This window comes from Larimichthys crocea, chromosome XI (genome assembly GCF_000972845.2).
Source record: "Larimichthys crocea isolate SSNF chromosome XI, L_crocea_2.0, whole genome shotgun sequence".
Lineage (NCBI taxonomy): Eukaryota > Metazoa > Chordata > Actinopteri > Sciaenidae > Larimichthys > Larimichthys crocea.
In genome coordinates, this window is record NC_040021.1 from 18,059,030 (window position 1) to 18,110,937 (window position 51,908).

The 51,908-nt window shown below is 42.5% G+C and overlaps 2 protein-coding genes, 1 long non-coding RNA gene and 1 other non-coding gene across 4 annotated transcripts; 1 reads left to right on the top strand and 3 right to left on the bottom strand.

Moving 5' to 3' along the window:
• Window positions 1–16,118: 16,118 nt before the first annotated feature.
• Window positions 16,119–16,191, top strand: trnav-aac (transfer RNA valine (anticodon AAC)). Its single transcript has one exon. It is a non-coding gene; the product is annotated as a tRNA-Val (tRNA).
• Window positions 16,192–26,308: 10,117 nt separating this feature from the next.
• On the bottom strand, window positions 26,309–27,621 carry LOC113746854 (uncharacterized). Its single transcript, XR_003463184.1, has 3 exons — window positions 27,519–27,621; window positions 26,953–27,115; window positions 26,309–26,404 (listed from the first exon to the last, which is right to left on the bottom strand). It is a non-coding gene; the product is annotated as an uncharacterized LOC113746854 (long non-coding RNA).
• Window positions 27,622–35,403: 7,782 nt separating this feature from the next.
• Window positions 35,404–40,769, bottom strand: tcf23 (transcription factor 23). The gene is made up of 4 exons (XM_010730060.3): window positions 40,061–40,769; window positions 38,590–38,721; window positions 37,992–38,156; window positions 35,404–37,427 (listed from the first exon to the last, which is right to left on the bottom strand). Exons 1-4 carry the CDS (start codon window positions 40,289–40,291, stop codon window positions 37,290–37,292), a joined length of 666 nt encoding a protein of 221 aa, XP_010728362.2. The 5' UTR covers window positions 40,292–40,769; the 3' UTR covers window positions 35,404–37,289.
• A 953-nt stretch (window positions 40,770–41,722) lies between these two features.
• ephx1 (epoxide hydrolase 1, microsomal (xenobiotic)) lies at window positions 41,723–47,998 on the bottom strand. Its single transcript, XM_019253234.2, has 9 exons — window positions 47,669–47,998; window positions 46,381–46,580; window positions 46,107–46,287; window positions 45,805–46,023; window positions 45,050–45,179; window positions 44,663–44,877; window positions 44,233–44,341; window positions 43,881–44,003; window positions 41,723–43,347 (listed from the first exon to the last, which is right to left on the bottom strand). The coding sequence occupies exons 2-9, from the start codon at window positions 46,561–46,563 to the stop codon at window positions 43,140–43,142; spliced, it is 1,368 nt and encodes a 455-aa protein (XP_019108779.2). The 5' UTR covers window positions 46,564–46,580; window positions 47,669–47,998; the 3' UTR covers window positions 41,723–43,139.
• Window positions 47,999–51,908: the final 3,910 nt, after the last annotated feature.

Below are 51,908 nucleotides of genomic sequence, written 5' to 3' on the forward strand. Positions count from 1 at the left end.
TAAATACTCCCAGACAATGCCCTCTAAAAACACAAGATGGAAGGCCGCAGACACAGGGAACACCTCAGTCACCTCTCTTCTTTCTCACGTTCTCCCTTTAGCTGTTGCCACAATCCAAAATGAAACACCATATATTGAACAACATAGAACCGTGCCTCCTGCTGGCGGGAGGCAGAACATCCCCACCTGACATCCAGATGTCACAATCACATTTTCTTTTCACAGTCTGTCCTTAGTGTCCCGGGTAGGAGAGCACAATGTCGTTCTGGTCTCAAGAAGGTTTTGCACGCTCTCCGGAAGCGATTTCTTAACTTCGACTTTTCTACCTTCCCATCAGGACTGGGAAAGGAAATGTCTTTAACTAACTACACCCATAGGCCCAGTTGTTTCGCTTGAACCTGACTGTCCTTAAGAACCACAAGGTTCTTCTTCAAGATTAGGCCTCTCTGACTGTCACTTCTTTCGGCCTTGCAGGGGTAGAGAGTTATTTGTTCTTCCAACGATGCCAGAAACACATTGGGAGAGATGTTGCACCGTCTCACTGCGGTCTGTACAGGTCACTTTCATTGAAATCTCAGAGGGAGCGGATGGGACGCCACCTTTTGGGTAAGGAGGGTTTCGCTGGTGTCAGGATGAGTGGAAAAGCTTGGTCGGTGGATTACTGGGACCAGCGGTCGTCGAATTGACCAATGGCGTAAATTTCTGCCAGGAAAGTGGTTAAAACCTCGTGGGTCAGTTGCTTGAGTGAAAATCCAGGCAAGCATCGAGTCCAGTATAACGCCCCTTGTTCACACCGATCATGCCGCTCCCAACTGCCTCCATGTGTGAGGCGTGAGGGTGGGTTTTGAACACCCAAGTGCATCCACTGTCACTCACGAACTTCTGTATGACCCCATTGTTGCATCGTCTTGAGTCGATACCCCAGCTCTTTGCACGCGCCCAAGAAATTGGTCCGCCGAAGTCGGACCTCAAGTTTGGACCGGGCCGCGGATGGAGAGGAACGCCCCCGCAGCGCATTGATTGAACACTTGAGACTCCATTGTTCAATCACCTCAATTGTATGGCTCTGGTGCTTCAACAACTTTGAAAATGATCCGCCCCACCGTTTTACTGTTGGCGCCAAAGCCTCCTCGAGTTCGACGGAAGTGCCGTCCAGGGCCCGAATTACATCCACTCCAACGTAGGAAACGGGGGGTCCATGGTCAGACGATCCAACGGGCAGGTCTGCCATCTTTGAAGTCTCAGTTCTCAGCGGAGCTTGCGGCAGGTCACACAGTTTCCGACTGATGGCGCTAACACACTGTTTTCCACCGATGAACCCCCAGTCCTGCTGGACCTTCCCTTCGCCTCGTTGAAGTGGCGTCCTTGATGTTGAACTGCTGGTGATAAATGGGCGCACAAAGAGGTTTTGTTCATGGTGACGACGAGGAAAAAATTATGTGGATTTCGCTCATCACTCTCGAGCTCGGCTCGTGCGCCAACCGACCCCACTCTGAGACAACCTGCACTCATCCAGGTATGGGACACAACTTACTGAGCTGGCTTTGTTTAGGGATCTTTTTCATTGCTTGGCTGACATGCAAAGACTTTCAGGGCAAGCTTGTTACTGACGACTACATCTGATGACACTCTTAGCCTTCGCAAGATTCTTCTGGGTGGGACCTTTGCATGTCTGCCAAACCTGACAACCGCCTTTGTCTTCTCTCGCTGTAGTGCTATATGTGGATCAGCCTTGACATGGTTCTCCAAAAAGTGAATCTTCCAGGATGAGAAAGACTTCGAAAACCGCCTTGCCCCACACACCAATCCAACAAGTTCACTCTTGCCTTCTGTGTTTGTGACCCTTAATGTAGGGGCCACGGATGCATGGCTTGAGTGGAGGCTCACAGAACATGCACAACTCCCTGTCATGGACAACTGCTGAGGAGAACTGGAAGGGTACATTCCCTCGGATTCTTGACACGTTCTAGGACCTTTGAGCGAGTTCCTCCCCTCCCCCACCATCTTTGAGCTTCCTTCAGGAACGTGGGTCATCCCACTCCCAAGCCTCTTGGTAAGTTCTCTCAACCAAAGCCCGCTCGGCGTCTCACTGGAGCTGCAAACCCAAGCGGCGGTCATTACAGGCCTTATCTTATGGTGGACAACACCCCTCTGCGAGTGTAGGGCTTCTCTGTGGAAGACACCTGGAAAGGTGAACTCGTCTGTGGCAACATCCCCAGCTATGCCCAGACTTCGTTGCATGGATGGGAAGTTGTGCTAGGTCACGATCCTTCGGCCCTTTGCAAGGTCCTCCTTGGGAAAAGGCCTTCCTCACACTGATGCTGTTGGACGGCGACCTTGTGCATTCAAGTTTGACGCAGCCAGAGTCTGCGGCTTTCTTGCGAAAGCAATGGTCTCATCATGAGATGGAAATGCGCTGAGACCATCATCTACATCGAAATGTCGTCCACAAAGGTTTGTCCCCGCCACCATCGTCCTCTGATCGACAGATGCCCTCCTGAGGCCAATTAGATTGCCACGCAGGGGATGGGCTGTTTTGCCCACACACGTGCACTCGCATGCGGTACTCTTCTAGGGTTCCTCCCTGTTGTTGTTTCGGTGCCAAAGGAAGCGCCACGGAAGTTCCTTGATCCTCATGTACCAAGAAACAATGGAACATCTGCTTCATATCAGAGTGGCCTGCCACTCGCTCCTTGCGGAACCGCCTCCGCACGCCCAGGCAAGGTATTGTTGGTGAGGCTTAGGACTGTTAAGAAGGACTTAGTTCAGGGTCATCCATTGTGACGTGCGCTGGAGTCAAAGACCACTCTTATTCTTGTCTGGTTTATTAAGGGTGGTTAAACACCAAAGGACTGGGCACGTTAACAGCACTCCTCTTGTTCATCTAGAGGCGGGTGCTAGTTCTGCATGTCCATTTTTCAAATCAGGTTGAACAGAAGTACTTGGTCTAACCATTGTCCAAGAGTTTGTCTTTGAGAACATTTAATGTGCAGGTTGTGTGGCCCCACCCAGGGACAAAATGTCACCCACAATGACACACCCCAGAGGTAACCTCTGTGCGAATGGAGCTTTTGGAGGCCCCCTTTCGCTGATCAAAGTGCCCTTATGGGGCCTGCTGAATAATTTCTCTCTTAGCCGTCAGCAGGATATCTGCCTGGGGGTCAAGTGCTGGGATTGTGCAGCGGCTGTCGCTTGAGGTGAGAGTGGTAGAGCGCTCTGCCTCCGGGTTGCGGATTCATTCGATTGTCAGGGAGCAGGTCACATTCAATCACATTTGGGCAAAGGCAGAATGCATCGGCCATCAGGTGATTCCCACAACAACATGGGCTTGCTCTTCTTCCCAGTTACTTTTGACAACTCCTGCACAAAGTCTTCAGAATGTACGGAGAAGAGCTGTGGGTGATGGCACCAAAGGTATCAAGAATGAAAGATCTGGCCAAGGATTGGTGCTTGTGATCATCTAAGATTTCGGAAGCTCGCAGGGGCGTGGCAGACGTACTGGTGGGGGTAGACAGGAAACCAGGCAAATCGTGTCCAACATGATCCGCCCACCAGTCTTATCCCCAATACCGGCGTGCATGTGGGGTGGCAGTGGGCGAAAGCTGACTCACCCTCCCCACCATGATCGGATGGGGTCCACCATGTGTGTATTTTCCAGGGTGCAGGACTGGACATGGAGAGCAGTGATGTGCTGAGTCACTTCCACCCTTTCTCCCAGTGGCTTTCTACCTTACACAGTGTCATGCATATATTTGGGCAAATATTGTTTGCCTGTTTGCAGTTGAAGATGTTTGAATTTAATACCCGTTGTTATACAAGAGTACAAGAGATACAAAATACAAGAGTTTCGCTACGGACGTATAGATACTGTAAAAAGTAGCACGGATTTCTTGCTGCATTTTTATTTAACCTTATGCATAGGATAAGCAAGTAACACTTTGTTTTGCTGAATTTATCTGATATTTCAGGGTGGTAAATTACCTAAAAACTGTATTTTCTTATTTTTCTTGCAGTTTCACTCTGGTAGGTCTTTGAGGGATAAACGTCTAAAAAAAGAAGGACAAACACCTGTCTCTGTCCACGATTTATCTGTCTGCTTAGCTGTGTTCAGGGCGGAACAGCGTGAGAGCAGAACACACAGCAAAGTCTGCTGTCCTTTTCTTAGTTTTTATGGCCACGCATCCTCGAAAATGGTTGCTCACAAAGATATGTTGTTAACAAATGGTATAAACAAATTTCAGGCGGAGGCTCACCGAAACCCTGAGCGACCCGGACATCCCCTAACCCCTAGGGTTTCGACGCAAAACCCAGGTAAGAACCACTATGATCTAGCCATTGAGTCGAAATGGTTGATTCCGTCGGCGCCTCCTATGGCCAGAGAGAAACAACAGTCGCCACAGCAAAAAAAAAAGACGTCAGCGACTGAGCAGAGAAGAACCAGAAATACTGCACGCAGACAGAAATAGGCAATGCTAGTGGAGTTAAAGAGAAATATAGAGAATCGTAGAGAGAAAAGGCCTTGAAATCGTGCACCTGAACTTCTGGCGACCTTGGCAAGCGTTCCCAAGGTTGAGACGGTTGGTGCACTGACCATTTGACAGGGCCGACTCAATGTAACAACAAATAACGAGCTAGCTTTTCCGCCACGGTTACGAACCGGGGACCTTTGCGATGTGTATTGGCCGAACGTGGATTACCACTACACTACGGAAACCCGTACGTGGAGCTGAGCGTGAACAGGCGCAGCCCGAAGCAGCTATAATCTGGACAAACTGATCCGTGAAACTCCCAAACGCAAACCGATTGCGAAATCCCGCAAAACGGGGAGAACAGTCTGGTGGCTGTTACATAAAAGCTTGCAGGCCTATCAAGAAATGCTAGCCTCCTCTACCCTGTATATTCCCTGGAAACCGCTGTAACAAGCGGCAACATTCGATTTCGTGCCAAAAACAGCACCACGTGGCGCCTCGTTAGTAATAGTGGACAGTATCTCCGCCTGTCCACGCGAAAGACCGGGGTTCGATTCCCCGACGGGGAGATTAGCATTTTCACCGGCTCGCCGAAAGAGACAAGAGTGACACAAGCGGCGCGGCAGCAGGCACAGCAAAGCGTGTCCAAGAGACGGATGCGATTAGCATCCCTACGAAAAATCGGCAGCAGGTGCATGCTGTTGACTGTAAATACTCACAGACAATGCCCTCTAAAAACAACAAAGATGGAAGGACGCAGACACAGGAACACCTCAGTCACCTCTCTCTTTCTCACGCTCCCCCGTTAGCTGTTGCCACACATCCAAAATGAACACACATATGAACAACATAGAACAGTGCCTCCTGCTGGCGGGAGGCAGAACACTCCCCACCTGACATCAAGATGTCACAATCACATTTTCTTTTCACAGTCTTTGTCCTTAGTGTCCGGTAGGAGGAGCACAATGTCCGTTATTGGTCTCAAGAAGGTTTTGCACGCTCCTCCGGAAGCGATCTTAACTTCGACTTTTCTCACCTTCCCATCAGGACTGGGAAATGTTTTAACTACTACACCCATAGGCCAGTTGTTTCGCTTGACCTGACTGTCCTTAAGCAACACAAGATCTTCTTCAAGATTAGGCCTCTCTGACTGTCATTTCTTTCGGCCTTGCAGGGTAGAGAGGTATTGGTTCTTCCAACGATGCCAGAACACATTGGAGAGATGTTGCACCTGTCTCCACTGGCGTCTGTACAGGTCACTTTCATTGAAATCGCCAGAGGGAGCGGATGGGACGCCAACCTTTTGGGTAAGGAGGGTAGCTGGTGTCAGGATGAGTGGAAAGCTTGGATCGGTGGATACTGGGACCAGCGGTCGTGAATTGACAATGGCTGTAACTTCTGCCAGGAAAGTGGGTCAGTTACACCTCGTGGGTCAGTTGCTTGAGTGAAATGCCAGCAAGCATCGAGTCCAGTATACGCCTTGTCACACCGATCATGCGCTCCCAACTGCCTCCCATGTGTGAGGCGTGAGGTGGGTTGAACACCCAAGTGCATCCACTGTCACTCAAGAACTTCTGTATGACCCCATTGTTGCAGTGTCTTGAGTCGATACCAAGCTCTTTGCACGCGCCCAAGAAATTGGTCCCGCAGTCGGACCTCAACTGTTTGACCGGGCCGCGGATGGAGAGGAACCGCCGCAGCGCATTGATGAAACTTGAAGACTCCATTGTTTCAATCACCTCAATGTGTATGGCTCTGGTGCTCATACAACTGAAAATGACCGCCCACCGTTTACTGTTGGCGCAGCCTCCTCGAGTTCGACGGGAAGTGACCGTCCAGGGCCCGAATACATCCACTCCAACGTAGGAGAACGGGGGGTCCATGGTCAGACGATCCAAGGGCAGGTCTGCCATCCTTTGAGTCTCAGTTCTCCAGCGGAGCTTGCGGCAGGTCACACAGTTACGAATGATGGCGCTAACACAACTGTTTCCAGATGACCCCCCCAGTCCTGCCTGACCTCACTGCGCCCTCCCTTGCATGTCTGAACTTGCTGGTGATAACTGGGCGCACAAGCGGTTTGTTACATGGTGACGCCGCGAAAAATTATGAGGCATTTTCTTTCATCACTCTCGAGATGGCTAGTGCCCAAACGACATCCCCAATCTGAGCAACCTGCATCATCCAGGTATGGACACATATTACTGAGCTGGCTTTGTTTTAGGGATCTCTTTCCTTGCTTGGAAAACGCCAAAGGGGATTCAGGGAAAAGCCTTGTACTGAAGACCCATAGATGACACTCGCTAAGCCTTCGCAAGATCTTTCTGGGTGGGAACCTTTTGCACGTATGACAACCTGACAACCCCGTCTTGTTCATTCTCTCGCTTGAATGTGCTGCTTATGTGGATTCCGCCTTGACATGGTTCTAAAAATGATCCCAGGATGAGAAGACTCGAAACGTCTCGGAATCCAAGGGGACTCTACAACCCGAATGGAACAGGAATCATTACCGGACGGGCCTCGGGGTCAGAGTCAGGATCAAAACAGGACTGATAGGATGACTCGCATCAACCTCATTCCTGTTGGCTTCAACCGGAAGTCTGGCCCTTTAAGCCATGAGCTCGACATCAAAGTGTTTGCAGGCTTGACTCGAACGTTGGTCATGGGTTTTCCTGTCTGTGGAACATAGTTCCTTGGCTCTGGTGAGGATGACTTCTACTTCTCTGCACAGTGGTTATCACATAAGAGAGATCTTCTTCGATCATTGACGAATATATCCAAGCGCCGATTGCTGTCAGAGAAGAATCTACCGATGGCATTCGAACATTCCATCTCTTCCAGGCACATATCAATTTCCCACAGCCAGAACCGCTGCTCAGAGTTCAAGCCTGGGAAATCGATTCAACCCTCAGGTTGCGGTGCAAGCTTGCCTGCCAACCAACCAATCCAAGTTCATCTTGCCTTCTGTGTTTGTGACCGACTGTAGGCCACGGTGCAATGGGTTAGTGGAGGCATCAAGAAAAACTGCACCAACTCCCTGTTATGGAAACTTGCTGAGGAAATGGAGCGGACATCCTCGGGCTTCTGACACGTTCCGACCTTTGAGGATTCCTCCAACTCACACCCTCTTTGAGGTTCATTCAGGGAGGGGTCATCCCACTCCCAAGCCCTCTGCAGGTAAAGTGTCTCTCAACAAACGCACGCCTCGGTATGTAACTGGGATCGAAAACACAGGGGTCATAACGGCCTAATTTAGGTGGAAAAACACCCTCTGCGAGTGTGTAGGGCTTCTATGTGGAAGAAACTGAAAGGTGCAAAATCGTCGCTCCGGACAACATCCCGGCTTATGCCAGACTCGTGTTGCATGGATTGGGAGTCTGTTCCTAGGTCCAAGATTTCTCAGGCATTTGCAAGGGTCCTACTTGGGAAAGGCACTTTCAATCACACTGATGCGTTTTGGGACGGACTTGTGCAATGTCAAGTCGAATCGCGCCAGAGTTCTCTTGGGCCTTCTTGAGAACAGCAATGGTTCCTCATGAGATGGAAATTGAGAGAGGACCCATCATCGACATAGCCAATGTCGTTTCACAAGTGTTTTTCCCGCCACTGTCCTCTTGATCGACCAGATGCCCTCCTGAGCCCAGATGCCAATTGCAGGCGAGTGGGCTGTTGCCAAACAAGTGACTCGCATGCATTATTTTCTATGGGTTCCTCCATGTTGGTGTTTCGGTGCCAAAGGAAGCTCAAGAAGTTCCTTTGATCCTATGTACCAAAGAAAAAACAAGGAACATCTGCTTAATACAGCAGTGACTGCCCATCGCTCCTGCGAACCGCCTTCAGCGCCGCCACGCAAGGGTATTGTTGAGTTAGGATACTGTGAACGAACGGAAATCCTGCAGGGAAATCCATTGTGAGTGCGCGGAGTCAACAGACCAGTCTCTATCTTGTCCTGGTTTATATGGGTCGGTAAAACCCCAAACGAGGGCAAGTAAGCCACCTCCTCTTGTCATCTAGCGGCGGGTGTGCTTTGGTGCTTAGCTATGATGTCCATTTTTCAAAAGGTTTTGAATAAGTACTCCAAAATGTTTTCTATTCCAGGTAGCTTCTTCAACGTTACGGCAACTGAGGCGAGGCGTTGAGGCTTGCCGTTTGTTGTGGGAAGGCGTGGTCTGGCGAAGGAATGGAGTGGGCCCAACCAACTAGTTTGTGTCTTCTTGGATAGACTTCCTTCTCATATTGCAGGAGGTTTTCTCCTCAATGGCTTCAGAGTTTTTGTTGCCACTTGTTTGTTCGAAAATGAGTCTCCCATGGATAGCTTACTCTTGTGATACTTTGCCCAACAATGGGGAGCAGTCTTGTAATGGTGGTGAAGCTCTAAAGTTTTCTTACCATTGAATGTGTTTGGCCTACGGGGGTTTGACGTAGCCTGGTCCTACCATGTCCAAGATGTTTGTCTTGCAAGAACATTTACATGTGCAGTTTGTGTTCCCCATCAAACCCAATGCTCACCACAATGACCCCCCCAGACGGTAACCTCTGTGCGAATGGAGTTTTGGAGGCCCTTTCGCTGATCACGTGGCCTTAGGGCTGGAATAATGTCGGTAAACATTTATTTGAAGGGTGTCCTAAGGACTGACATGACATGTCATAAACTGACTGGGCACCACTGTCATGCACATTTAATGAATGTCAATGACGGCTGTCCCATAAGTGTCCTTGCGGTTTCTATGTTCATCTTCTTACTGTCAACTTGGACCATGTTTGGGGTTGATCTTGTTCTGCCACCTGACCCTTTACCAAGATGGACATAGGCTGACCATGTCTTTGTCATGACACTTTACATTAACCAGAGCCTTAGTTCCTCTAAATATCTTGTCATGACAACTTGACATTACGCAAAACATAGCTGAGAAGTGTCTTTGTCATGACAACTGACATTAACCAGCATGACCTGCAGGTGGTGACTTCCGCTTCAGCCTTGCACCAGCCATCACTAGCGTGTGACCTGTGAGCAGCCTAGGACTGGGGTGGGGGACACACTTAGGGGTACAAACCAGGGTGCTCTTCCTTGGGCCATTGGGAGGGAAAGCTACTAACTACTTAACAGAACAAGCTACCAAACTGGCTATCGTACACAAGCAACTTAGTAACTTTAAGCCATATCCTTCCGTGGCGGACAACAGTTTAAAAATTTTCTTCATTTCTTGGCTCTTTGTATCAAACATGAACTTCACTGGCTCATGTGTTCATTTGCCTTATTTTACGAACATCTCGAATCGGGACTTTGCCTTGTCATTACACACATAATGAATTGCTTCTGCCTGTCATACCACCCGGCTCTTATATGTGTTAAGCCATTTCTTGAGCTCAGTCAACGTGGTTACACTTGGACTATTTCATTACTATGTCATTAATGACGCTTAACTCACAGTACACGATACCCAAACAACATGAATGTTCTATCTTGTCCTTAACCATCATGAATGTGACTTTGACCGTCATGACATCATTATGTGAATGTGTCATAAGCATTTTCTTGAGCTCAAGTAAAGTAGTACACTTTGGACTACTCCTTAATATGTATGAAGTTTATACACCATAGGATTCTTTAACAACACAACCATGAATGTTTCTTACTGCTATGACACCATCTGATTGTCATAAACTCAAGTAAAACTGGTACATATGGACAATAAGTTTTTACCATTTCCATTGCGTCTTTTTAAACACAACCACAAGTCAAGTGAGAAGTCATTCAACTGTTTTTTACTTCTAAAAGAACCCCAATAACACTGGAACGCAAAACTGACATGATTCCAGTTTAATGGAAACCCTTACATCAGTCTTTTGGTTGAAGACATTTCATCTCTTCATACTTTTTAATGTCATGGAGAGAGTCCAGACAACCATAATGATGTTTCAGACCCTAAACCAGTGATGCACTCTATCATATCATAATCTATATATCATAGAAAAATTTTAAAGAAATTTAGCGTGTTTGCTGACCTCCTTTTTTATGGTCCCCGTCGTCCCCATGCATTATTACGACCCATTGCTCAGCAGCCTAGAAAGAAATTTGAGGTGACGAAGTGGGCTGTTTGCTGGGGGTCTGTATTCAACAAGCCACTATACAGTCATTTTTAAAATGTTTATTAGACATAGGAGCAGCTATCGCTTACGTGCGAGCAATTCACCTTAGCCTTTTAGTAGCAGTTCACTTAGCAGTTGCCTCGCCTGTTAGCCTTAGCTGTTAACATTCGCATGTTAGCGCGATGGGCAACAGTTAATCTTAGTGTACCTTGAAGCAGAAAAATAGAACTTATTGAACTTGATATAATAACTTGAACTAATGGCCAGGCAATAAGAAAACGAAGATTTAAATCGGTACGGAGCCAGGTGTAACCACGATGCACATGAACGACAAGGATCCATGTGGTCTTTGCTGTTAAATGAGAAACACTGCTCCCTATTTTAATCTGAAGACGGGGAGATAATAAACCACCATGAAATACATTACAACAGCTTTCCGGTTATGTATAGAAAAAATCCACAAAATAAACCGTTTTTCGCACGCTGACGTGTTTTTTCTTCTGTTCTGTTCATTCACTATATGCCAACCCTTTAGGTGTCAGTCCAGCCACCCGTTGTTTGGGTGGGTGTATTGTTAAACGTGAGCAAACGGATTCAATTCGCTGGTGTACGTCTACGATCTCCAGGGTCGGCTCGATCACCGTCTATCCTCTGCTCGTTCCTCCAGACAGGCTCTATCTAATCAAGGGTTCCTCAAACACCCTCCTGACTACAATATAGATTCCGAACATATTCTTAATTTTATATCTTAAAATATGAATCACTAAAATTGTCTCTAGATTCGTAGAGAATAAGTGCTTTAAAATACTTGTATTGCAATAATAAGTCACAATTTCTCAGTCGCAAAATGGTTAAATAATTTCTTAAGTATCTTATTGATACCCACTGATTATTTTTCTAACAGTACCTCACATATATATTATGCATTATCTAGCCCTTCCATCTTACATTATCACAAAAACCAACAAATGCTAAATCTTGTAATTGTTCACAGGTAAGAAACCATACAACTTAAATGTGTTAAACTAACATCATATGGTTCACAGTCACATCACATAGGACCCCATACCTCAAGAAAAGCTTAGACAAAATGTTACCTCAGGCTATTCATCAATACTGGTGTGGACTCGACAGTGTGATTAGCCCCGGAGCTAGCGCTCCGATATTACATTGCGGGCTAGTGCGTTAGTCACGGCTTAAGCCGTTTAGCTTTGTAGCATACTTTAGCCGTTTTAGGCATTTTTAGAATTAGCACAGCAGCGCCGCATCTCTCCCGCTGAGATGTATTCACCCGATCGCATCCTCCCCTGCACTCCTTGCAGGTCTTTGGTCGTCGGGGAGATTTCCTTTGGTTTTTCGAGTTGTTAATCACTTTTTTCCAGTTTATCCAACGTTCTTGTTTTCTCCGTCTGACATTAAGGAACCCGTGTCCAAATGCTTCCCTTCTTCTGCTCCTTCTAGAGGCTTTAGCGCAAAGTGAACCTGCGTCAGGTGGGATTACAGACTGGTCCGCTCATCTTGACTGTATGCCAGACCGGGACCACAACTAGCACTTCAAATTAAATTTCCCAAGGTGCAAGCGACAAAGTCCACCTGCAGTTCCTGCTGGTTATGTAAAGTTTGTCCATGACACAAGGACCTTTCACGCTCATGTGGTTTCGCTTAATGTCAAGTTGTCATGGACAAAGATATAAGAATTTACTGACTACGTGCTCTTCGGTTAAGTTCAAAGTTGTTCACTGACAAAGGACATGGTCGCCCTATGTAATCTATCTGGTAACTGTCAAGTTGTATACAAATAGACACCCACAAAAACAATGGTCAAGTTGACACAGTAAAAGATGACATTAAGAAACGATGCCACTTAATGACAGAGTCATTGACATTCCATTAATGCATGACAGTGTCATGTCATCGTTATGACAATTGCTCATGTCAGTTCTTCGAACACCCCTTCCACATAAAGTCGTTACCATATTCTCTCCTGCCAGCCCAGAGGATATCTGCTGGGTTGTCACGTGGGATATGCGCAGCGATTTTCCTAGTGAGAACCAATACAAGAGTGTGTTAGAGCGCTGCCTCCGGGGTTGGGATTTCATTTCGATTGTCAGGGAGCCTGTACATTCAATCATGTGAGGCAAAGGCAGATGCATCGGCCATCGGTGTTCCACAACAAATGGGCTTGCTTTCTTCCAGTTACTTTTGAAACTCTGCACAGTCTTCAGAATGTACGGAGAGAAGAGCTGTGGGTGATGGCAAGGTATCGAGAATGAAGATCTGGCCAAGGATTTGTTGCTTGATCATCTAGAATTGCGTAAGCTCTCAGTTCTTGTCATGAAGTACCTTGTGGGTGACATAAACAAGGCAAATCTTGCCATGACCGCCCACCAGTCTTATCCCCAATACCTGCTGCATGTGGAGGTGGCAGGTGGGGAAGCTGACTCACCCTCCCCACATGATCGTGATGGGTTCCACAACTGTGTGTATTGTCCAGGGTGCAGGACTGGCATGGAGAGCAGTGATGTGTGAGTCACTTCCACATTCTCCACAGTGGATTTCTACCTTACAGTTCTTGCCTGATGGTTGGAAGAAGCACACGGCGAAAAACTATCTGATTCTGCTTCAGATAAGCCTTACCGTTCTTCCAAAGATTTCTCTCGGAATGCTCTACATTTTTGAGTGCGTGAGGTTTTTTGTGGATGGGGACACTCTGGGACACTCTCTCTGTTAGGGTCCTAACTTTGTCTGCCACTTGCTTTCATCCCAATCAACTACTTCTATTCTGTTGACGCATTTTCGTCTGTCGCCTCCCTGAAAACTGTCACTTTGGGTGTTGCAATGGATTGCGAAGCAGAAGACCGAAAGCGGGGTCATTTCTCCATGTTGGCTTCAGCTCTGATGAATGCATGATGAAACAGAGAAAGGTGGAGCGAAAGACACAAGTGCTGTTTATTAACCTTGATCCATGTGTCATCCATTTTTCCTGCAGTCCGAACGGAAGCTTGTCAACTATAGGGGATTCCACGTGCAGTATCAAGGTAAAGTAGCCCTGGTATGTATCCTTCACTCTTAGCAGAGTCTATTTCTAAGAGAAGGCACCAAGGTCACGTAGTAGATGGGGATCCTTGTTGTGATCTGGGGAAGCGTTCTAGCTTTTCAAAGAGAGCCCTTCTTCAAGGCTTCAGGAGAGCCGTAACACTCTTGCAACCTGTCCACACTTTGCGCAAGTCCGAAGGGCGTTGTTTATGGGCTGCGGAGGGTTTGCATGTTTAAGGATTCGTTCACCTAACCACTTGTCCGCAAGTCGAGCTCTTCACTGGCGTTAAGTGCAACCCTCGTGTGACGTTCTCAAGGAGGGATTTCCATGCCCAATAATCACCCGGCTTGTCACTAAACCTGTAAGTCCTCCTGTGAGCAGTCATCTGGCCAGAAATCTGGTCAGGTCAGATTGTAGTGTCATCTTGTGAGATGGTCTGGGTTAGTGCTTGGTGGTGATTCATCTTTTGCGCCCGTGGTGGTGAGGGACTAGGTTTCCGCTAGAGTAGGGCTAGCACGAAGTTCAGAGCGTGTCACTTGGGCGAAAATTACGTGAGGCGACCAAAGGTTTCGCCTGTGAGGTTATAAACTTTGTGTATTCTGATCTTCCACATAGTCATGGTACGTTCTGAGTTGTTGTACGTCTCGCGGAGGCTTCGCGTATGGATCCTACTCCATTGCTTGCTGCCGCTCATAGACCTTGGCTTCAGCGGGTGCTGCTTCCGCATCACGTTCCTGATGACGCATCCACGTGCCTCCAGACGCGTTTCTTCCACTTGAGCTGTGCTTGTTGACTTCACTTCAATTTCTTTTAGAACAAAGGTCCTTTTGCTGTGCTGCCTCTGCTTTCGACAGTGCTTAAATGCGGCACGCTGCGCGATGACTTATTCGAGCCTTAGATGATTTTGACGCGTGGGTCCGCAACTGACGTGGCATCTCATCGCCTGGCTGAGACATTTTTAAATTCTGGGTGTTGCGGACGTGCGTGTCCCTTGTAATTTGTTGTTGTAGGTGAAGTGTTTTTCTTTATCGTCTGCTCTCCTGTTCCGCCTGAACACAGCTAAGCAGACAGATAAACTCGTGGACAGTGACAGGTGTATGTCTTCTTATAGACGTTACCTCAAAGACTACAGAGTGAAACTGCAAGAGAAATAATAAAATACAGTTTTTAGGTAATTTACCCCTTTAAAGTCAGATAAATTCACAAACAAAGTTTCTTGCTTATTCATTGCATAAGGTTAAATAAAAATGCAAGCATAAATCACAGTGCTACTTTTACGTAGCTAATTACGTCCGTAAGCAACTCTGTATTCTGTTCTGTATTCTTATACTCTGTACTCTTGTATAACCAACTGTATAAATTCAAACATTTCAAACTGCAAACAGCAACAATATTGCTCAAATATATGTCAGACACTGTAAATACTCACGACCATGCCCTCTAAAAACAACAAGAGGGAGGACGCAGCACAGAACACCTCAGTCACCTCTCTCTTTCTCACGTCTCCCCGTTTGCTGTTGCCACACATCCAAAATGAACACACATATGAACAACATAGAACAGTGCCTCCTGCTGGCGGGAGGCAGTGCCTCCTGCTGGCGGGAGACAGAACACTGTGAAAATGACATGAGACTGGCACTGGCGTGCCAAGGTGAAGCCACGCATATCTGAACTGGTCTCTCAAAGGCAACCAGCAGAAGTCACACTGAGGTAGTTGTTGTGAGTTCATGCCATGTGTTGTTTTGTTATTTGAACAAGGTGATGTTATGCACGGTTCTTTTGTGCACCAGTAAAAAATCATATTTAATTTTTTTAAAGAAGGGTTCGGGGAATGAGCATATGAAATTGGTGGGGTTCGGTACCCTCAACAAGGTTAAGAACCATGGGCTAGATTCACCATCAAGGTGTTTTCCGGCAGAAAAGACCTTTACAGGTAGTGTGCTGCAGCATTTTTCTCACTAAACTCCACGACCCAGCAAGCGACTGAATACAGTTGAAACCTCGCATCCGATCTCTCGGAAACAAAAAATGTACTCTCGCACAGGTTTGAGGTCCAGGAAGCACGTGCCTGGACCCGGTGGCGCCCTGGCGTCGTGCAGGTCCGTCCGCTAGTGTATGTAAGTAACCGCATCGTCTTGGACACGCCTGCTGTGCTGCTGCCGCCGCTGTGTCACTATTGTCTCTTTCGGCGACGGTAAAGAGCCGGTAGAAAGGCGGATCTCCCTCGGTGAATCGAACCCGGTCTTCCGGTGACAGGCGGAGATACTGTCCACTATACTAACGAGGAACCACGTGGTGCTGTTTTTGGCACGAAATCGAACTGGTGCCGCTGTTACCCGGTTCCAGGGAATATACGGGGAGGTACCAATTCTTGATAGGCACTGCAGCTTGTGTGTAACAGCCATCAGAGTGTTCTCTCTTTGATCGGCGATTTGCAACGGTTTGCGTTGGGGGGTTCACGGATCAGTTCTGTCCAGCATATAGCTGTTCCAGCTGCGCCTGTGCACGCTCAGCTGCATGAACGGGTTTCCGTAGTGTAGTGGTCATCACGTTCGCCTAACACGCGAAAGGTCCCGGTTCGAAACCGGGCGGGCAACACAGCTCGTTATTTGTTGTTACATTGTCGTCGTGGTCAAATGGTCAGTTGCACCCGACCTTGGGAAACGCTGCCAAGGTCGCCAGAAAGTCAGGCACGATTTCAAGGCCTTTTCATACTTCTAATTCTCTTTAACTTGCACTACATTGCCTATTTCTGCTTTGCACGTACTTCTTGTTCTTCTGCTCAGCCGCTGACGTTTTCTTTTTGCTGTGGCTGCTGTTGTTTTCTCTCTGGCCATAGGAGGGCCGGAATCAACCATTTTCGACCAATGGCTAGATTCACCATCAAGGACTGTTTCCGGCAGAAAGGACCTTTACAGGTAGTGTGCCTGCAGCATTTTCTGTCACTAAACTCCACGACCCAGCAACTGCGACTGAATCCAGTTGAAAACCTCGCATCCGATCTCTCGGAAACAAAAATGTACATCTCGCACAGCATTTGAGTTCCAGGAAGCGCGTGCCTGGATCCGGTGGCACCCATGCTGGCGCTACGTGCAGTAGTGTAGTGGTTAACAAATCAAATCAAATTTTATTTGTATAGCCCAAAGTCACAAAATACATTTGCCTCGGTGGGCTTTGCAATCTGTACAGGGAGTGACACCCTCTGTCCTTAGACCCTCGGTTCGAGTGAGGAAAAATTTTCCCATAAAAACCTTTAACAGGAAAATAGGTGGAAGAAACTTCAGGATGGACAGATGTGCAATAGAATAGTCACTTGTATAGAACAGATCAACACAAACATATTGTACAATTACAATAAATGATAAAATGACAATGAATTACAATAAATGATAAAATGATTACAGTAGCAGTGGAACCTGTGATAGAGATAGAGAGACAGATGCACAGCAGCAAATCATTAACTAATTATAACTGTAATGGAGATATGGCAGCAATAATGACAGTAATAATATATGTAGTTGACGTCATGCAGGACCACAGCAGCAGGCACAATCCATGAGAACCTGCTGGACGAGAGAGTGTTATTTGTTGTTACATTGTAATAAGTATACATGTCAAGACTTTATAATATTATGGATGTGGTATGTCAATGGGTCTACAGTACATTCTTTCTAGTCCAAATTAATACATATATGTACGTTTGCTGTATTTCTGCATTTTGGAGATTAACTTATTTTACTCTGAAGATCATTTAGCCTTTACTGTTAATATAAAAACGTAGAGGCATTGGAACAAGTCTGATCACGCTTAATAAACAGTGATTTGTCAGTGTGTTGGATGGATAATCCTGAAAGATGACAGAATCATCCCCAGTGTGCAGTCAGAGTAAAACTTTTGGCTATAAGGACTCCAACAACAGCGCAGAAACCATCTAACATCCCTAACATTTACCACTTTAAATAACATTGAATAAAAATGTAATGATGTATCATGGAAATAAAGGCAGTTTGATAGAGGACTGAAGTGTATGTGTTTGAGCATGTATGTGGTTCTCAATCAGTTGGCCTGGAATTTTAGATGAATATGTGGGTAGGATCTTCCTCTTCAATTTTTTACCAAAAAGAATATGAAAGGATTGGATTATAAATATCTTCAACTGTTGTTGATTCAGGGGAATTGACTTAGCATTAAGCACTTTTTCTAGCAATACCCTGAGTTCACATTCATACACGTGTACATTCAGAAAAAGATGGATCTAACAACCACAATAAATACTGTGTGCGTCGTCTATGCGCACACATGCACCTATGTCTTTTTGAGGTTTTACTCAGTTGGCCTTGGAGTTTTGATGGGGATAGAGACAGCATCATTCTCTCCAATTCTTCATCATCCGACATTTCTGTGAAACAAAGCATAAAAGCAAAGCTGCAAATTATATGTTATCCCACATTTACATATTTCAGACTAAATATATACTCAACTGCACTGTCAACAAACCTGGAGGATGAGAGGCAGATGTTGCAAGGCCAGAGGAAGCAAGTTCTTCTAAAACACGAGAAGAGCTGGCTCTCTTTCTGAGTGGTTCTGCTGCAGCCGATACGTTTTGCTGCCTGGAACAAACTGTTTCTGGAGGATGAATACAGTATATCCATCTGCTCTTTTTTCCCAAACATCCCTCCAAGTCTTGTCTGCATTAATCCCAAAGCCAACCAAGTTGTCATCTTCATTCCTCACAGGTGGTGCCACTGATCTGCCAGCTAAAAACTTTATGAGGTCCTCGATTTCCTGGAAGCTTCTACTGTACTCAAGAAACAAAAGTAGGCGGTTTTTTTAGGGCCCTCTGGTTTAAACTGCCCGGCTTTCTACTCCTCCTCAACCTTCTTAATCAATAATATTGTGTAGCCTACACCATTCTCTAGCAACCACCAGAATGACTTGCCTTTGTTCTTCCCAAACTCTCCCAGCACCTTCTGTCCATCAGACACATCTCCTCCTCTCATGACGACAACAGAGCGGGCATTCTCCTTGACCTTGTCTTGTCTTTGAGAGGCTGATTTGTCCTGGAGATTGGGGTTGTCTTTGATCCTCTTTGCTTCATCTGAGGGATCTTGCCTCAGATATCCAGTTGGTCCTCTCCTGAAGCACACTTTCATCTTGCCTGGGAAGATCACTTTCACCTTCATCCTTCTGTGCTGTACACAAAGAGCTGATCAGTGTTTATGGTTTGTTGCAGTGAATGAACACATTTATATTCTGATTTAAATTATTTGATTCCTTAAATTGTCCCTTCAATAGTAACCATGATGTTAATTCAGAGTGTGACTTTAACAGCATAATTACACAGTATAATCGTTTTAATCATTGTTGACGTTAGAAGCGTAAGAAAAAAAAACGATGAAATACAGTATATGACCAACACTTTTGAGGTAATTGTTTTCTTTTTCTGAATTCCAAAAATAAGCACAATCAAAATTATATTATTATATAACAACTCGAAAACCACACACATTATGAAAAAACTGAGACAACTGAATCAGCAGCAGATTATGTTATGTTACCATTGAGTTATGAAAACATCTGGCAATATACAGTAATTTATCAGTACAACATTGTCAGAAACGGCCTGGCTTGACACAGTTGAGCGTCCTCCCTCACTTGTCACCTAAGCAGGCACCTTGGCCTTTGGGGTGTTATGGGCAACTTGAAACAGTTAAAGACTTGAAACATCTTTTAAGTTGTCCTGAACCCTACTTCACCCCTTGACCCTCCCCCTCTGCCCCATCACACTGTTTCTGCACCTCTGTGCATTCAGACAGGATCAGGCTTTACTATCCAGGGTGCAGTCAAATTGTTAATTTTGCTCAGGAACCTTCCTAACTGAGTGAAATAACCCGGAAGTATCAACGTAAACGCCATGATAAGAGCTGTTCGAATTCCTAAACTGTTAAGGAAAGGAGCTTCAAAGCTTCCTTTGTTATCTCCTTTAGCATAGGATACATCAGACCATCCTTTACGAAAAGAAAGGAGGCAATGCCATCCCACAATTCCTTATGACAAAACTTTGATGTACCGTTCAGTCATTCACAACCATACATAAAAAGAAAAAAAACACATCAATGTATTTAAACAGTGTGATGCAGACTGCAGCAGAAAGAGCATATGAATATGAACATACGTGTTGACGTGATGTAAAAACTTTGATCATTAAGTGTGTTCTGTTGTTGAGTGTGCAGCTGCGTTCACACACAGAGTAAAAACTGTTTCTGTGACATCCTGCATCCTGCAGATCATCGTGAAGTTACTGTTGCCGATTAATCATATATCTTTGTCTTTATCTATATATATGTGTGGACCGGAGGGTGAGCGACCATACCAGCATAACAAACACTTAATTTGACTTCTGTGACAGGTGGACAGTATTCATTTATTATTTGAATTCTGACATTGATAATGGAGTCTATTTATTTTTCACTGGGTTGTCCATGTTTATATTTCCTGCATTAAACAACAGTCAGAGTGCACAGGGAGTATCTAGTAAGTATCTCAGATGCGCGTTTTGTTGTCCATCTTCTGAACTTTGTTTACCACAGACCACATCAGTAACATTCGCCTTCGCATCATAAAGTAGTCTACTGTAGGTGCAGTCGGATTCTCTGAACACAGTGTTGAAAGTGGTGAGGACAGGACTTAGGAAGCAATTATTTTGAATATTCGACCGTACCCAAGGACTGTTTCCGGCAGAAGGGACCTTTACAGTTTGTGTGCCTGCAGCATTTGCTCTCACTAAAATCCACGACCCAGTAACTGCGACTGAATCCAGTTAAAAACTTCCCATCAGATCTCTCAGAAACAAAAACGTATGTCTCACACAGCATTTGAGGTCCAGGAACCACGTACCTGAACACAGTGGCACCCCGGTCCACCGTGGTCAAACTGTCACAATGTATAGTCAGTAGTCGAGTTGTAAAATGAAACCAGGGGGGATGGTGAAATTTTTCATTTATGTGACATATTTTCCAGCAGGGGGGTCTGGGGGTCCTCCCCTGAAAATTTTGTATTTCTTAGATGCAATTTCCTGCATTCTAGTCAATTTTAGGGTGACTTACTAGACATGGCAAATCCTAAATCATAAAAAAAAAAAAAACACAATTTAAGGAGGAGGAAAGTAGACTTCAAGTTTTAAGACGACGCGATGTTTGAAACAAGCGGTATTAAAGAATACGAAGCAGCAGGTAGCAGCTAGCGGGAGAGGCACCTGGCTGCAGACCTCCACTGTCACGCACCTACCTCCACTGTCACGCACCTCCACTGTCAGGCCCGGAAGTGATGACGTTTTTTGGGGGGTGGGGAGGTGGAGAGGACATTTTGAGAGGGTCATTTTCATTTTCAGATGAAAATTACCCTTTTCATTTTCAGATGAAAATGATTTTCAGATGCCTCATTGAGCAGGTTGGTCCGTTGCTGCGTTACGTTAACGCGTCCGCCATATTGGATGTGGCAGATCTGCCCGTAAACTAATAACAGGAAATGGACTGAACTTCATAAAGCGCCTTTCTACAAAGTTCTTTAAGTTAATGTCTCTTATACACCCATTCACACACACACTAATATATCTGGGAAACAAACAGGCACCAAAAACAACGTATGTAACTTTTAAAGTGATGATTATAAATGTTTACTCCTTATGTAAGCACCAAACCAACGTATGTATTTCTAATGCTGAGTGTTTACAGCTACTAATGTGTGTAACACTGTTACTGTGATGATAAATATGAAATATTTATATTAACATTTAATCTGTGTCTATAATAACCAGATCCCGAAATAGTTACTATAAAAACAATATATACAATAGACCGGGAATTGAAAGATTTTATGTCATTGTTTACTAATTAATTCATTTGTGAGGAAAACAATTCACACCGGAAGTGCATTCACAAATTCACGATTTTTTTAAATGTGTCCCTTGCATTTCCGGGCCTGACAGTGGAGGTCTGCAGTTTTATTTTGAAATGTATCCCTTCATTTCCGGCCTGACAGTGAGGTAGGTGCCTGACATGGGGTCTGCAGTTTTATTTGAAATGTATCCCGTCATTTCCGGCCTGACAGTGGAGTGCCTGACAGTGGAGGTCTGCAGCAGCATCTCGTGCTAGCGGTGCTGCTAAGGCCAACACAAACAGTGTGTGGATGATTGACACCTGTCACCTGTCCACCAATCAGAGTCAGGAGAATCTATTAGTACCGCCCACATTCACCTTTGACCACCAATGACGATCCAGATGAAGTAAACCCAAAGGTAGTATATCGCAGCAGGAGGTCTCACTTCACTGTCAAAGCCTCTTTGTTTATGTAACAACCAGGAGCTTCGTGATTGATTCAAACAAAGCAGAGACATAGCAGGAGACATTAGCAGCGTTTCTTCCGCGCTGGAATAAAACTTTTGACACAAACAGCAAAGATACGACATACTGTGTCATTTGGTGGATTTTTTTTGCTACTCTTTCGGGGCTAGCTGGCCGAGTTTTCATTGCACAGTGATGAGACACATACTGTATCTCCCCGACCTGAAGGGAGGCGCGCCTCACACTTTGAAAACCGCTGACATAGGTAATAGACGATATCATAAAGCCCCCCTAAATGTCGAATGGTAATTCTATTTCCAGTGTTAATATAAGTAATTTTCACATGCATTGATAAAATGCCATAAGGGATGGAAGAAGGGATGACCTTTTAGAAGAGGGATGATTTTGACCATTTTTCCCCATCCCCCCTCACTCGAGTACTGTGATGGCAGTGAGCACTGCAGTGCTGCCGATAATACATTGTTCTTCCTACTTTTTGAAATGCCATATGAGTGTAAAAGTGGGACCTGACTTTTTCCAATCAAGATAAACTCATAAAAAGAAAAAGCTGAAAGAGAAAAAGATCTTCTTCTTTAAAATTGTTAGTCAAGCTTATGAGGCTAGCATCGTTTAGAGAAGGATACATCTTATCTCACACTGATAAAATTTGATTAAATTCAAACACTAGCTCTGTTCAGCAGCAGAGTTGGTTAAAATAAACAAATGAATAAATTGTCACCATTGTTTTTTCACACTTTTCTCATATTCCCCCTTTTGCCATCTGGGGAGCTTTGTTGTCTTTGTTTATCTTCCTGTAATCTTTCTATATTTCTAGTTCAGTTTTTATTCTGTACTCATCTCCTCCACCCTCTTTCCATCCTTCCTCCAGTATCATCCTCCTCACTGTCATCCTTTCCCTCGACTTAAACCCAGTTCCAGCAAAGGCTTGGCCAAAGCAGGGGGAGTGTGGCCTCAGAGCTCCATAAATCCAGCCTGTAATCAGCATGTACCGGCCATAATGAGTAGGAGATAGTGGAAATATGTTGATTATCCCCAACATGAGGAGAGTGGGGGCAGTTTGGATACATGCTTTCTTGATACGTTCCAGTGGCATAAATAGCTGTCTTTACATAGAAGCATGGGCAAAAGTACTCACATGCAACTTTGAAAGCAGCCATGAACTGTAGATAGAGAGGTTTCCTTGGGTGCACCTGTGCCTGTTCGTGTTCTGATATATGTTTGTAAAGACTGAGCAAGAAAAATTTTAAATTATACGTACATTCAGGACCCCAACCCTAACCATAATCATGCCTAATCCTAAGCGTTTTCATTATTAGCCCTACACCTTGTTAAAAGTTGGTGCCATGATAAGAATGCATTTAGTATTTCTAGGTTTAAGAAACCCTGATACTACAGACTAAAACATGTCATGTCTCATATAAAAAATATTTGTTGCACCATTGGTGTGTGAAGAAAACTGATGATTTGTTGGCACCTTGCATGGCAGCCAATGCTGTCAGTATATGAGTGTGTGTGGTGTGAATGGATGAGTTAGGTATGTAGTGAAAAGCGCCTTGAGTTGTCAGAAGAATAGAAACTAAGTACACCAATTAACCTGTTAAATGTCTTTGGGCTGTGCAAGGAAGCCGAAGTACCTGGACACCAGACACAGAGAGAACATGCAAGTCCACACAGAAAGGTCCCAGACAAGATTCAGACTAAAACCTTCTATAAAATAATAATAATAATAATAATAATAATAATAATAATAATAATATAATACACAGAGGTTGAGCAGCAAGTAAGTATGAAAGTGATGAAATGAGCTAGAAATGGGCAAAATTATTAAATGGAATTGAATAAAGGAACTTAAATTGCACACAGTGCTTACACTCATCTGATGGTGTGTAAACATAAGGACACTGGGGTAGTTGCAGTGACTTCTTTCATTTCATTTCCCTTTTCCAGCAACACTTCTATGAACCAGTTGAAGTTTTACAGATACATTGCTTTCTTCTACAATACACCTTGTACAATGTGCTCTCATTCGACCTTGGTCTGCCTTGCAGTTGCTTTACAAACTGTCTGGCTTCTTCTGTCCTTCTGTAACCTCTGCCTTAGTAGTCAGACTCCAGCAGCTCCAAATAGTCATCACTACACACGGGAAATCGAGGGCAGGCCGCCCTCCTCTGCAGATTTATAGAGCTAGCCTGAACGCTGGGCTGTTGCTTGTGGAGCCGAGCCCATCTTGTTCCAGTGAAGAGATGCTTCCAGTTTGTCTGGACTCTCATCTGTTGTAGGCTTCTCCTATCCACTCCACAAACATATCTACATGACTTATTGGATTTGATTTTTGTGCTGAGTTCTCATTCTGCAAATACATTCTCATCAAACAGCAACAGAATATTTTATTTATAATACAGAACTGTGAATCATGAGTTGAGATACAGAAACTGCTAATACTGTAAGAAAGGAGGATTGGACTGGACCTTGTCTTTTTTTATCTCGCAGTGTTATTCAGTTAAGTGTGCAAATATTTTAACCCTTTCAGTTTACTTTTAGCTTGATAATTCTTTGTCTGTGTTTGGTGGGTTTTAATGTGTACTGGGTGATTCATGACAATGCAAGCAAATTTGAAAGGGTCTTAAGTCCTAATATAACTTTTTCAAGGTATGTATGCATGTAAGCAGAGTAGTGCATTTCTAATGCTAGTTTAAATAATTATTTAATCAATGTAAATTCTCACTCAAAGCTGATTTCATCAAAGTTATCATCTGAATGAAGTACAGTTGAAGAGTCATTTTAACATTCCAGGTGTCCAGTCGGACAAGATGTGTTCATTTATCAAAACTTCTGTCTAAAATACATAAATGATTTTTAAAATTTAAAGTCAGCTTACAGTAAAGCTGTAACTGTTATTGATATGTATTGACAGGCCAAAATTAATTCCTGTAAGAACACTGCGTAAAAAACAGCTCATCAGAATTTGTGTGTGAGTACTGTGGAGAAGCGCTGACACATGTAGATCAAGATAAGCCTTAACATTGACATTTAGGATTATTCTGTTTCTGTGAAGCCGTTCGCGCCATTTCTCCAAAAAGCCATTGATAAAAAGTGGCTCTCTTTCTCCTCATTCATCCTGACTTCTGAGGCCTCCATGTTTACTTATGTACATCAAGATGCTGCATGTGATGTCATATGACGTGTTATTGTTCTTTTGCACATGTGGATCAGTTCAGGACTGTGATCAGCTCATACTTGAATCAGAAACTGGTTTCAAAAAACAAAACAAAAAAACAACAATACTAACAGCACATGCACATAGGCTGTTATTGTAAATGGTGTTTTACTCAAAGTAGAAGGTTACATTCTGTGGCAGATTTGTAATGAGATCAAAGTGGTCATTACTGCAGAGATATGAAGTGATCAGACAGCAGCTGTGTTCCCACAAACAATCCCTCCCTCACTGTTCATCTGCCCCCCCCTACACACACACACACACACACACACCACACACACCACACACACACACACACACACCACACACACACACACAAATTCACATACAAACACATACACTGATACCACAACATCTCAATAAAGAGGTGGAAACCCTAAAGAAAAGTCTGAACTCTACCATATAGTGACAGTAACATCTGAGAAAATAAAAAGAAAACACTGTACAACCTTTAATCAAGATAACAGGTTACACACTGTTCCTCCATGTGCTGAGTTATGGTGTTATTAGTCAAGTGAAGCAGATTTTTCGTTTCCTCATATTAAACCGTTTCTGGACAACATTCTGTCTAATGCTCAGATAATAAGGAATATGTCCAAGTTGCTGTGTGCATGGGCTTGTATGTGTATCTCTGGTGTGTCTTCTCTTAGTTTGATACTGCGATAGAAGGGAAAAGTTCTTTTTTCTAATCACAAACAGCAAAAGAAGCTGTTTTCTGTTTAATCGGGATATGTAAGACAATAATTGACTTTCCAAACAGCCAGAGCCAAAAATAGCCATTGCCTTGTAGCTTGTAGCTGTCCTTCAATTAGATCAAGCAAAAACTTCAAGAATGTATTTTTTAATCCAAAGTATAAAACATTCTCTTTCTTTGACTAATCTAATCTAAAAGTTTAGATTTTCTGCTTTGCTAAACAATGATGTAACTGATAATTTAGTAGTTTCTTGTCATACGATGATCACTGTCTTCAGATAAATTATTCACCATGCTTGCCTTTGCCATGACGTGCCCTTTGCTGTCAATAGCGGTGTAGTTACGTAGCTGGTTAACGTGCAGATAAGGAACAGGGTGAAAGTTATGTCCCACTTTTTCCTACACTCTTTGCCTGTTTCTAAAGTGGGGGTCAGGGGTATGCCCATCTTGTCCAAGTTGAGACATCTGATTGGCTGGGACTCCTGATAGAAGCTCTCCCACACTGCCACAGTAGAGCAAGGAACGCATGGGCCATTTCTAAGAGGGAGACGGCACAGGGTTAGCGCTTCATGCTAATATGATTAGCACCAACAAACAAGTCAGAACTAATCTGCATAAATGTAACATGTTACTTCACATGGGTGGTAGGGTAAGTAAACACTGTAACTGTCCAGCTGCCACAATCCTTCAGTTATAACTGTGAGCTCAGCTCAGAGTAATGACCTTAAATAGCAGAAGCCTGAGTTTATTGCCCCAAGCTTTTGCCTCTCAGGCTACATTAGGCCACAAAACATTATTGAAGTTCAAGTTAACTTTATTGAACAAAACTGAACATTTAACAAAGATATGACAGTAAAGCACTGTGTTCTTTAAAATTGCAAACACACATTATAAAGTATCAGGAATCTAAACTTTTATTTGGCAAGAGCATCAACACAAAAGTCATGTAAAATTAGACTTAGACTTAGACTGCACTTACTGATTCCTTGGGATGACTCCCTCAAGGAAAGGTCCTGTTGTATGTGAACAACAGTCAGTAAATGCACAAGCATGATGAGCACTAAGTTACTGGTTCTTCTCCTCACCTTAACAGGATGCAGGTATCCACCCTGCCTGGAGGGCAGAGTGTGCTCAGCCAGTGTCCCTCCCTGATCCAAGGTCTCTGTTAGGTAAGCTATGTAGTTAGTAGCTAGAACCAGAACATCCAGCTGGACAGCTTGGTGTCGGTGGGACTGAGGGCAGAGCAGCCTGAGGACAGAGGAGGAGGGTGGACAATCAGATCTGGTTCATAAATCAGTATATAATAGTATGTATGTATAAATAAATAATTAAATATAATAATTATTATTAGACCTTTCAATAAAAAAGAGCCTGTCTTTGATGTGTTATTCTGAGTCCTGTAACAGCAAATTTGAATAAAATCAATGAATAAATAAAAGAGCTTTTTTGTTTTTTGTTATTGTTATTATTATATTATTATTTATTATTATTATTATTATTATTATTATTATATGTTAACAACATTTCATTGTATGCATCCAAAACTCCCAGGATGCTCAAAATAATCAAGCTCTTCACACATGGTGGTAAAACACAAATAAAGGGAATGCCACGAGGTTGCAACACCCTCATGTCATGTATGTCAATGTACCTGCAGGCCTTCGTTCAGTGTCAGTGTATGTCCAGTGTACCTGCAGGCTGTGGAAGGCCTGTCTCAGGTGCGTACGCGGCTCCTCTCTCGTGCTGCATTTTCTGGAGATGCTGACCCCTCAGTGTCTTGGACCCAAAACAGAACCATAGTTTGATCTGGACCCACACACCTGTAGTAGAGGACATGTTTAGAACCTGACAGGCCTGTTTGACAGTAGAATAAATCAATCTTTATAAAGTGACAACTAGCTTGAATGTTTTGTCCAAATGTGAAGTTTAAAAAAATATTGAAACAAGACATTAGAATCCAGTGATACAGAACATTAAATAAAGAAATCATTTACACTATTTCTATAAGAAAATATTTTTATTCTTATTGCAGTGTGTAATAAATGCATTAAATTGCTGAAACTTGCAAGGTATAAATCATTCATTGTTCTATTCCATACATCAGTTTCTCTTCAGCCTCTTTCAATTTTGTTCCTTTACTCTGTTTCTCCCTCAGGACAGAATGAGTCATTTACCAGTTCTTTGTCAAATTTAACAAAAGGATTTTAACTCTCATGATACTAAGAGAAGTTACTGAAATTGTGTCAGAAATTATGATGATGTTTCTAGCTATGAGATACTTTAGTGTTTAGAAATTATTTATACTGTGAGAGACTACTACACAAAATAAATTAGCTCCAGGGCAGTGTTTAGCTCAGTTGGTAGAGCAACCGCCCCATGTGCTGAAGGCTCAGTCCTTGCTGTGGAAGCCCAGGGTTTGAGTCCAACCTGTGGCTTTTTCCAGCATGTCTTCCCCATCTCTCTCTTCGCATTCCTGTTACTCTTCAGCTGTCTCTATCAGAAAAAAGCTTAAAAGGCCAAAAAAAAATCATCTTTAAAAAGAAAATAAATTATTTCCACAGCTCTTTCTCACCGTAGTTATTTGTTCAAGGTACCTGGACTTTAGCTTGTTCTCTTAACATTTCCTCAAATAGATCTTAATAATAATACCTTTAATACTACATTGTACTCTATACAGAAATATACTGTAAATTATCTTGTTGGCACTTAATCTTCAAATCTCCACGACATGTATACTTCATATAGGTGCTTATAGTAGATTTAGTTAATAATTTAATAAGGCATGTATTTATGTAATAAGACTAGGGTTATAATCCTGTATATTAAAGCTTATTATATATAATATATAATATAAAGTGTTGCACATATTCTACAGAAAACCTCATTACAGTCATAGTCTGGTGCGCCCATAGTTCCTGTATGATTAATTTGACTAGTTACATGAACAAAAACAAACATGTGGTTTCTATGCTATTTACCTGTTATATCTTGGTATCTTTAAAACATGATGAAAAACTGTGCAATATCCCCCCAATTGTTCTGTTTGTCAAATCTGTCTCTGAGCCTAGGCTTGCTTGAGCTTCAGTTGGGAAAATTGGCTATTCATTCAGACTCACCCACTTCCTTGGCTCACGGCTGCTGCGTACACTCTGCCTGTGCTCGTGCGGAGATGCTGGGCTGCCGCTGCACTGGGCTGCTGCGTCGGTGATCAGCTGTGGATCTGGAGACCAGCTTGTGTTCACTGCAACTGACATAAGACCTTCCAGAGGATTGACCGCCATGGATGCTGTAGCAGATGCTGAAGAGTCGAGAACTGAATTCACTTCTATTGAGTCTGTTTTCATGGCAGGATGGAAGTTTGTTGGATATTTGTTGTATCATTCACTAAATACTCAGGACACACAGTCTGAGGTCATCTTTCCATCTAATCTAAAAGCATAATTCCAATCAGTTTTAAAAAAAAAAAAAAACTAGCTCAAGAACAGCTGAAATCACTCATCGAATCTTAAGAAAAGTTAAAAATTCTATCCTGTGATCTGTTTGTCTGTAGCTACTGAGGATCAGTCTGCCAAGCATCTCCAAGCTCCTTTCCAGAGTTCACCAGGGTTCTGTGGGATCCCATGTTCCATCCAATCCATAAGCAACTGCCTAAAGCCCCTGGTTGGCTCTCTGCACATCACCGTCAACCAGAGATTCCTCCCAGACTGACCCCTCTCTACTCCTCTCTCTCTCTCCTCTCTCTCTCAAGCTCTGCTTGTTTCCTCCTTATCGGGTGAGGTAATGTGGGGATCTTCATGTGGTCCTTATCTCAACCGCCTGGTCGTCGACCCCCCTGGCTGTTTAGCTGCCAAGAAAGCAGGCAGGCAGTTAGGCCTGGGGGAGTACAGCACTGGGAGGGTGTCTGAGCCAGGGCAGGAGGGGCTTGGGAACTGAAAACTCTGCTAACAACTGGACAGGGGGGACTGGAAGCTTGGGGCAGTGCGACATTGAACATTACCAAAGAGAGGTGGAAGTGTTCTGTGTGTGTTGTTCAAAACTTCAGCTCTTAACAAACTCACTATGAGCGAAGTGTAAAGAATGGCCAACCTGCTGTGCTGCAACTATAAACGCTGTGCGCACAACACGGCCAAGCAAGTTCTGTACCCCAACACCCACGGTGGACACAGTGGCACCCGGCCACCGTTCAAACGGAAAAAGGTGGGAGCAGAGTCAGTGGTAAAAGAAGACTAGGGGGGATGGGGGAATTGTTCAATGTTATGTGACATATTTCCAGCAGGGGGTTCCTGGGGGCCTCCCGAAAATTGTAGTATTGCGGTAGAGGCAAGTTCCTGCATGCTAGGCAATTTTAGGGTGACTTACGAACATGGAAAATCCGAAAGCATAAAAAAAAAAAACCACAATGTTATGGAGGATGGAAAGTAGACTTTCAGTTAAGAACGAGCGCGATGTTGAACAACGGTATAAGAATACGAAGCAGCAGGTAAGCTAGGCGGGGAGAGGCAACCGTGGGCTGGCAGGAAACCACGGGCACACCACCTACCTCCACTGTCACGCACCTCCACTGTCAAGCCCCGAAGTAATGAATGACGTTTTTTTGGGGGTTGGGAGTGAGGGATAGGGACATTTTTAGAGGGCCATGTTTCATTTGCAGCTGAAAAGTACCACAAACCCTTTGCGAAATTTGTCAGATAAAATGATTTTTCAGATGCCATCAGTTGAAGCAGGGTTGGCACGTTGCTGCGGTTACTGACGCGCCGCCAGATGGAGGGGGCATAAGGCGGCCCGTAAACAAGAACAGGGAATGGCCGGAACGTCATCAAGCGCGTTCACAAAGTTCATTTAGAGTTAAGTCGCTTAGACACCCATTAACCCAACTAATATAATCGGGAAACAAACAGGCCCAAAACAACAGTTATGTTAAATTTTAAAAGTGATTATTATAAAGGTGTTACTCCGTCCTAAAGTAGACACCAACACGGCAAAGTTGTTTTCTAATGGCTGAGGGGTGGAATTACAGCTACAATGTGGGACAACTAGATATACTGTGATGATAAATATTGAAAGATTTAGTAGTTAACAGGTAATCTGTGTCTATAATGACCAGATCCCGAAATAGTTAAGTACTATAAAAACAATATATACAATAGACCGGGAATTGAAGAATTTTATGGTCATTGTGACAAGTAATCATTTGTGAGGAAAACAATTCAACCGGAAGTGCATCACAAATTACGATTGTTGATTTTGAAATGTGTTCCCTTGCATTTTCCGGAGCCGACAGTGGAGGTCTGCAGGTGTTATTTTGAAATGATCCCGTTGCATTCCGGGCCTGACAGGTGAGGTAGGTGGCCTGGACAGTGGAGGTCCTGAGTTTGTATTAATTAATTTGAAAATGTATCCCGTTACACCATTCCGGGCCTCGACAGTGGAGGGATATAAGGGTGGCCGCCCGGCAGGTGGACAAGACCAATAAAATAAAAACAAGGACGAGCCGCAGAAATTGAGAGCGGAAAAGAGATGTTGGTTCGTGTCGCGATGACGGAAACGCGCCGCGCATAGGTTTGGGTATGGAGAGCAGGGATCTCCCTAACGTAAACAAGGAAATGGAACGGAACTTCAAATCATAAAAGCGCCTTTCTGCTAACAAGTGCTTAAGAATAGTTAGTTCTGCAATCTGATATGTAGCCAAGCCAATTCACACGAGACACACAGCGTTAATATAGAGGGGAAACACACAGGCAAAAAAGCCAAAAACAACGTATGGGTCTGTCACTTTTTTAAACAACTTAAAAAAAAAAGTGCTAGAGCTACATGTGTACCCTACCATTCTCAAAACCACACTGATGTCCAGGCTTAACTAACGAACGCACCGGTAGAATACACCAAATAACCCCAAAGATGTACACTTTTAAAAGTATGAGTATAAAGGTTTTACTTTTATACACCAATGATATTACAGTCCTTCTGTAAGCGAACCGAAAACCAACCAAAAACCAACGTATGTATTTTTCCACATCTTTCTTTTTTTTTTTGTTTTTTTTTCCTACTCTAACAAAATCTGATGGACTGCTGATGTTTACAAACCAACAACCAAGCTACTAAATGTTTGTCCCCCACACACCTGGTATTTCCGGCTGTGCGCTGCTCCAGATTGGCCCTGCGTTTTTTCGACTCAAAGCGCCCACTACCCCCCACCCACCCCACCCACAATCTATCTCTCTCATCTCTCATATCCATCATCGTCTCTCTTCTCTCTCTCTCGCTACTCTCTCCTCTCTCCCGCCACCCACCCCTGTGTGTGTGTGTTGGGCATCGTTTCTTCAGCACAACCCTCCACATTACCTGTCAGAGCTGCTGGTTATTCTAGACCCAACAGCTTAAATGTTATATGAAACTTTCAATATTTATCACACAGGAACAGTGTTACACACAGTAAGTTACTGTCAAACACTCACAGTAAGAAAATACCATGACGTTGGTTTTTGGTGCTTACATAGGAGTAAACATTTATAATCATCACTTTAAAGTTACATACGTTGTTTTTGGTGCCTGTTTGTTTCCCAGATATTTAGTGTGTGGTGAATGGGTGTATAAGACATAACTTAAAGAAGAACTTTGTAGAAAGGCGCTTTATGAAGTTCAGTCCATTTCCTTGTATTAGTTTACGGGCAGATCTGCCCGAACCAATATGGCGGCGCCGTTTACGTACGATTCAGCGCTCAATGCGGCGTCTATGTATATATGTCTATGACAGTGGAGGTCTGCAGCCAGCATCTCTTGGCTAGCGGTGCTGCTAAGGCCAACACAACCCAGTGTGTGGATGATTGACACCTGTCACCTGTCCACCAATCAGAGTCAGGAGAATCTATTAGTACCGCCCACATTCACCTTTGACCCACCAATGACGATCCAGAATGAAGTAAACCCAAAGGTAGTATATCGCAGCAGGAGGTCTCACTTCACTGTCAAAGCCTCTTTATGTTATGTAACAACCAGGAGCTTCGTGATTGATTCAAACTAAAGCAGAGACATAGCAGGAGACATTAGCAGCGTTTCTTCGCGCTGGAATAAAACTTTTGACACGAAACAGCAAAGATACGACATACTGTGTCATTTTGTGGATTTTTTTTGCTACTCTTTCTGGGCTAGCTGGCCGAGTTTTCATTGCACAGTGATGAGACACATACTGTATCTTTGTAAGATATATTTTTATTTTTTTCCCCCGCCGCGCCTCCCCTGAAGTCTTCTGGCGCCCCCCAAGGGAGGCGCGCCTCACACTTTGAAAACCGCTGACATAGGTAATAGACTGATTATCATAAAGCCCCCCTAAATGTCGAATGGTAATTCTATTTCCAGTGTTAAATATAAGTAATTTTCACATGCATTGATAAAATGCCATAAGGGATGGAAGAAGGGATGACCATTTTAGAAGAGGGATGATTTTGACCATTTTTCCCCCATCCCCCCTCAACTCGAGTACTGTGTATAGTGCAGTGAGCACTGCAGTGCTGCCGATAATATCATTGTTCTTCCTACTTTTTGAAATGCCATACTGAGTGTAAAAGTGGGACCTGACTTTTTCCAATCAAGATAAACTCAATAAAAGAAAAAATGCTGAAAGAGAAAAAGATCTTCTTCTTTAAAATATTTAGTCAAGCTTATGAGGCTAGCATCGTTTTAGAGAAGGATTACATCTTATCTCACACTGATAAAATTTGATTAAATTCAAACACTAGCTCTGTTCAGCAGCAGAGTTGGTTAAAATAAACAAATGAATAAATTGTCACCATTGTATTTTTCCACACTTTTCTCTATATTCCCCCTTTTGCCATCTGGGGAGCTTTGTTGTCTTTGTTTATCTTCCTGTAATCTTTCTATTATTTCCTAGTTCAGTTTTTTATTCTGTACTCATCTCCTCCACCCTCCTTTCCATCCTTCTCTCCAGTCATCATCCTCCTCACTGTCATCCTTTCCCTCGACTTAAACCCAGTTCCAGCAAAGGCTTGGCCAAAGCAGGGGGGAGTGTGGCCTCAGAGCTCCATAAATCCAGCCTGTAATCAGCATGTACCGGCCATAATGAGTAGGAGATAGTGGAAATATGTTGATTATCTCCCAACATGAGGAGATGTGGGGGCAGTTTGGATACATGCTTTCTTGATACTGTTCCAGTGGCATAAATAGCTGTCTTTACATAGAAGCATGGGCAAAAGTACTCACATGCACACTTTGAAAGCAGCCATGAACTGTAGATAGAGAGGTTTCCTTGGGTGCACCTGTGCCTGTTCTGTGTTCTGATATATGTTTGTAAAGACTGAGCAAGGAAAATTTTAAATTATACGTACATTCATGACCCCAACCCTAACCATAATCATGCCTAATCCTAAGCGTTTTCATTATTAGCCCTACACCTTGTTAAAAGTTGGTGCCATGATAAGAATGCATTTAGCTATTTCTAGGTTTAAGAAACCCTGATACTACAGACTAAAACATGTCATGTCTCATATAAAAATATTTTGTTGCACCATTGGTGTGTGAATGAAACTGATGATTTGTTGGCACCTTGCATGGCAGCCAATGCTGTCAGTATATGAGTGTGTGTGTGTGAATGGATGAGTTAGGTATGTAGTGAAAAAGCGCCTTGAGTTGTCAGAAGAATAGAAACTAAGTACACCAATTAACCTGTTAAATGTCTTTGGGCTGTGCAAGGAAGCCGAAGTACCTGGACACCAGACACAGAGAGAACATGCAAAGTCCACACAGAAAGGTCCCAGACAAGATTCAGACTAATAACCTTCTATAAAATAATAATAATAATAATAATAATAATAATAATAATAATAATAATAATAATAATAATAATACACAGAGGTTGAGCAGCAAGTAAGTATGAAAGTGATGAAATGAGCTAGAAATGGGCAAAATTATTAAATGGAATTGAATAAAGGAACTTAAATTGCACACAGTGTCTTACACTCATCTGATGGTGTGTAAACATAAGGACACTGGGGTAGTTGCAGTGACTTCTTTCATTTCATTTCCCTTTTCCAGCAAACACTTCTATGAACCAGTTGAAAGTTTTACAGATACATTGCTTTCTTTCTACATATACACTTGTACAATGTGCTTCTCATTCGACCTTGGTCTGCCTTGCAGTTGCTTTTACAAACTGTCTGGCTTCTTCTGTCCTTCTGTAACCTCTGCCTTAGTAGTCAGACTCCAGCAGCTCCAAATTAGTCATCACTACACACGGGAAATCGAGGGCAGCCGCCCCCTCCTCTGCAGATTTATAGAGCTAGCCTTGAACGCTGGGCTGTTGCTTGTGGAGCCGAGCCCATCTTGTTCCAGTGAAGAGATGCTTCCAGTTTGTCTGGACTCTCATCTGTTGTAGGCTTCTCCTATCCACTCCACAAACATATCTACATGACTTATTGGATTTGATTTTTGTGCTGAGTTCTCATTTCTGCAAATACATTCTCATCAAACAGCAACAGAATATTTTATTTATAATACAGAACTTGTGAATCATGAGTTGAGATACAGAAACTGCTAATACTGTAAGAAAGGAGGATTGGACTGGACCTTGTCTTTTTTTATCTCGCAGTGTTATTCAGTTAAGTGTGCAAATATTTTAACCCTTTCAGTTTACTTTTAGCTTGATAATTTCTTTGTCTGTGTTTGGTGGGTTTTAATGTGTACTGGGTGATTTCATGACAATGCAAGCAAATTTGAAAGGGTCTTAAGTCCTTAATATAACTTTTTCAAGGTATGTATGCATGTAAGCAGAGTAGTGCATTTCTAATGCTAGTTTAAATAATTATTTAATCAATGTAAATTCTCACTCAAAGCTGATTTCATCAAAGTTATCATCTGAATGAAGTACAGTTGAAGAGTCATTTTAACATTCCAGGTGTCCAGTCTGGACAAGATGTGTTCATTTATTCAAAACTTCTGTCTAAAATACAATTAAATGATTTTTTAAAATTTAAAGTCAGCTTACAGTAAAGCTGTAAACTGTTATTGATATGTTATTGACAGGCACAATATAATTTCCTGTAAGAACACTGCGTAAAAAACAGCTCATCAGAATTTGTGTGTGAGTACTGTGGAGAAGCGCTGACACATGTAGATCAAGATAAGCCTTAACATTGACATTTAGGATTATTTCTGTTTCTGTGAAGCCGTTCGCGCCATTTCTCCACAAAAAGCCATTGATAAAAATGTGGCTCTCTTTCTCCTCATTCATCCTGACTTCTGAGGCCTCCATGTTTACTTATGTACATCAAGATGCTGCATGTGATGTCATATGACGTGTTATTGTTCTTTTGCACATGTGGATCAGTTCAGGACTGTGATCAGCTCATACTTGAATCAGAAACTGGTTTCAAAAAACAAAACAAAAAAACAACAATACTAACAGCACATGCACATAGGCTGTTATTGTAAATGGTGTTTTACTCAAAGTAGAAGGTTACATTCTGTGGCAGAGTTGTAATGAGATCAAAGTGGTCATTACTGCAGAGATATGAAGTGATCAGACAGCAGCTGTGTTCCCACAACAATCCCTCCCTCACTGTTCATCTGCCCCCCCCCTACACACACACACACACACACACACACACACACACACACAAATTCACATACAAACACATACACTGATACCACAAACATCTCAATAAAGAGGTGGAAACCCTAAAGAAAAGTCTGAACTCTACCATATAGTGACAGTAACATCTGAGAAAATAAAAAGAAAACACTGTACAACCTTTAAATCAAGATAACAGGTTACACACTGTTCCTCCATGTGCTGAGTTATGGTGTTATTAGTCAAGTGAAGCAGATTTTTCGTTTCCTCATATTAAACCCGTTTCTGACAACATTCTGTCTAATGCTCAGATAATAATGGAATATGTCCAAGTTGCTGTGTGCATGGGCCTGTATGTGTATCTCTGTGTGTGTCTTCTCTTAGTTTGATACTCGGATAGAAGGGAAAAGTTCTTTCTTTCTAATCACAAACAGCAAAAGAAGCTGTTTTCTGTTTAATCGGGATATGTAAGACAATATATTGACTTTCTAAACAGCCAGAGCCAAAAATAGCCATTGTCCTTGTAGCTTGTAGCTGTCCTTCACTATTAGATCAAGCAAAAACTTCAAGAATGTATTTTTTAATCCAAAGTATTAAAACATTTCTCTTTCTTTGACTAATCTAATCTAAAAGTTTAGATTTTCTGCTTTGCTAAACAATGATGTAACTGATAATTTAGTAGTTTCTTGTCATGACTGATGATCACTGTCTTCAGATAAATTATTCACCATGCTTGCCTTTGCCATGACGTGCCCTTTGCTGTCAATAGCGGTGTAGTTACGTAGCTGGTTAACAGTGCAGATAAGGAACAGGGTGAAAGTTATGTCCCACTTTTTCCTATCACTCTTTGCCTGTTTCTAAAGTGGGGGTCAGCGGGTATGTCCCATCTTGTCCAAGTTGAGACATCTGATTGGCTGGGACTCCTGATAGAAGCTCTCCCACACTGCCACAGTAGAGCAAGGAACGCATGGGCCATTTCTAAGGAGGGAGACGGCACATTGGGTTAGCGCTTCATGCTAATATGATTAGCACCAAACAAACAAGTCAGAACTAATCTGCATAAATGTAACATGTTACTTCACATGGGGTGGTAGGGTAAGTAAACACTGTAACTGTCCAGCTGCCACAATCCTTCAGTTATAACTGTGAGCTCAGCTCAGAGTAATGACCTTAAATAGCAGAAGCCTGAGTTTATTGCCCCAAGCTTTTGCCTCTCAGGCTACATATAGGCCACAAAACATTATTGAAGTTCAAGTTAACTTTAATTGAACAAAACTGAACATTTAACAAAGATATGACAGTAAAGCACTGTGTTCTTTAAAATTGCAAACACAACATTATAAAGTATCAGGAATCTAAACATTTTATTTGTGCAAGAGCATCAACACAAAAGTCATGTAAAATTAGACTTAGACTTAGACTGCACTTTACTGATTCCTTTGGGATGACTCCCTCAAGGAAATTGGTCCTGTCGTATGTGAACAACAGTCAGTATAATGCAAAAAGCATGATGAGCACTAAGTTACTGGTTCTTATCCTCACCTTAACAGGATGCAGGTATCCACCCTGCCTGGAGGGCAGAGTGTGCTCAGCCAATGTCCCTCCCTGATCCAAGGTCTCTGTTAGGTAAGCTATGTAGTTAGTAGCTAGAACCAGAACATCCAGCTTGGACAGCTTGGTGTCTGGTGGGACTGAGGGCAGAGCAGCCTGAGGACAGAGGATGAGGGTGGACAATCAGATCTGGTTCATAAATCAGTATATATATATATATATATATAGTATGTATGTATAAATAAATAATTAAATAATAATTATTATTATTAGACCTTTCAATAAAAAAAAGCCTGTCTTTGATGTGTTATTCTGAGTCCTGTACAGCAAATTTTGAATTAAATCAATGAATAAATAAAAGAGCTGTTTTTTGTTTGTTTGTTATTATTATTATTATTATTATTATTATTATTATTATTATTATATAATATATATATATATATTATATGTTAACAACATTTCATTGTATGCATCCAAAAACTCCCAGGATGATAAAATAATAATAAGCTCATCACACATGGTGGTAAAACACAAATAAAGGGAACGCCACAGAGTTGCAACACCTCATGTCAGTGTATGTCCAGTGTACCTGCAGGCTGTGGAAGGCCTGTCTCAGGTTGCGTACGCGGCTCCTCTCTCGTGCTGCATTTTCTGGAGAGTGCTGACCCCTCAGTGTCTTGGACCCAAAATCAGAACCGTAGTTTGATCTGGACCCACACACCTGTAGTAGAGGACATGTTTAGAACCTGACAGGCCTGTTTGACAGTAGAATAAAATCAATCTTTATTAAAGTGACAACTAGCTTTGAATGTTTTGTCCAAATGGTGAAGTTTAAAAAATATATTGAAACAAGACATTAGAATCCAGTGATACAGAACATTAAATAAAGAAATCATTTTACACTATATCTATAAGAAAAATATTTTATTTCTTATTGCAGTGTGTGATAAATGCATTAAATTGCTGAAACTTGCAAGTGTATAAATCATTCATTTTCTATTCCATATCATCAGTTTCTCTTTCAGCCCTCTTTCAATTTTGTTCCTTTACTTTGAGTCTGTTTCTCCCTCAGGACAGAATGAGTCATTTACCAGTTCTTTGTCAAAATTTAACAAAAGGATTTTAACTCTCATGATACTAAGAGAAGTTACTGAAAATTGTGTCAGAAATTATGAATGATGTTTCTAGCTATGAGATACTTTAGTGTTTAGAAATTATTTATACTGTGAGAGACTACTACAAAATAAATTAGCTCCAGGGCAGTGTTTAGCTCAGTTGGTAGAGCAACCGCCCCATGTGCTGAAGGCTCAGTCCTTGCTGTGGAAGCCCAGGGTTTGAGTCCAACCTGTGGCTTTTTCCAGCATGTCATTCCCCATCTCTCTCTTCCCGCATTCCTGTTACTCTTCAGCTGTCTCTATCAGAAATAAAGCTTGAAAAGGCCAAAAAAAAATCATCTTTAAAAAGAAAATAAATTATTTCCACAGCTCTTTCTCACCGTTAGTTATTTGTTCAAGGTACCTGGACTTTAGCTTGTTCTCTTAACATTTCCTCAAATAGATCTTAATAATAATACCTTTAATACTACATTGTACTCTATACAGAAATATACTGTAAAATTATACTTGTTGGCACTTTTATCTTCAAATCTCCACATCACATTGTAATACTTCATATTAAGGTGCTTATAGTAAGATTTAGTTAATAACTTAATAAGGCATGTATTTATGTTAATAAGACTTAGGGTTAATATATCCTGTATATTAAAGATTATTATATTATAATATTATAATATAAAGTGTTGCACATATTCTACAGAAAACCTCATTACAGTATCAGTCTGTGCGTCCCATAGTTTTCCTGTATGATTAAATTTGACTAGTTACATGAACAAAACAAACATGTGGTTTCTATGCTATTTACCTGTTATATCTTGGTATCTTTAAAACATGATGAAAACTGTGCAATATCCCCCCAATTGTTCTGTTTGTCAAATCTGTCTCTGAGCCTAGGCTGATGCTTGAGCTTCAGTTGGGAAAACTTGGCTATTCATTCAGACTCACCCACTTCCTTGGCTCACGGCTGCTGCGTACACTCTGCCTGTGCTCGTGCGGAGATGCTGGGCTGCCGGCTGCACTGGGCTGCTGCGTCTGTGGATCAGCTGTGGATCTGGAGACCAGCTTGTGGTTCACTGCAACTGACATAAGACCTTCCAGAGGATTGACCGCCATGGATGCTGTAGCAGATGCTGAAGATCTGAGAACTGAATTCACTTCTATTGAGTCTGTTTTCATTGGCAGGATGGAAGTTTGTTGGATATTTGTTGTATCATTCACTAAATACTCAGGACACACAGTCTGAGGTCATCTTTCCATCTAATCTAAAAGCATAATTCCAATCAGTTTAAAAAAAAAAAAACTAGCTCAAGAACAGCTGAAATCACTCATCTGAATCTTAAGAAAAGTATAAAAATTCTATCCTGTGATCTGTTTGTCTGTAGCTACTGAGGATCAGTCTGCTCAAGCATCTCCAAGCTCCTTTCCAGAGTTCACCAGGGTTCTGTGGGATCCCATGTTCCATCCAGATCCATAAGCAACTGCCTAAAGCCCCTGGTTGGCTCTCTGCACATCACCGTCCAACCAGAGAATTCCTCCCAGACTGACCCTCTCTTACTCTCTCTCTCTCTCTCTCAAGCTCTGCTTGTTTCCTTATCGGGTGAGGTAATGTGGGGATCTTCATGTGGTCCTTATCTCAACCGCCTGGTCGTCCTGATCCTCCCCTGGCTGTTTAGCTGCCAAGAAGAGCAGGCAGGCAGTTAGGCCTGGGGGAGTACAGCACTGGGAGGGTGTCCTGAGCCAGGGCACTGAGGGGCTTGGGAAACTGAAAACTCTGCTAACAACTGGACAGGGGTGGGACTGGAAGCTTGGGGCAGTGCGACATTGAACATTACCAAAGAGAGGTGGAAGTGTATTCTGTGTGTGTTTGTTCAAAACATTCAGCATCTTAACAAACTCACTATGAGCGAATGTAAGAATGGCCAGACCTGCTGTGCTGCAACTATAAACGCTGTGCGCACAACACGGCCAAGCATTCTGTATTACAGAAAGAAGAACTAATGAATTAATTAAATCTGTAGAATTGTAATTTAGAGAAGTCCTGGGCTATAGTTTCACTGGCTTGTGTTATGGAAATCAAGATTAACCATAGCCTATGCCTGTTACTATGAGGGCAGCATTATAAATCATTTGGTGGTAAAATCCACTGTGTATGGACTGGTTGCACAGCCAACATTTTGATGTCATAGCAGAGAACTCACAGGTGCGTTAATGAAGGCTGCATTCCACTTAAAAGAGGTCCTGCCATTGTGTGTGCTGGTTTACTGTCACTGTTACTGCGACTCTTAATGCAACTGAGCTGTTGTCATAGAATTAAGTCCACCTGTGTTATTCTGGCTTTGATGGATAAAAATGTCTGCTTTGCAGCGAGTGCATTATCTTGTGAATTCATGTTGATGTGGTTTAAATGTGCAGTTATGTGACTGTTAAAAACAGGCTGGAATGATATCTCTATGATGGCTTTGTAGAATAACTTAAACCAGAGTTTAAGTTAACTAAAGTCAGGCTTTATTACAAGAATTTCTTAACTTCCATGAAAGAACAAACTCCAGGAACTTTTGCCAGTGTAGTTACGTGTAAGCTGTAACAACAACAACATTTAAGATAGTGCACTACTCAGTCTCAATTTTATTTGGTCAATCCAAGATATCCGATTTAAAATGGTATGGCAGAAGACAAAACATAGCAGTGGCAAAAAGTGTAGATATACACTCTAAATGTCCATATTGTGAAAATGTCTTTTCACTCTTAATAATGAAATATACTTCATTATTTATGTAAATCATTTTCAGAAAAAAACTTGTCTTCAACATCTTCAAGATCAACATGATGAGCGCTGATAATGATTCAACTCTTCAGAATTGTTGCTCTCATATTAGGCTATCATGCCCCTAAACCTGGACTAATATTATATCAAAGCATTAAATGTCAAAAACATTTTAAATACATTAAACATATATATTAAAGGCACGGCTATGTTGTTATTAACTGTGGTATACATTCAAGAAATAAACTAAAATTAGTTCTGGATACATTTGAAAGGAAGAATACAGGAAAATGAAACATAAAGGTTCAAGGCAATGACATGGCAGCACGTGTGTAGTGTGGCTTAAGTAAAGAGGGTTCCTGCTATCAGTCAGAGGAATGCCTGGCACCTTGTTCAGGCTGTCAACACAATAACAACAAGTACCCTCCTGACCTCCCATTTGCAGCTGCATGAACTGTTCAACACTACAAGGCTGAGAGGAGTTCAGCGGAAGGCAGAACTCAGAGAACTCACTGAAGACAGAATGAATAGATGCTGGTTCCCGACTTTAAAATGAAGGTGACAGGTGTAGTGAATTTGTTTGTTAAGGACCAATTCTAGAACTCAATGCCTATCATTCTGGGCTCTCTGTGTAGACAGCGAATATCCAGAAAACAGATAACGGATAAAAGGATAGAAAGACGTCTGGGCCAAGACTTCCTCTGCAGTCCAATTAGCAACTAAGAAAGACACATATCTGCTAATCTCTATAAACAGATATCTGTGTATGAATGAAGTTACATTTTTAAAAAGCTAATAAAGTTCATTAAAAGCTAAATCATCAGATAATAGCTGGGTTAGATGGGTTCCCAGATTGCATTTCAGCCAAAGTGTTCCACCTCTTTTGTTTTTTCTCCACACAGACTGTATGCAACTTAAACCTACTCAGACGTGATTGGTCAATACTACTATGGACCAACAGGTGATGGGCATAGTAAATACAGTTCACTGTTCTTTTCAATATAACTTGTGTATAAGATATTTAAAAAATTAAAGGCGAAAGCTTGAGACAGAAAGTCTGAACAGTAGCTCCAAAACTAGCTCATATTGTTTTTATAGTCTCCCACTTCCTCTGCTTATTTTCACATCATCTTTTCTGATTCCTGTCCAATCCACCTGTTCCCACCATCTGTCCATTCCTATCACTGTGTTCTTTTTACCTCCCATTTATCCACCTGCTTAACAATACTTCAATGCCAAACTACCATTTTCTACAAGCTACTATTTATTTTTCCTCTCCACCGTCTTAGTGAAGTTCTGGATGTCCTCGGCCATCAGCTGGGGCTCCTCCATGGCAGCAAAATGGCCACCACGGGCCATGGGTGTGAAGGTCAGGAGTTTACGGTATTTCTGTTTGACCCACAGTTTGGGAGTGTGCATGAGCTCGTTTGGGAAGCAGGCAAATCCAGTGGGGACGTAGACTGGCATCCTATGGAGAGACGATGACGTGTTAGCAATATAATTAATGCATTTAGCTAGTTCATGAAGCTAGTTTTTCACCAACTCCTCCAACAGAGCAAAGCATTTTAAGAAAGTTATTAATTCAGACAGGATCTGAGTTAGCTTTATATTCTGCTAGATGTGTATGTTCATCCAGTAAAGGAGGGTGTGAAGCTCTGGAAACCAAATAAACTGGAAAACCTAAACTTAAAAGACAAGTCAGGAAATGTAATTCAAGCCATCATGTCTCAAGTCAAGTCATGAGTCTCTCAGTCATTTATGTTCTGTAAAGTCAAGTTGCAAGAGACCCAAACAATGACACATCTCTGCTATAAAGTCAAGTTTGACCTGTTTTACTAAAAGTCAAGCAAAATGTTAAAAATACCCTGTAAACTGTTGATTCACAGATCTGTTGAATTATTTGATTTAATCAGCTTTTAGTTGATGTTATCTGTTCTTTAAGAACTGAAACACTGGACGTGTATTAAACTAGTCACAGTAAACTCTGTGCTCATCACTTACTTAGCATGAGGTTCGTCGAGGCCTTTACTAAAGTTTTCCTTGTAGAACCTCATGGAGGGAATGATGCAGCCAGACGTCCAATAGATCATCACATTAGTCAACAGGTCATCCAGAGAAAACTTCCTGCATTGCACAAGAGTTCATATTACAGTAATGACAACAATGTTTTGCTATGATGTTACTGAGTTACTGCTACTGTAGAAACCTATCATTTATCAATAGGTTCTGTATCTGTGTTGGATTAGTTCTGTGAAGAAATCTGCAAAGTACACCATCTTACCATATGATACTTCTCCTGTAGAACAAGTTTGTATGACACTTTGATGCAGTATCCTCATACTTGAGGATTTACCTGGTGAGTCCTCCATCCTGCAGGTTCCTGAAGTCGCGGTTCGTCCACGTGGAGAACTTTTCCAGAATGTAGGCAGCCAGACCCACTGGAGAATCATTCAGTCCTCGACCTGAGATGAAACTCAAAGTCAAACAGAAACTCCTCACCACTCCTCACAGAAACATTTTCTAAATCAAATAACCTCTTATCCTCCTTACTGCTGGCTGTGTGCAGTGTTAGTGTAATCATTCTGCTAATGCTCACATCTGTTGCTCATATCTACTCACTAATTAAAATCTTCCATGGTGATGATGCTCCTGCGGCCTGTTTCACAAGCAATTTGCTTTACATGTAGATCACACATAGTTCCAGTGTCTCTTTTGATCTGTTAAACATGTCAATATTAGCACATGATCTCAAATTTGCTGAAATAGGCCCCCCAAGTCCTTACCCACAGTGTCAGGCTTGGTGGCCTGGATGTGCATGTAGCCAGACTCTTTGATGGACTCCACCACCATTTTCTCCATACAGGGGAAGAGACCCTTGATATCCATGTCAGTAAAACCAAAAGGTTTTGGGAAGCGACGGCCCAGCATGATGGATAAAGTCATGAGCAGCCCCGGCTTGGAGGGTGGGGCAAAGTTCACATGCAAGCCTTTGATAGTCCTGGAGTATGAAAACAAACAAACAAACAAACAAAGGAAAAGCAGCAATTATTGATTATTTAAACATTTACAAAAAAGTGAAATACAGAAAAACACATTATCAAAGGTCTGGTGGAGTGGTCGTTCAAACTTTCTAAAATGAGAAACACCATCAGGAGGTTTGTGTGTCTTACTTGGGCTCCAGCTGAGCCATGTTGGTGGTGACTAGCCAGCCCCAGTCTCCTCCATGAGCGTAGAACTGCTGGAAGCCCAGACGCTTCATCAGTTTGTGGAAGATGCGCGCCGCACAAACTGAATCAAAGCCTGTTCACACACACACACACACACACACACCCTTAAGAGTTAAACATGTCTATATTCCCACATCATTAAGCAGTGGATTTGACAGGAAATTAACTGTGCTACTTTATCATGCAGAAGGTGCTGATCAAACAACATTCACTTGTACACTGTACATTGTGTGTATGCATATACGCACTCAGCTACAGGTAAAACACTCAACAGCAACAACAGTCCTGCAGTATTCTTACTTACTAACTGTTTACTCTGCAATATTTTGACTTTATTTGAACAGAGTCAGATTTTAGATGCACTTAGGTTTTGAACTTGAACTTTAGACATGTGTAAGTTGTGTTTTTGTAAATTGACAGTCTTGAATGTTTTCCCAATTGCCTTTAACATGCACGTGATTTGTATATAATTACACTCCTATTGTCAATACCAGTACAAGAGAGTAGAGACATGATATCTCACTCAGCTGTTTCTTTATGTGCAAACAATAAAAAGCTGTTTTTCTCTTCTTTATAGGCAATGTCCAAAGTTGCTGTAAGCTAAAGTAACAATAACACTGGGAAAGGAAACTATTACTCATAGTTGGGATTATTGTACTAAAACACTACACTACTACACAAGAAGAGACAAATCTCACCTTTTTTGTGTGGTGCTTCAGAAAAACCGTACCCTGGAATGGAGGGACACACCACCTCAAACACAAGGTCATGTGGGTCTGATGGTTCTGTCAGCAGAGGAATCAACCCATAGAACTCATAGAAAGAGCCGGGCCAGCCATGCACCATTATCAGAGGAATGGGAGTGGTTCCCTGTGGCACCTTCTTGGGCTTCACATGCAGGTAATGGATATCAATGCCTGATTGGAAGTTCAGTAAATAAAAAATCAGTTTGAGGTAGAACAATACGTTCTTTATGAATGTATCAGCGGTGCAGCCTTACCTTCGATGGTGGTTTTGAAGTGGGGGTGTTGGTTGAGTTTGTCCACTTGTCTCCTCCAGTCAAAGTCATTTCTCCAGTAAGACACCACCTTCTGCAGGTACTGGGAGTTGAAGCCATAGTTAAACTGGCTGTCCTCTAGTGAAGGAACAGGGCGAGTCTGGTCTATCCTCCTGTACAGGTCCTGACAGAAATGGAGAGAAGACATGAGGGGACTCTTTCAGCCTGCTTAGTGGTTAATTAGCATCATGAGCGGCAAACTAAATGAGAATCCAACCTCCAGCTCTTCATCACTGGTGGTGACTTTAAAGGGACGGATGGTGACGTCGTCCCCACCATCAAGGGGTGCTCCGGCCCCCCACCAGCCATCTTCTGTCTTCAGAACCTGGGTCTTGTTCATCTGAACCAGGAAGAAGATCAGTCCTCCAATCACCAGAGCAACCAGCACCTCTGTGAACATGATGCTCAGTGTTGGCACTGGGACAGGGACGAATGGATGGATGTGAGACAACATGTAGGAGAGATGGAACAAGGAAAAGATTAGAAAGAAAGATATTTCACATAATGAAAATAATATTGCATTCAAGCATGTAGATTTGCTGTCAACAAAACTGTTGCAATCACAGAAATCTATCAGAAATGTAATCTATGCATCATTATATGGGTCCAGAGCATTTTCTAAACTGAGGGTTTATAAAATTATCCTAATCGTTATAATAAATGCGCTACACACAGCGTAATGATTGTACCTTTAAATTAAGAGCAAACTAAACTATTAAATATTGTAGTTTATTATACCCGATATAACTAGATCATCAACACGACAGCTAGAGATCTGTTGGTGAATAATAGATCGATTAGAGAGGTCAGGTAACATAATAATGTGTCAGCCACAATAGTAACCCATGACAGGCAGAAACTGTGCAACACTGAACAATAACAGTTTAGAGCAGTCAAACTAAAGTGGCATTGTTGTTGTGCTCGTGGTCAGCTGACAGGATTAGGTAGAAGAACCTCCAGCCATTGAGTCCTAAGACCTGCATGAAGGAGCTTTACTGCAAGCATGGAAACACCCCCAGCCCACCATGCCACTGGACTCTGGATTCTGTATTATACAGTCCACAAGTCCTCCATCAGAGTTAGCATGCTAATGCTTCCATGGAGGGAGCATAATAACATTAAACCGGCCCAGAGTTATACATTTAAGTTATATACCGGTAATTACTTAATCGAGCAACGGACTAGCTGCAGTCGGTTAAACAGACTGTGTCCATGTCTAATTATCAAAACACAAACTATACACTGAGTATTACAGATTATTAAGATGAACCGGCTCACTTTAAATGTTTTCAGCAAACGTAAATGACAGCTAAACGTAACGGAACTAACAGTCAACATATGCTACAAAGTGTTTCTATAGCTTTATCTTCAATTTGCCCAAATAAAACACTCCACTAACACAACTAACAAAACAAGTTGGTCTGTAACGCATCATTGTTTCACCTGCATGTTGACAGTGACGCAGTTTAATTTCATCAGAAACTTGTTTTTCTCTGTTAATTTACCTGTTGACCTGCGAAGTGCTGGACACGGTCTGTGCTGCTCTGCCGCTCTCGGTGAGTTCCTGATCTGTCCCTTGCGTCCTCTCCTCTGTCCTCGCTCACTCCGCTTCAGACATGTGTTACAGCAGCAGCCAAGCGATTATTTATAAAGGTGCATTGCTTGTATTTCGCCGTGTATGACTGAATTGAAAATGCGCGACAGAAACCTATCTGGAATCTGAATATTTGTGGAAACACCAGAGTGTATCATGGGACATGTAGTATTCTACATGTAGCGTTGGTGCTGCGTTCCGTTGTACTCGGAAAAAACAACTTCTGACAGGGTAAAGTTCCCTGTAAGTGTAACAGGTCATTCAAGTCAGAAACACAGGAAAGACCTGAGTACTAACGTGAACACGCCTGACGTCAAGGCAGTATGGCGCCACTCACGGTTATCAAACGTGTACTACATGTTGTGTTTGTGTTGTGAAAGGTGCGTTACATCTTTTTATCATTTCAGGGGCCTGTGCCTGCAAAGTTTGTTGGATTCAATATACATTTTCCACAGTAGCTATATAGACATGAAATAGTAGGGTCAATGCAGGTGTTACTAATGATACTGTAGTGGCCATTTGTCCATAAAAAACAAATTAAACTTTAAACCAAACAAAATTAAAAGGCCACTGATGCACCATGGGGATGTGGTTTAACGCAGGCAAAAGAATATGAATGTCCAAACGGAATCCTTGCGTTTTGTGATGATTTATTTCAAAATAATAAAACAAACAAAAGAACAAAGATAACCATGGCTGCTGCTGCCTCCCTTGCACTGGTAAAAAAAACATAGGCCCACCCAGGTGCATGCTGGTACTCAAGGTGCCTACCTTATCTAAATATCCTCAAGTGCCCAGTGTGACCCATTTACCAAAAAATAAACCAAAATACCAACCTTGCAAATCTAAATATCCCAAACAAATAATAAATAAACAAATAACAAAGAATATTACCAAAAAATCTAATCTAAATAAAGCAAACACTAAATTTAATCAAACAAACTTACTCATAATTAGCTAGTTAAATTTACAACTAAACACAACAAAGACTAACTTCACAAATAGCTCCTACAGATACTAATTAAGGCTCTATTCCATTTATTGCAGTGTTATGGAATTTTCTCTTTTTGGGTTACACGAGGTCACGTGTGAGCCTTTTGGTCCTCGGCAGTATTAATTGTTTGTCTTTGACTAGGTGCCACCATATCTCAACACTGTGGTGTCAGGGTCAAAGAGACCTGTTGCTGCATTCCTAGTCATAATAGATAGGTAACTGTTGACGTTCCATTAGCATGAACAGACAACAGTGTCTCCAGACTAGAGTGTGTTGAAGGTGAACACGAACATGGGTAAATGCATTCCCTTTGACTATTTTGGGCGTAAAGTATTTGTGGCGTCATCTATGAGGGTTTAAAGTGTGACCACCAGCATGAGTTCATGAGAATGCGAGACCAAATAATGGTACCCTGGATGGAGGGACACACCACCTCAAACACAAGGTCAGGTGGGTCTGATGGTTCTGTCAGCAGAGGAATCAACCCATAGAACTCATAGAAAGAGCCGGGCCAGCCATGCACCATATCAGAGGAATGGGAGTGGTCCCCTGTGGCACCTTCTTGGCTCACATGCAGGTAATGGATACAATGCCTGATTGGAAGTTCAGTAAATAAAAAATCAGTTTGAGGTAGAACAATACGTTCTTTATGAATGTATGCGGTGCAGCCTTCCTTCGATGGTGGTTTTGAAGTGGGGGTGTTGGTTGAGTTTGTCCACTGTCTCCTCCAGTCAAAGTCATTTCTCCAGTAAGACACCACCTTCTGGCAGTACTGGGAGTTGAAGCCATAGTTAAACTGGCTGTCCTCTAGTGAAGGAACAGGGCGAGTCTGGTCTATCCTCCGGTACAGGTCCTGACAGAAATGGAGAGAAGACATGAGGGGGCTCTTTCAGCCTGCTTAGTGGTTAATTAGCATCATGAGCGGCAAACTAAATGAGAATCCAACCTCCAGCTCTTCATCACTGGTGGTGACTTAAAGGGACGGATGGTGACGTCGTCCCCACCATCAAGGGGTGCTCGGCCCCCCACCAGCCATCTCTGTCTTCAGAACCTGGGTCTTGTTCATTCTGAACCAGGAAGAAGATCAGTCCTCCAATCACCAGAGCAACCAGCACCTCTGTGAACATGAGGCTCAGTGTGGCACTGGGACAGGGACGAATGGATGGATGTGAGACAACATGTAGGAGAGATGGAACAAGGAAAAGATTAGAAAGAAAGATATTTCACATAATGAAAATAATATTGCATTCAAGCATGTAGATTTGCTTCAACAAAACTGTTGCAATCACAGAAATCTATCAGAAAGGTAATTATATGCATCATTATATGGGTCCAGAGCATTTCTAAACTGAGGGTTATAAAATTATCATAATCGTTAATAAATGGCGCTACACACAGCGTAATGATTGTACCTTTAAATTAAGAGCAAACAAACTATTAAATATTGTAGTTTATTATACCCGATATAACTAGATCATCAACAGAAAGCTAGAGATCTGTTGGTGAATAATAGATCGATAGGAGGTCAGTAACATAATAAGTGTCAGCCACAATAGTAACCCATGACAGGCAGAAACTGTGCAACACTGAACAATAACAGTTTAGAGCAGTCAAACTAAAGTGGCATTGTTGTTGTGCTCGTGGTCAGCTGACAGGATTAGGTAAAGAACCTCCACCATTGAGTCCTAAGACCTGCATGAAGGAGCTTACTGCAAGCATGGAAACACCCCCAGCCCACCATGCCACGGGACTCTGGATTCTGTATTATACAGTCCACAAGTCCTCCATCAGAGTTAGCATGCTAAGCTTCCATGGAGGGAGCATATAACATTAAACCGGCCCAGAGTTATACATTTAAGTTATATACCGGTAATTACTTAATCGAGCAACGGACTAGCTGAGTCGGTTAAACAGACTGTGTCCATGTCTAATTATAAAAACACAAACTATACACTGAGTATACAGATTATTAAGATGAACCGGCTCACTTTAATGTTTTCAGCAAACGTAAACGTAACGAAGGAACTAACAGTCAACATATGCTACAAAGTGTTTCTATAGCTTAATCTTCAATTTGCCCAAATAAAAACACTCCACTAACACAACTAACAAAACAAGTTGGTCTGTAACGCATCATTGTTTCACCTGCATGTTGACAGTGACGCAGTTTAATTTCATCAGAAACTGTTTTTTCTCTTAATTTACCTGTTGACCTGCGAAGTGCTGGACACGGTCTGTGCTGCTCTGCCGCTCTCGGTGAGTTCCTGATCTGTCCCTTGCGTCCTCTCCTCTGTCCTCGCTCACTCCGCTTCAGACATGTGTTACAGCAGCAGCCAAGCGATTATTTATAAAGGTGCATTGCTTGTATTTCGCCGTGTATGATGAATTGAAAATGCGCGACAGAAACCTATCTGGAATCTGAATATTTGTGGAAACACCAGAGTGTATCATGGGACATGTAGTATTCACATGTAGCGTTGGTGCGGCGTTCCGTTGTACTCGGAAAAAACAACTTCTGACAGGGTAAAGTTCCCAGTAAGTGTAACAGGTCATTCAAGTCAGAAACACAGAAAGACCTGAGTACTAACGTGAACACGCCTGACGTCAAGGCAGTATGGCGCCACTCACGGTTATCAAACGTGTACTACAGTTGTGTTTGTGTTGTGAAAGGTGCGTTACATCTTTTTATCATTTCAGGGGCCTGTGCCTGCAAAGTTTGTTGGATTCAATATACCTTTTCCACAGTAGCTATATAGACATGAAATAGTAGGGCAATGCAGGTGTTACTAATGATACTGTAGTGGCCATTTGTCCAAAAAAACAAATTAAACTTAAAACCAAACAAAATTAAAAGGCCACTGATGCACCATGGGGATGTGGTTTAACGCAGGCAAAAGAAGATGAATGTCCAAACGGAATCCTTGCGTTTTGTGATGATTTATTTCAAAATAATAAAACAAACAAAAGAACAAGGAAAACCATGGCTGCTGCTGCCTCCTTGTGCTGGTTAAAAAAACCATAGGCCCACCCAGGTGCATGCTGGTACTCAAGGTGCCTACCCTATCTAAATATCCTCAAGTGCCCAGTGTGACCCATTTACCAAAAAATAAACCAAAATACCAACCTTGCAAATCTAAATATCCCAAACAAATAATAA

Excerpts from the sequence above, each read along its gene's own strand:
- ephx1 (XM_019253234.2), bottom strand. The coding sequence starts at position 46,563 with ATGTTCACAGAGGTGCTGGTTGCTCTGGTGATTGGAGGACTGATCTTC. Across the intron at positions 46,024-46,106 it reads CTTCAAAACCACCATCGAAG|GCATTGATATCCATTACCTG; the intron begins GTAAGGCTGCAC and ends ACTTCCAATCAG. Across the intron at positions 45,180-45,804 it reads TGAAGCACCACACAAAAAAG|GCTTTGATTCAGTTTGTGCG; the intron begins GTGAGATTTGTC and ends GTGTGTGAACAG.
- tcf23 (XM_010730060.3), bottom strand. The coding sequence starts at position 40,291 with ATGAAAACAGACTCAATAGAAGTGAATTCAGTTCTCAGATCTTCAGCA. Across the intron at positions 38,157-38,589 it reads AGGCCTTCCACAGCCTGCAG|GCTGCTCTGCCCTCAGTCCC; the intron begins GTACACTGGACA and ends CTCTGTCCTCAG. Across the intron at positions 37,428-37,991 it reads GATACCTGCATCCTGTTAAG|AAATGGCCCATGCGTTCCTT; the intron begins GTGAGGATAAGA and ends CTCCCTCCTTAG.